General features: G+C 36.4%; 3 protein-coding genes across 4 annotated transcripts; 1 reads left to right on the forward strand and 2 right to left on the reverse strand.

Annotated features, from left to right (window-relative positions):
- Positions 1-6,171: 6,171 nt before the first annotated feature.
- On the forward strand, positions 6,172-9,641 carry LOC125201617 (putative trehalose-phosphate phosphatase H). The gene is made up of 12 exons (XM_048099801.2): positions 6,172-6,278; positions 6,353-6,515; positions 6,836-6,976; positions 7,057-7,128; positions 7,327-7,410; positions 7,501-7,557; positions 7,659-7,760; positions 7,878-7,955; positions 8,450-8,519; positions 8,722-8,792; positions 9,142-9,234; positions 9,328-9,641. The coding sequence occupies exons 2-12, from the start codon at positions 6,366-6,368 to the stop codon at positions 9,433-9,435; spliced, it is 1,026 nt and encodes a 341-aa protein (XP_047955758.1). The 5' UTR covers positions 6,172-6,278; positions 6,353-6,365; the 3' UTR covers positions 9,436-9,641.
- A 5,774-nt stretch (positions 9,642-15,415) lies between these two features.
- On the reverse strand, positions 15,416-19,402 carry LOC148932479 (uncharacterized). Its single transcript, XM_089065119.1, has 6 exons — positions 18,592-19,402; positions 17,597-17,811; positions 16,996-17,128; positions 16,759-16,867; positions 16,472-16,671; positions 15,416-15,786 (listed from the first exon to the last, which is right to left on the reverse strand). Exons 1-6 carry the CDS (start codon positions 19,400-19,402, stop codon positions 15,416-15,418), a joined length of 1,839 nt encoding a protein of 612 aa, XP_088921245.1.
- Positions 19,403-55,197: 35,795 nt separating this feature from the next.
- On the reverse strand, positions 55,198-57,622 carry LOC125202403 (inactive TPR repeat-containing thioredoxin TTL3-like). Of its 2 annotated transcripts, none has more exons than XM_048100792.2 (4): positions 56,674-57,622; positions 56,352-56,472; positions 55,552-56,058; positions 55,198-55,471 (listed from the first exon to the last, which is right to left on the reverse strand). In XM_048100792.2, the coding sequence occupies exons 1-4, from the start codon at positions 57,456-57,458 to the stop codon at positions 55,361-55,363; spliced, it is 1,524 nt and encodes a 507-aa protein (XP_047956749.1). In that variant the 5' UTR covers positions 57,459-57,622; the 3' UTR covers positions 55,198-55,360. The 2 variants fall into 2 exon arrangements, with proteins under 2 accessions (XP_047956749.1, XP_047956748.1); XM_048100791.2 differs by having other exon boundaries at positions 56,352-56,547; positions 56,674-57,619.
- Between the last annotated feature and the right edge of the window lie 14,467 nt (positions 57,623-72,089).

Below are 72,089 nucleotides of genomic sequence, written 5' to 3' on the forward strand. Positions count from 1 at the left end.
GCCAACTAAAGCGAACACTTTAATTGAAATTATATAATTACAAATTATCGCATCCACATATTTTTTCCATTTCTTACCATACCATCGTGAGTTTGGGCTAGGTAATCAACTGAAGCTAATGGTACACGAATATAATATTATCAGTTTTTCATTGAAGTAAAAAACAAAATTTCTCAGGCTCAATTATTATTGTAAGTTGAGTTGTAACACGCTCCATTTCTCTAATTAGAGTGCATTTTCATAAAGAAATCATCAAATAAAACCTGAACCAAAATATTCTTCAGTCACGTATGAATGAACTCCTGAAAATGGCCCCATTTCAAAATTAATTACGACAAGCCACGTGTACCAAAAATATTCTTCAGTCAACCCCCAACCGATCCGACAATAAGAGAGCATCCACACTGTGGGAGCCTCCTACCACGCCTCTCACATTTATGCACTATTCATTCAAAATATACTTCTTTCGTTTTACTGAAGATGACCTCACTTCCCTTTTCAGTTTGTACCAATCAAAATGACTTATTATTAAAAATAGAAACACATTTATCTCTATTTTATTTCATCTCTCTTATTTTACTTTCTCCTCTTAACACACAAAATAAAAATGTACAAAATCTTGTGATGCCCTAGAAAGGGATCACCTTCCTTGTAATGGATGAAGTGTATAATAATAACGACTAATACTCCATTCGCCCATTAATACATGACACAAGTTTACCCTGCTTTAGTTTTAAGAAATGTAAAAAAAGTAGGTTAAAAAATCAAACAGAATTTGTATTCTACTTTAATATATTAGTTTTATAATATAATGTGAATGAGATATTTTATTGGAATATGAGATCATTATTAAAAATAGTGCTTCATCTTCCTCAAAAATAGGGACTTTAGGGATGGCACGAGTTTTAATGTGAAATTGGTAAAGTAGGAGAGATGTAGAAAAAAGTGATGAAGTTTGTTAATGTAGTATGGGGCTAACCTTTTGTTTTGTATATTTAAATGTACAAGAAACAAACAAGTCGAAGTCTTTGCTTGTGGATCAGTTGTGGGCGACGTTCACTTTAAGACAACACGTCAGTTCTAAATAAAGGAAAACAGTACTCCCTCCATCCTCAAAATATAGACTAGTTTTTCCATTTTGTGCCGTCCCCCAAAATTAGTCAGTCTAAATAAATAAAGTTTTGAATAAACACACACCAATAATAATATGGACCGTATAATTCACTAACATTACTTCCACTACTTTTTTCTCCATCTTTCTTACTTTTTCATATCTCTCTCTTACTTTACCAATTTCATATTAAAACTCGTGTCATATACAACTTTGTCAATTTTTGAGCAACGAAGGGAGTATTTCACAAACTAGATATACGCTTTGACTACCTATCGTGAAAAAAGGTTAAAATCTCAGTCCGTATATTTTCAAGCCTTAACGAAATAAGATGATATTGGTGTGGTATAACACTGAACGGATCTAATAGCAAAACAAGTCTTCATGCTATTTACTAAAAACAAGGTCTTGATAAACTACCATTTCTTAATCAATATATTGCTTTGAGCATACGTTATTGATTATGCATTACTTTGATTTATCAAAGGGTGCAGGTTTTTCGCAACCCAAAAATCTTGATATTTTTGGTAGTGGCGGTGCTAGGATTGCTATTATTTTGAATCGCGTCCCAAAGTGAGTCTAGTTTGATAATGTCCTTAAGAGGAGCTTGAAATAAAGTTTTATTATTCGATACCTAGTCTTGTTGATCTCTTGGAGTAAATAAGATATTAGTTAATTAAGTCCATAGCATGCCTTACATTAATAAATGGATATTTATATCTTAAGTGCACGAAATTATTAACGAAATGAGGAAACCTGGATTACTTATAATTTTGAATTTGGATAGTTAAATCAATTATTACTATATTGATTGATTATTATATTCCATTATGTGCTTGAATTAAATTGGAATTCAATTTAATTAGTTAAAAGCCAGTGGGTGTGACCTATATCCAAATCTTCATTGATAATATGTAACTTAATAAATAGGAGAATAAGAAGACACAATGTGAACACCGCAAAATTTTTGTCCCCCCTCTCTCTCTCTCCAGAAGTTGACGATTTTTCCCTCTCCCACTCTATGTGAGATTTCTGTCTCTTTTTAATTCTAGTCCTATATATTTTGATAAGATCAACATACCTTGATATCGAAATATTGTTTGGGAACCAGTTAGACGATCCGTGGTCTAGTATTGAAGATCATCATATGGAGAAACAGCGAGCCATCTACAAATCTTTAGAGAATCAAGAAGGTAATTAATTCTCTCGGTAGAAAAACATGCTTTAGGTTTCAATTAACTAAAAAAACGTAATTTCACATAATAATTGTGTAAATAGAATTTATTTAAACTATATGCATGATACATAATAATTGTGTATATGCATGATACATAATAGTTGTGTAAATAGAATTCATCTAAATAATTTGTTAAATAAATCTAATTTGTCATGATCAAAATCCACTGCCATTCTCACTATTTCGGTATGTGTGTGTTTTTTGACTGCCAAACTATTAAAGCAAGCTGTCTTGCTGCCAAACAAATTATTAACCGAATGTGATTTGAAATTCAAAATATGTATATACTGCTGGGTTACAAACCCATCCTACGTCGGATGAGCGAGGGAAGTTTGAAGGGGTATATAATTCATGTCCAACCCCAATTAGTTTGAGGCCTTTTGGAAGTGACCCAAAAATAAATCCGTGCGAACTTGACCCAAAGCGGACAATATCAAACTAGTGTGGCAGTCGACGATCCTAACAAGTGGTATCAGAGCCCAGGTGGCTATGGGTCGGGCCCTGAAAGACTCAGGTTAGAGTCGAGCCCAGGATGACCTAGGGGCCAGGGCGGGAATGATCCATGTTCGTGTCGACTGCGTTCCCGATGTGGTCTCGGTTTGAGGGGAGGTTTGTTGGGTTACAAACCCATCCCACATTGGATGAGTGAGGGAAGTTGGAAGGTGTATATAATTCCTGTCCAACCCCAATTAGTTTGAGGCCTTTTGGGAGTGACCCAAAAACAAATCCGTGCGGGCTTGACCCAAAGCGGACAATATCAAACTAGTGTGGCAGTCGACGATCCTAACATATACACACGTAAATGTATTAATTTAAAACGGGACATGTATTAATGAGAAAAACAAAATTGCATTGTCATTCAAAATGTTTTTCGATAAATTTATGATAATTTCAATGAAACAGATAAAAATCCTGACTATTTGAGGTTGGGCAGACTGAAATTACACGTAGATGTATTAATTTAAAACGGGACATGTATTAATGAGAAAAACAAAGTTGCATTGTCATTCAAAAAGTTTTTCGATAAATTTATGATAATTTCAATGAAACAGATAAAAATCCTGACTATTTGAGGTTCGGCAGACTGAAATTTTCATTCTAATATTCCTTTAGTCTCTTGAGCATGAATTATTTCATTTACCTGTCTATCTAATTAATAAGATAAGATCTCTTCTCCATCAATAATATTTCAATTACTTTTTATTTCTATTTCTATCTAGCTAAAAATGCATACCCTTAAGTCTTGTGCATAGATGGGAGTAGTATATTGAGCGCGTGAGTTGTGACAAGCAGGGACAGAGCCAATGGGCGTGAGTTGTGACAAGCAGGGACAGAGCCACAATGGGCCTGTGCCCACCCTATTGCCCCCTTATTGAAATTATTCCTATGTACTCTTTCTGTCACAAGAAATATGACCCATTTCTTGGTTGTGATGAGATTTTATGTAACTTTATTTTATGGGTTAAGTGGAGAAAGTAAAGTAAGAGAGAGGGAATAAATAGAGATAAATATGTTCCTTATTTTTTGTAATGAGTTATCTTGATAGGGAAAAACAAAAAAGAAAGTGAGTAATATTCAGAGACGGAGTACTATAACAATGATAATAATTACTGCTTGTACAGTAGCGGGATGATTTGATGTACCTTTTGTTCAATTATTTTGTTTCCATCCGAAAAAAAACCCTCTCATTTCATTTACTCCTGCTACCATATAGCATTTGCACATACTTTTGAAAGCTTTATCACTAATAAGCACTTACTTTAGTTGTTATATTATTCTTGCTGGACTAATTTTAGTACTTTAATTATAGTAGTATTAGTTATTCTGCTAGTCGCTTTTTTTATTTTTAATACTTTTATTATAGTATTTTACTGTTCATGAAAAATATGAACTATTTTCTTATTAGTCCGTCACTGAAAAGTAGTCTCCCGTCGCATTATATGTAAAACATTTCTCTTGGGCACAGATTTTCAGGAGTGAAATAAAATAGAGAGAAAAAGTAGAAGATGATAAGTAAGGGAGAGATAGTAATTTTTTCCATAAAAGAAAATGCCTCACTTATAGTGAGACGGCCTAAAAAGAAATATGCCTCACTTATAATGGGACGGATGGAGTATGAAGTTTTTAATTTTGGAATAGTTAAACAACACATTATCTCTACACATCATTTTAGTACTCCCTCCGTCCCACTTAAGATGGCCACATTCTTGATTGACACGAAATATTAGGAAGAGTTGTTAAGTGGAATAAAGTAGAGAGAGAAAAGGTAGTTAAATATTTTAATGAGAAGAGGGGAGATATGATGTTGTTTCCAAAATTGGAAAGTGGTCATCTTGATTGAGACAAATAAAAAAGAAAATGTGGTCATCTTGAATGGGACGGGAGAGTACAACTTATACCATTACACTGCAATACTATTGATGTGGAACTCACTCTCCACTTACACTATCCTTTATATCTCTCTTTTACTTTATCGATCATACTTTAAAGCCCGTACAATATCAAATGTTCATACTTTTCAGAGAAGGAAAGAGTATTAGTTATTATTCTAGTTTAATTTTTAATTTATTTTGAATGACAAATATTTGATTATTTTAAATAACAAATATATAGCTAGTCCTTTTCTAAATCTATTTATTTAAATCATAAATATTTGATTGTTTCAAACATAAATACATACCGAAAGGATATTGTAAGGTTTCGAATAATGAATATGTGCTAATAATGTTGTGATGGGCAGTCGCCAAAGAGTAATATTATTAATATTTGTTATGATAGTGGTACTGTCATTTTCACGATATTGTCGACAATTATGACGTCGAGATTGATTTGAGTCATATTCAATCCTGTGTTATCTCAAATTAATTGAATCATTTCTCTTTTTAACTAAAAACAAAACATCTAATCATACATACTTTATTATTTCTTTTAGTTTATCTTACGTCTCTTACTTTATTCTCTCGTCTACTTTATTTTACTTTATTTAACTTACTAAACACAACATTCTTAAATTCCCTGCCGTAAAGAAACGCCTCAAGTAACGTGGGACGGGAGGAATATATTTTAGTTTCTTACACTCATTATGTCATTATTTATCTCATTACCATCCGTTCCGCTCATGTCACTGCTATTTACGAGGACGCTGGTGCCGACGTAATAAATGCCTTACAATTATAAACCGTTTTTGGCCCACAGCCAAAATTTTTTGGCATTATCAATGAGGACAAGGGTTTCATAAATTAATTAATTCTTTATGAGAAAGGAAATATGCAATTGCTACTTAATAGGTGTGTTATACTCCATAAGTTAAATAGATAACAATTATTTTAACTCGATGTGCATTATAATGCTAACTTTTCTTAAATTGGTAACTTGCTAATTCATCAACGCAACGTATAAAAAGAATAACACGATTACATTAAAATGTAAATACAATTTGTGTTGACATTTTAATATATTGTATTGACATTTTAAATATATTGCATTAACATTTTAAATATCAATGTCAACACAGTATATTAAAATATCAACTAAGTTTATATTGATATTTGAATATTATCGCGTTGATATTTTTAATAAATTGCATTGCACTAATGACTTAAGAAAGTCAGCAACAGATCACCTCTAAATCTCTAAGTTTAAATATAATTAATTACGAACTTAAAACAGATGTTTAACTCATAAATTAATGTGCTGGTCTCGACGGCGGCAGAGGCATAAATTAAGGTGGCCCAATTGGTCCCACCTCCTCTTTTGTCATTTTGTGTGGCTCTGCAACTATATATCGCAGCTAACAACCTCAAATCTTTCTCACACACTCAATCCTCTCTCTCACTCTTGTAGTTCATTCACACTATCGGTTTAGTTTCTCTCTCCTTATTTTCCTCTCTCAACTACGGACTTGTTTGGCTGTATTGAACATTGTTTGAGGTGCTTAATTATATCCCTTTTTGTTTTGTTTTTCCTGTTTTTTGTACAAGTATAAAATGAATGGTCTAATACAGAAAAGCAGCGAAGATGCTAAGCCAAAATGTGGATTGGAAATCAGGTATTAATATGGAAATAAAGGAAAAGAAGTTCCTTGACATGAGCAGCACGGCTAGAATCAACGCTATGAGAGCTTCATCTCCCACTCACATCAAATCTCACTCCCTCTCCCTACATAATGTAAGCCCCCTTAATTTTCTACATATATACTCCCTCCTCGCCCCTAAAAATAGAAATATTTGAAAATACACAGATTTTAATACAAAATTAATAAAGTAAAAAGAGATAGAAAAATTAATAAGTCCCACCTCTTTGGAGAGAATTTTTTTTTATAAAAATGAAAGGTTTTTTTATTTTCAGACAAAAATAGAAATAATTTATATTTTTAAAGGACAGAAAAAGTATAAGCGTACGTATGTGCTGTATGCATGTACGTACGTACATACATACATACATAGTAATAATTTTGATTTGGGCTTACAATTTGGGTTTGTGAGCAGGTGCAACAACGATCGGCTTTGGACATGTTCGAACAAATCACAAACGCATCAAAGGGAAAGCAGATTGTCATGTTTATGGACTATGACGGCACGCTTTCTCCCATCGTCGATGATCCGGATCGAGCCTTCATGTCCGATGCAGTGAGTGCTACCACCAAACACCTACGCCTATGTATAAATAAGTATTCACATCATATGTTATTGGCGAAATTAATTTGCAGATGAGGGCGACCGTCAGAAAACTTGCTACATACTTTCCCACTGCTATAGTCAGTGGGAGATGCAGAGACAAGGTACACCAACTACTTCATCTGTCCGTCATTTGAAGACACATTTTGAAACACCTTGAGTTTTAATAAATTGTTTGAATTTTATAACTGAAACATTAAAAAACTTTGTGAAAGTAAGTGAAAAGTAAATGTGTTTTTAATTTGCGGATAATTAGAAATGGCAAAATATGTCAAAGTTTCTAAACTGATGTCTGAAAACAGGTGTATAGTTTTGTGCGTCTAGCAGAGCTGTATTATGCAGGTAGCCACGGCATGGACATAAAAGGCCCTTCCAAACACTCCAAAGTTAGCCCTCTTTAATCAAATTATTACTCCTAATAATATTAAAATTAAAATAAGTGATGAATATATTTATAATGATTATGTGTTAATCAGGGAGGTGAGGCTATTCTTTTCCAACCTGCCACTCAATACCTTCCCATTATTGACGAGGTACGTTGTTTTCAATTATTTCCTAAATAGTCGTGTTTTGTATTTTTAATCTTTACTATTTAAAAGTGGTGAGGAATATAAATATGGAATATTTTTCTCAGGTTTACAAAGCACTATTGGTGGTCACAAAAGATACTCCAGGTGCTACCGTCGAGAACAACAAAGTTTGTCTCTCTGTACATTTCCGACGTGTTCATGAGAATGTACGGACTATCAATTGTTTTGTATTAAAACCCGTGATGTTTAGTTTCTATTATTGTTTGAGGACGAGGAGAGTATTTTGTATTCGAAATTTTCTGAACATGAAAATTAATTTACAGAAATGGGCTGAACTTGCTAAACAAGTTGGATCAGTGCTGGAGGCGTACCCTGAATTTCGATTGACTCAAGGGAGAAAGGTGTGTGTGTATTTGATTTAAATTCCTCTAATTTTCTATGTTTTCAATTAGAAAAAAATTACTAAAATTTTAAAAATCTTAGTAATTTATAAATGTTAGAAATGAATTACTCACAATGCTTGGGTTGAAATAATCATCAAACTTCCACAATTATAACAAATAAACTTATCACGGACTTGGATCTATTTTGATATATCAATTAAAAATGAACCACTCATTTCTTAACAATCTTACAAAAATGAGGGTTATCATTCATTATAGAGGAATATAATTAGGATTATATTACTGATTAATAATAAGATATCGACTTATAAAACTCATGCTTTTGTAAATTAACAATATTTACCATATTTTATTAATTTATCTTCTCTTGAATTGGTACCGTCTGCTTTAATGAGTTGTACATAGCCAGAATTTGTGGTACTTGAAGATTTAATTTGGTTGCATGATGTATGTAAGGCTAACTTTGATTGGTTGGTTTTGATTAAATTCAGGTTTTCGAAATTCGTCCTACCATCAAATGGGACAAAGGAAAGGCTCTAGAATTTCTATTAGAATCACTTGGTGAGTTCTTATTTATTTTGTTTATATACTAATATAAGTATAACTTGGTCACCAAAAATGATTTTGTGTACTCATTAAAAGCCTATTTTGATGCGGATGTGGTCCTAGCCTTTGAAATTTATTTGTGTTAATTCTAATTAATTCAGCATTACTAATTAGTGGAATCTGGTTGTAGTGGCTTATGGCTTTCTTATTCTAATAGGGTATGCTAATTGTGCTGATGTGTATCCTATCTACATTGGAGATGATCGAACTGATGAAGATGCGTTTAAGGTACTAACATCATCTCCAATCGTACACCAAGACTCATTTTTGGTGTAGATAATTTCTCCAACCGTACACCAAACTCAAACCCATTTTTGGGGTTTTCAATGGAATAACACCAAATATGGTGTTTACTCCAAAATTTTGTTAGACAAATAATAAAAAATGGTGTAAACTTAATGATGGTGTAAATGGTTGGAGTAAACCTACTTTTTGGTGTGACGTATACTCAAAAATGGGTTTGAGTTTGACGTAAATGGTTGGAGATGACCTAACTAACTTTAATTTGTTAACCTTCAACACTAGTTACCAATTTAGTCCCTTAAATATGTTTTTAATTATATAATTTTGGAATCAGGTTCTAAGGGAAATGGGCCAAGGATCTGGAATTCTTGTTTCCAAGATTCCAAAAGACACAAATGCATCGTATTTGTTGCAAGAACCATCTGAGGTATTGTAATACTTTACTTAATTACTAGCTAATGTTTGTTGGCTTGTTGGAATGTTATGATACTAATTATGTAATTTATTTATTATTTTCTAGGTCATGGCATTTCTACGACGTCTAGTGGATTGGAAAAGATTATCGCTAAGAAAACAGTTCATGCTAAAAGCTAGACTTGAAGGGATTAAAATGTCATTACCGATTTGAGAACTAATTAGATCTTATTATATGTGTACCTATTTGTAGCTTTATTATGCTTTAAGTAAAATTATATAAGAAGGTTAAAATGGGAGGGGCTGGAATAGGAAAAGAAAAGAAATAATAGAATCCCCCTTATGTTAGATGTACCATGCCCTTGTACAACTTTTTACAAGTACAAAATTGTAATCTTTTCTCTCGTATATCCAATCAAATGAAAGTGTGTTACGTCTGTGTATCGGGACAACAATTTTGTCCGGAATTGGGTGCGGGTACCCGTTTCGACACTCCTATCCTTACTGACTCAACTTATTTTTAATACAAGTATACCAAAAATCTAGGAGGATAACAACAAACAAGAGTATCATATCCACAGACACAATAAATGTCAACCTAATTACCACGAACCAATATTAACTACTATCTAGATGAACAATAGTTGATCTAACTAAAGCAAATGGAAACAACTTGGACAAATAAAAACAATTAAAAGATAAATGATATAGATCAAGAATTGGGATGGTAGAATCCTACGGGGTTGATAACAACTATTCTATACTCAACTAAATTCCAAACTATGCCAATGAAGGGTCTGAAGGGTTATTAAGTTATCACTAAAGTAAAACTATATCTTCTCTCAAAGCATACAATTTGTAAATTGCTACCTAGAACCGAAGTCTTATTCCTAGAACGAAGGCAACAACTCCTAAAAGCTTCTATATAAATTGCTTCACTCAAAGGTTCAAATATCTCGATTATATTGGCAAAAACGTCAATTTCTCCTCTTTGAAATTAGACTACTCATCTCTCGATTATTGTAGTAAAATCCACATGCATTTATAAGGTGATCAGACAAGTAAATATATAAGCATAAGAGAAATCCAAATAACCACATGAGCCAAGGCATAGGAAAAAGGAATTTAATTAAACATAAGAATCATTGTATCTCCCTCGTGGAACTCTACGGATGGTTTAGCCACACATGTTCATCACGAAAGTCAAATAAATATTCAAAAACATTATTTGAACAAAGATAAAAATAAAATCTGGACTCCTAGAACTGTATTGGGCGGATTGGATGCCTCGTCTTCAATCTTGTGATGAATACTCGCCATCTGCTCGATCTTCTCTTCTTCCTATGTGGGAAATTGGCATTTTTGGGTTTGAGACGTGTATAAAATCCTGTAGGAGGCGTCTCTTGCATATTTTATTCATTACAGCTCTAATTTCCATGAAAAGAACTGTCGGCCGAACCTGGCGAGTCGCTAGGTTCGTTGAGCTCGAAGCTAGCGAGTCGCCAGCTGCTCACGACATTTTGGGGCGCGGATCCTGGCGAGAAGCCAGGTTGGTCATTGTGCGAAGCTGGCGGCTCGCCGGCTTCATTTGGCATTTTCGCCCTTGAAGGAGTTTCCTTTGTTCTATATGAACGCAATGTAATAAAATAATCGTAGACATCAACCAACAGGTCAAGGCGACTCCTAAAACTTTAGCTATGTGTCGTTAGTGCGCAACCAGAACAGGGAACCTTCAAAACCTTAATCCACAATATGGTTGACTAGTAAGGGGAAGTAAGGGTCGAATCCCACATAGATGAAGAGGTTTCAGCTTGTGCCGCGGACATTTTGGAATGGCTGCTACCACGCAAACTAAGTGGGTTAAGTTTTATCTACTTGACTGAGCGGACAAAAGAAAAGGTTCTAAATGATCAACTGGATTTAACTAGGCGAAAACATGATTGAACTACTACTACTGATCAATCGAATTTGACAAAAACGGAAAGTATACTGCAAAGCAGAAAAGTAACGGGGACCACTTCCTAATTAAAGCGCTAACAAATAAAGCTCTAAAAAGTGATTAAAGTAAAAGGTGACACATACATGTTCTCGTAACTAACTATGGGTGTCTTCTTTCTCAAATAAACTAACAGCTCTAACCATGGCAGATCGTAAACAGAGCATGTAGCGAAGAAACGAGAAATCGTCAAATTAAAACTAGATCCATGCAATTCCAACCGATTAACAGCAAATCAACAGTAACTACTTCATTTCCATGCAAATCTAAAACATGTAAATGCAGATCCAACGTAAATCAAACACCAAACAACTAAATCTAAGAAATCGAACAACGACTAAAAGGCTAAGAAGCTAGATCTAAGAAATCTGACGATAATCAAACAAAAAGAAACACATATAATGCATAATCGAACTCGCCAACATCAGATCTAGCCGAAACTCCAACAGAAAACTTCATTCCAATAGCTATTCTACAAAATTTCAGGTTGGATCAACAACTTAACAACTTAAAATGACAAGATCCAGCTGGAATCGCAACTTGCAAAGAGTTTAAACTAAGGAAACTTGGAAATCACAAAAAACTTAAGAACATATAGCTAAGAAACAGAAATAAAACGATAAAAGAACAATTGTAGCTGCTCCTCGGGGCTTAAGAACATTAAACGAACAACTGATTCTTGCTATACCAGGCTCTCTCTCTCCAAGTTAGGAGGTAGAGAGTATGCTCACGGTGGAACTCCTTCTTTTCTCCCTTCTATCCTTCCTTCTCCATGTGTTATATCTCTCGGGTGTAGAATCTGGAACTGAGTGCGTGTGTTGAGATTTCGAGAGCTCTCGATAATGATTTTCCTTCAGGCTCCTCCTCCTTTTATAGGACGGCTTCAGCTCCAATCCCTAGGGTATACCTTCCATGATCTGACATTAATACCCTTGCAGAAGAAGACACCTTTGCATTCTCTCTCCTCTGACTCATCCTTTGTAGCTCCATCAATTGTAGATCTGCTTGATCAACCCGCACGGCTGCCTGACATGGTCACTTTATCTTCGCCCACTTGATCAATTTGCTCTGCTTTTTGGCTAATTTTTCCCTTCTGCGTTCACTTGATCAAGGCCTACTGTCCGATCAACCTGCTAATTTACACACTAAAGCTCAACTTTTCTCGCATTATCCCCCCAATTCATCATATCAACCACCACTAAAACTATGCAAGAAACGAGCCCTATCAGCCCTTTTCATCCCGGATGCTTTCTTTCGCCGTTTAAGCTCGTTTCAACCCTTTTTCAACTTATTCTTTACAAAGTGGTCAAAATACCAAAGTTGTAACTATATCTTAAAATACAAAATATATGATCAAAATCAAGTAAAACTACTCTCTAGAACCATGCAAAAACCAAGTAAATCATTTGTTCCCTCCGTTCCATAGTAGTAGAGTCATTTTGCCATTTTAGTGCGTTTCATAGTAGTGGAGTCATTTTCCTTTTTAGTAAAAGTCAGCACATTTCTTCTCACTTGCTTTTCCCTCTCTCTTAATTTCTTCTCTCTACTCTTTACTCTCTCATACTCTATTATCTTTTTATTCAATACATTACACACCTTTTTTTAATCTCCGTGCCAAAAAGAAATGTCTCCACTACTACGGAACGGAGGGATTACATCTTACCTTACATGTGCACAAGAATCTATTTTGTGAACTCCAAGCCATCAACCAACATATAACAACATTTATTCGCAAACTACAAGCCATCAACCAAGATATAATAGTACTCTCTCCGTCCCTGAAAATTTGTCACTTATTTCTATTTTCATCCGTCCCTAAAAAATTTTCACCTTTCACTTTTACCATTTTTGGTAGTGGACCTTACATTCCACTAACTCATTCCCACTCACATTTTATTATAAAACTAATATATAAGAGTAGGACCCACACTTTCTCTGGCGGGCCGCCGCACCTTGGTCGGCGGTCCCCCGGTGGACAGACTCTCTGCACTCCAACGCGGCGACCGCCGACCAAGGTGCGGCGGCCCGCCGGAGAAAGGCGGCGAATCCGAGATGCCCTATATTTGCTCCAAGATTTACCATATTTTGAAGATCTTTTCCTTCTACAACAAGGATTGACTTTCCCCTATAAATAAGACCTCAAGCTTCATCGAAAAGAGAGAGCTTCTACTTACAAAATAAATCATAGAGATCAAGAGCTAGAGTACTTCACTTGTGCAAGGAGTTGGAGAAGGATTTCAAGAACATCAAGAACAACAAAGATTCAACCTACGGGTTTTATTTGCTTTAGTTTTATGTTCCAATTTTCTTCCCTTCAATCTATGTGTTTACCTTATTTCATCATGTGTAACTAAACTCATAGGATTCTAGGGATGTGTTAGTAACGACTTTGGTTATACAATTTCTTTTTCTATTTAATATCCGTTTTGTTTTTACTTTGTTTCTTCCCTAAGTAGTTCTGATGCTGCATGATTGAGTGACACAATTGTGTATGATTTAATATAGCTTGCTTCATAACTGTGAGAGAGTTCTAGCGAGTTAGATTCACTTAGTAGATGCTAAAGTTAGCTTCCCTTAAAATGCCACTGTTAATTGAGAGTGAGGACTTTTCAAGGGTCTTAGGAGCTATTCGGAGTTATGTGTTAGGATTGACAACCCTAATCTTGTAATCAACGTTTGCATCGCATGAGCATAAGCTAGGTGACTTGTCCTATCAAAGTAATAATTGTGCTAGGGGTATTGTAGTTTGGAATTTGTATAACCATAACTGTGAATGCACATCCCTGGGATTCCCTTATCTCTAACGATTGTCTCTGTGTTTTACTCGCATTTAGTTGTTAATTGCCTTCTATTGTTTTCTGTTTTCAATGTTTTCCAAAACTTTCTGTTCTTCCAAATAGTAATTGAGTCTTAGTAGATGATAGACACTTTGTGTTTGCCTTCCCCGTGTTCGATATCCCCGTACTGACCTTTGGCTATACTATATATACTCTGTATACTTCCAGGTTTATTTAGTGTTAAAAAATAGTGCATCACTAGTAAATGGTGTATTTGTCTCCTCTCCCTTCATCCTTATTTATAGAGTTTATGATGGGCTAGGTTAGGGATCTATGGAGCTTGGATTAGGCCTCCCCAATTGGACCTTCTTTACTAATTAAATTATAGCCCATAATTTAATATAAGGCCAATGGAATATTTCTTGTGCCACTATCGAATAAATACTGACCACCCATCCAATCCGTGATTACAAGCAATCCGGGTTAACCTCTTTAATATATTATTTCCCGTGTCTAAGACTTTCTATATCCATTAATTAATTTGTAGTCTGCTATGGACTTTAAATTAATTAATATCTTTTTATCTTCAAGAGTTTGTCTAGTACGAGATGTATATTAAAATAATATACTTTGCTTTTCTAATTATTCTTGGATTAAATCCAAATCGGTAGGGTTTCCGAATTATAGAACTTCTCTCGAACACCTCTTGGGAATATAGTCAAATCACGCAGGAACACGATTCAATGTGATAATAAAACTGACACCATACTAGTTATCAATTACTACTACCCAAGATATTAGGAATATTGGGTTGCGAAAAACCCACACCTACTGATAAGTCAAAGCAGCGTATGATTAAATAACGTGTGTCCTATATTATCACAAGGATTAAGAAATATTAAATCTCCAAGACATCGTCTTTCAGTAGATAGCAAATAAAGACTTGTCTAAACTTTAGATCCATTCAATGCTACCACACCAGTGGCACTAGTCATTCTCAAGGTAAAGACGATCTTCAGATAGACACTGCAACCTTTCGTGATAGGTAGCCAAAGCCTATGTAGGTTGTGAAAAAGTTTTACTTCTACAAGGTTCCGGCTGGGCCACCTACTGTGATGACCTGTTCCACGACCCAGCCTTCAATGTAGAAGACTTAGACTAATTTTACTTTCTGGCGTTTTAATCATATAATTAAATATATAATTAAAGACGATCAATACCCATTAAAGTAAAATACACAGCATGAAGAAAACATTTATTATTCTCATTAAATAAGGAGAGTTTACGATATTAAATCTAATTATCAAATTCATAATAAACTCGAAAAATGCTTTTTAGTATATATGTTCCAACAATCTTCCACTTATACTCAAAACAGCTTTCGAGTATACTACTGTCAATTTTTCTTCAATTTCTCCCACTTATAGAGAAAGCTGGCCTGAGTCTTTAATGCACTTAACACTTATTCCTTCCATATGACGATTAAAAGTCCCTCCCGATAGGGCTTTTGTGAAAGGATCAACAAGGTTGTTTTCTGTTGCAATATTGACTACTTGTATGTCTCCTCTCTGTATAATCTCCCGAATGATATGATACTTCATTTCTATGTGTTTGCTTTCCTTGTGGGATCGTGGTTCCTTTGAGTTCGCAACAGCTCCAGAGTTATCACAATAAACTGTGGTACTCTTTGGCAAACTCTGAATCTCGCCCAACTCCTTGAGAAAGTTCTTGAGCCATACAGCTTCATTTGCAGCTTCAGAAGCAACTACATATTCAGCTTCCGTGGTTGAGTCTGCAATGCATTTCTGCTTTGCACTCTTCCATTGCAATGCATTTCTGCTTTGCACTCTTCCATATAATGGCTTCACCCCCCAAGGTGAACACATAGCCAGAAGTAGACTTCCTCGAATCACGATCAAATTGAAAATCTGAATCCGTGTACCCCATAGGACATAGATCAGATGCTTTGTAAACTAGAACATACTCTTTAGTCCTCTTCAGGTACTTGAGTATATTCTTTACTGCAGTCCAATGTCCTTGGCCAGGGTTCGACCGATACCTAGCTACCATTCCTACGACAAAGCATATATCAGATCCCATACACAACATAGCATACATGAGACTTTCAACTGCCGAAGCATATGGAACCTTCTTCATGTCTTCTATCTCTGTGGGTGTCTTAGGACACATCTCCTTGGATAGATGAATTCCATGTCTGAAGGGTACAAAACCTTTCTTGGAATTTTCCATGCTAAAACATTGTAGTACGGTATCGATGTAGGTTTCTTGAGATAAGCACAACATTATTTTCTTGCGATCTCTAATCACTTTGATTCCAAGAATGTGTCCCGCATCTCCCAAGTCATTCATCTCAAACTGGGTAGACATCCAGTCTCTTACGAATGCCAACATCTTGTTATTGTTTCCAATTAACAAGATATCATCAACATAAAGCACTAAGAACACCACATTTGCACCTTCAACTTTCTTATACACGCGGCTTTCATCAAGGCACTGATCAAAACCAAAAGATTTTACAGTTTTATCAAAGCACATGTTCCATGCTCTAGATGCTTGCTTGAGTCCATAAATGGATCTCTTAAGCTTCCAGACCATGTGCTCTTTACCCTTAACCTTATAGCCCTCAGATTGTTTCATGTAAATAGGTTCTTCAAGACTGCCATGTAAGAAAGCAGTCTTGACATTCATTTGCCAAACTTCTCAGTCCATATAGGTTGCGATGGATAGTAGGATTCGAATTGACTTTAGCATAGCAATAGGTGAGAAGGTCTCATCATAATCGATGCCTTCTCTTAGGGTATAACCCTTTGCCACTAATCTAGCTTTAAACAATTTCAGCTTCCCATCAGGACCTTGTGTACATTTGAATACTCAATTGCTTCCAATGGCAATGCAGCCTTCGGGTAGGTTCTCAAGGTCATAAACGTCTTTGCCCTCCGTTGATTGTAGTTTGGAATCATCGCCTCAATCTAGTTGAGACCATCCAAATCATTTATTGCTTTTTTATAGTTCCAGGGATCAAAGTTCTGGATGGCCGGAAACTGACTCTGAGGACTCTCCCTGTCCAATCCACCTTTCGGGTTCTTTTGAAACCCTCCCACTACGACGAGGCTCTACAATCACAGGAGTAGAAGTTGTAACACTTGGTGCAATATTTTCTTGTGGAGTTTTTTCTTGTGTAATTGGAACGTTATCATCTCTCATTCATCAAGAGTGATTACACTTCGGGGTTTCTGATTTTTTATATACCCCTCTTCCAAGAACTTTGCATTTGTGCTCACAAACGCTTTGTTGTCTTGAGGACTATAGAATTCATAGCCTTTTATTCCTTTAGCATATCCCACAAACAAACGTACTTCAGTGCGAGGATCCAATTTACTTGGATCTTTAACTAGCACATGCGCTGGACAACCCCATATCTTGAGATGTTCTAGGTTGGACTTATGTCCAGTCCATAACTCATGAGGTGTATTAGGTGTTGACTTTGTAGGTAAGTTATTGTGGGTATAACACGTTGTTTCTAGCGCAAAGCAGCCCCAAAGGAATTTTGGTAATTGAGCATAACACATCATTGATCGAACCATTTCAAGAAATGTTCGATTTCTCCTTTCTGCAACCCCATTCTGTTGAGGTGTGCTAGGGGCAGTCAGTTGGCATTCAATCCCAGCTTCCGTCAAGTAGCCCAAGAACTCATCACCTAGGTATTCGCTTCTTCGATCGGATCGTAAGGCTTTTATAGTCTCACTATGACGCTTCTCTGCAAATTCCTTGAACTCTTTGAATTTCTTAAAAGATTCTGATTTGCGTTGCATCAAATAGACTTGGGCTAATCTTGAATAATTATCAAATAAAGCTGATGAAATATACATGGCCACCCCTAGCTTAAGTTTGAAATGGACCGCACACGTCCGAGTGAATGAGATCTAGTACTTTCTTGGCTCTATTCCCTTTGATCTTGAAAGATCTTTTGGTCATCTTGCATTCCAAGTAGGATTCACAAGTTGGAAAAAGTTCTAAACTTAGTCTCTCAATTGAGCCAAGGCTTGCCAACTTTTGGATCCTTCTCGGATTAGCATGCCCAAGCCTTAGATTCCATAATTACTTATCATTCACATCATGTGGTGAAGTTTTTCTCTTGTGAGAAACTGATATGTTATTCGAATCAATAAGATGATGCGTAGAGCGTATAGTATACAAGTTATTATCCATGATACCTTGACAGATAAAATAATCATCTCTCTTAATAATGAAAGCATCATGAAAAGAAATATAATATCCGTCAAAAACCAGTTTAGAAACCGAAACAAGGTTCCTTCTAAAAGAAGGTATCAATAAAACATTATTTAATACCAAAACTCTACTACTAGAAAAGCGAATATAAACAGCTCCCACTGCAATCGCTCCCACTCTAGTAGCATCCCCCAAATGGACAGTGATCTCGCCTTCACTTAGTTTCCTTGATTCTTGCAAAAGAGCAGGATCGAAACACACATGATCAGTGGCTCCTGTATTTACTACCCATTGATGGGTAGAAAAGTTGCTATGTGAGTTTCAAGAACATGAGCTTGGTGTATACCTGAACCACTTTGACCTTTCCCCCTTTTAGGGCAATCAGACTTACAATATCCCTTTTCACCACACTTGAAACACTTCGCAGTTTTCCTTGCTTTAACTTTCTTCTTGTCCTTCCTTGCCTTCAATCCCTTGGTAGCTTGTCCCGATTTGCCATCCTTTCTAGGTTTAGTGACCTTGGAACTGGAGGCGCGGTCAACCAACATAGCTTGCTTAGCTTGGGCATAAATGCCTTCAGCGTTCTGAAGCTCAGTTACAAGCTCTGTCAAGTTGAGGTCTTGCTTAGTCATTTCATAATTGACTTTGAATTGCTGAAAGCTTGCCGGAAGACTTTGGAGTATTATGTCTACTTGAGAATCTGGACAAATTGATCCTCCCAAGACCTCAATTTGAATGAAGTGGTGCATCATCTCAAGGACATGGTCCCTAACTGGCGTGCCCTCCTTCATAGTCTTATTCATGAGACTCCTAATCGCTAGAGATCTAGCAGATCGACTCTGAGTCCCAAAAAGGGATTGAAGGTTGTCCATGATCTCATAAGCAGATTCATAGGAATGATGCTGATGTTGAAGCACATTTGACATAGAAGCCAAAATATAGCACTTCGCCATCTCATTACCCTTTATCCACTTATTATACACAACCTTCTCTTCCGCAGAAGCATCATAAGCAGGTTTTTCGGGGCAATCAGTTCCAAGCACAAACTTATAATCCTCAACGATGAGAACAATATCCAAATTACGTTTCCAGTCTACATAATTTGGCCCCTCAAGTTTGTTTTCTTTCAAGATCACAAATAAAGGATTGAGCGACATAGTTGATATTGACTGAGAAAATAAAAGGTATCCATCACACATCCATGTATGATAAAAGAATGTAAAAACCATAAAACATTCGGGAATCACATATGTTATTAAAACACTAAATAAACAAGCACCAAAAGATGTAATGGATTATTTTTAGATTTTAAAAATTTTTATTGGTCACAATACTAACAGATAGTCTAGAGGCCATAAGAATGGCATGGCTGCCTAATATTGCCCAAGCTAGTATCATAATTCTAGTCCTCAAGACTCTTATCTTGCTTTGAATACTCCTCTAAAGAAAGGTCGCACGCCACTCAATGAGATTCTAAGACCATGGTTAACATCTTTTAAACAATGCTCACTTCTGGATAATATTGCTCCCATTGGACACGATATTATTTCAGAAATATGCCTTTCATTTAAAAGAACCATTTTAGTTATTCGAATATTATGAAAACTATAAATATTACTAATAACATAACTCCTCTAAAGAATAGTTGAGATGTTATCTAATTTACTTCACATTTGAATACCATTTATGGAGACCATATAAAACATGACTGTTCGTAATTATCGCTTAGTCATTTTTAAATAAAATGGTTTTCATTTGATTATCAAGCAAGCAAATAATTATTTAACTCACATAAGATGTAAATCACATAGGAAAATAATTTTGCACACTTTGTCACATCACACATAATCAAATAAATCATTTGATTTTAAACCACTAAGTGTCTACAACCAAATACTTAAAATAATTCACATTTTATCCTTTCCATGAACCATGGTACTCCGGATAAAAGGGATTAAATAAAATATATACCCATTTGAATAGATCAAATATCTAGGGCATAAAAATTAGGTCAAGACCATACATTGGGCCTTTCCTATTAATCGAGCAATCTAAAACCCTAATTAGGATTTTTCCCTAAAATAAAAACAACTAGCTGCCGCCGCCTTCAGGGATCCACACCACCGTTGTCTTCATCGGGCTGCCCAGCCGCTGCCGAGCACCGGCAATCGCCAGCCACGCCGCAGCCAGCCGTCCTGCCGCTTTGATCCGTGTGCGGATGAGCCCGCTAGGGTTTCAGCCGCCGCCAAGGCTGCCACGTCGCTGACCTGCCGCCGCCTGCCCAGCCGCCACCGTCGCCGTCAGCCTGGAGCCGCCGCTGCAGCGCTGCGGTCGCTGCTTCGCAAAGCAGCCGTTTGCCGCCGTCGACCAGATCCGCGTGTGGCCGATCCCGCTAGGGTTTCAGCCGCTGCCTAGGTCTCTCTCGCCGGATTCGTTCTTCGTCTTGTTTGCTCTATTGTATTACATTTCTTTGTATTCTAACTATTACATTTGTTTACAAAAGAAAAGTACAAGGAAAAATAAACCCTAATATACCACGGTCAACCCCCGTGGGTTTACAATAAAACGAAGAACAACAAGATTCAACAATCACGCAATATTGCAAGCATGAAAACAATCATGCATCACATTTTCCAAACATGTAGATCTACACAAGTAAAACTCATATGTAGAACACAACAACATAGATCTAGAATAAACTATCATAGATATACAATATTCTTAATCAAGAATATTCTTATAGATCTAGAGTATTCTACTTTGCAACGATATAATATAGATCTAGAATATACTCTATAGATCTTGGAATATTCTTTTGTGGATCAAGACATTCTTCACCAACCTTGAATAAAATGCAGAGATCTAGAATGTTCTTTGGTCGATCTAGAATATTCACTTATAGATCTAAAATATTCTTCCGGATCCATGTGATTTAGAAAAAAACAAGATTAAATCCATATAATCAGAGCCTAAAAGCATGGCTCTGATACCAATTGTTGGAGATTGGTGCAGCGGAAATTGTAAATTAAATAAATCCACAAAAAATCTATTTAGGAGATTATGTGGATCGATTCAATTTCATGCTTGAACATGTACAGACATATTATTGCGCAATTAATCACATAATTTAAAATTATGATGTTGAATACTTACAAGTTTAATTCTCCAAAGAATCGAAGTGGCTTGCTACTTCTCCATGTGTAGATCTTCAAGCATGATTGTGATTGCAAGACCAAGGATCTTCAAACCTATGACCCAACTCTATAGATCTATATTCCTTGTGGGAGGAATCTCTTAGAAATTATAAGTATCTTCAAGGAGAAGGCAAGAAAAACCAATTGCACACAAAGTGGAATTTTCGAATTCCCTATGAGAGAGAGCGGGCCGAAAATTCAATTGTGTAGACTAGGGTTTCACTTCTTGTAAATGGTGTATTTGTCTCCTCTCCCTTCATCCTTATTTATGGAGTTTATGATGGGCCAGGTTAGGGATCTATGGGGCTTGGATTGGGCCTCCCCAATTGGACCTTCTTTACTAATTAAATTATAACCCATAATTTAATATAAGACCAATGGAATATTTCTTGTGCCACTATCGGTGAAATACTGACCGCCCATCCAATCCGTGATTACAAGCAACCCGGGTTAACCTCTTTAGTATATTATTTCCCGTGTCAAAGACTTTCTATATCCATTAATTAATTTGTAGTGTGCTATGAACTTTAAATTAATTAATACCTTTTTATTTCCAAGAGTTTGTCTAGTACAAGATGTATATTAAAATAATATACTTTACTTTTCTAATTATTCTTGGATTAAATCCAAACCGGTCGGGTTTCCGAATAATAGAACTTCTCTCGAACACCTCTTGGGGTTATAGTCAAACCACGCAGGCACACGATTCAATGTAATAATAAAACTGACACCATACTAGTTATTAATTACTACTACCCAAGATATCAGGAATATTGGGTTGCGAAAAACCCGCACCTGCTGATAAGTCAAAACAACCTATGATTAAATAACGTGTGTCCTATATTATCACAAGGATTAAGAAATATTAAATCTCCATGACATCGTCTTTCAGTAGATAACAAATAAAGACGTGTATAAACTTTAGATCCATTCAATGTTATACCACACTAGTGTCACTAGTCATTCTCAAGGTAAAGACGACTTTCGGATAGACACTGCAACCTTTCGTGATAGGTATCCAAAGCCTAACTAGGTTGTGAAAAAGTTTTACTTCTACAAGGTTTCGGCTGGGCCACCTACTATGATGACCTGTTCCACGACCCAACCTTCAATGTAGAAGACTTAGATTGATTTTACTTTCTGACGTTTTAATCATATAATTAAATATATAATTCAAGACGGTCAATACCCATTAAAGTAAAATACACAACATGAAGAAAACATTTATTATTCTCATTAAATAAGGAGAGTTTACAATATTCAAGCTATTTATCAAATTCATAATAAACTCGAAAAATGTTTTTTGGTATATATGTTCCAACATCACTAGCTTTTCAGTTTTTCAATTCGGTTCAATTTGGATTGAAAAAAAAAGTCAAAAAATCAGATGTTTGAAATGCGTGTAGTCTATGTGTGTAGTGCATGTAGTGTGTGAAGTGTGTGTTGTGGATATATAGTGAAGCTATCTAATTTTATGACTATTTGGATTCCCAATTTTCAACTTTTGATATGGAATTCAAAATTGTGGAATTGAATGATTTGGAATTGCAATTCAATTCCAAAATCTAATATTTTTGTGGTACCAAATACTTTTAGATTTGAAATTGAAGGCTCCAATTCCACACCTCCTATTCCATGTTACCAAAAACAGCCTTTACATTTTTTAATAGTTGAAGATTTCTCAACTTCGGACTTGCATAACCTGATCAAATAGTATTTTTAAAGAGAGAACATCTATCTTTTTTAGTACATCAACTATCCCAGATGAGCAAATTTGGTCTGTAACATTTCATAATATCTTTTGAGGTCCATCAACTATAACTTAATATCAATTCAACTACTTTTTGGCTATTTCCAATATTTTAATGACCAAAGTACCCTTAAGGCCATGAAAGGCAATTCAATCTATTTGCCCTCTCATTTTCATTAAAGTATGTAATTTGGAATAATTGATGTACCAAAAAAGATGTTTCCTCTAATTTTAATTTTAAAATAATTTTTTTTAATAAATTATTTATGTTTAGTTTTACTTATTTATAATATTTTAAATTATTGTACTATATTTAATATTAATAGTGAAATAACTTAGGTATAAATATATATAAACATTATACTTATACTGTCACGACCGCATTTTGCTAAGGATAGCGAAAGCGGGTAAATCGCGACTAATGGGGGATTAAAGAAGCGGGGAAAGAAAGGGGAAAGAACTTGTGAATATACTCGAAGGCCAAATCGAACACTTCATAGAATAGAAGCTAAATGTACCATTTCATGGTCTTAGAACTAGAATGAATATTACATCCATAAATCAGAGTTCGAAGGTGAGATTCTAAGATGTCTCACTTCACAAAAGAGCAGCGGAATAAGTCCATACTAGACGACTTCGTGTATGAAGACACGAATCGTGAAGAGATCCACTTAATTATTTAGTAGCATCGACTCCGGTCATTTCTCCCTCCTCTTGACGTTCAACCTGCACATTTATAAATACATGCAGGGCTGAGTACAGGAGTACTCAGTGGACACATGCCGAAAACAAAACATACAATATATAGTTGTCATCCATCCACAGTATCGCACGGGGGTTTTTCTTAAAAGGCCCGAGCATACTAAATTCTCTGTGATCTTAAAAGTCCGACTGCAGTCTAAGTTCTTTTGGATCCTCGCCTTATCTGATAAACGTGTACCGTGAAGGTGGCCACCTTCAGCGGACACATAGCCGGCCAACAGTTGATGGCTCACGGCTCTCGTGCACATTATTCCGAACAGGATTTGCGGTCCTATTGGGAACCGAATTCTTTAAACTCAGGCTGGCATCGCCAAAACCCACGGGCTACAACCCCAACAGATAGGCCTCAAAACAAACATTTTATGGCATGACAACAACTTTAAAATAATCACTGCTTCATTTTGAGAAAATGATTTTTCATAACTTCAAAAGTGTTTGCTTTATATCCACACTATAGTGCTGGATATTAAAAGAAAGCCCACCTGATATGCTTATGTCTCAACTCAATTACTCGCTTTGGCTTCACTCGCCCTTGAGCAATTTATCCCTTGAAAATAAATAGCGTAGCACGCTAATTAATACTTGAATTATTTCTCTCTAGAAAGAATGCATGCATCCTATTGGATAGCACCTACATCTCAGTCTCGGTCTATAGGATTCTTCTCAATCCTACCTCGGCTTTACTACTCTGCAGAGTGTATTTATTCTCTTTATTAACTTGGAGAAATTCTGTTTTCTCTAACTCAAATATTCGGGCACTTATTAACAAGAATAGGAAATTCTTGGAAAGTCTCTTCTTAAATCCTTTTCTTCGGATTTTTCTTAAGGCCGCCCATGGCGTCGCGGGGCGACGCCGGTCGGCTTTCGCGTCTCCCACTTTACTACTTTATTTTCCCGGAATCTAAATAAAATTATTCGAAAATTAACTTATCAACTTTCGGGGTCCAACTCGATATTTTCCACTTTCGGGAACATAGCAATTATTCGGGAATTAATTAATTGAGCTCCAACTCCAGTCCTTAATTTAATTCCACCTGAATAATAATTATCGGCCCACTATTTAATCTCGGCCCAGCTGCCACTTAAAATTGGTCCAAGCTCCTCTTTCTTTTAATATTTCTAGCCCAACAATTAAACAGACAGTGGCCCACCTTTCTCCTTTTATTTACTAAGGCCCAAATCAACATAAATTCCTTGGCCCAATTCTTAATTAAAATCAGCCCAATGCTATACTCCCTCTCCCATCGACACATCTCTCTCTCTCTTCTTCACAATTCCAATTTCACTTCATTTCTCCAAAATCCCTAATTCAAAGAACCAGAGGCTGCGCCTCCTACTCCATTCTCCGGCGAAATCGTCGTCTCTCCGGCGATTCACCGCCTCTCTGCGTCGCCGGAACTACACCGGCTCCGCCTCCTCTCTCGAATTCGCACCTCGTCTCCTTTCCTTCGGCGAAATCGCCTCTAGCTCGACGGGATTTCAGAGTCCCGTCGGCGCGTACTCCTTCCTCCATCGAGTTCTCCTTCTCCAGCGAACGCCCTCCGGCGAGTTCTCTTCCCTCTCGGCGACGTCAGCAGTGGAGAGGAGGCGTCGCCTCAACTCCGTGCCTCCGTAACTCGCCGCCTCGCTGGGTGCTGCTCTGTGTCGGCGCCTCCTCTGCGTCGCCGGTGAATTCGCCTCGGCGTTCTCCGACGAGCGCTCTTCGTCCAGCGCCGGTGTCCTCGGCGAACCTAGCGGCAGAGAGGAGGCATCGCCTCCTTCTCCCTCCCTCAGCCGCGACCTGCAGCTGCTCCGCGGAGGTTTTCGGACTCCGTCGACGCTCTTCCGTCGCCCGGCAGCCTCGCCTCTGCTGCCGTCGTGATCCGCAGCTTCTCTGCGGAAGTTCTTCGGCTCCGTCGACACTCGCCGTCGCCCGGCAGCCCTTCCGCTTAAGCTAAGTCTCCTCCCCCTACCCCTTACTCTTTTTTTCTCGAGTTATGGCAGTAGCTTATTCTTGGAAAGGAAATTCTCTATTGGAGTCTTGTGTGGCTTATGGTGATATATTGCTCAAAGTGAAACCTTGCTAAGTTCTTGCTTATGATACCATGCCACTGAAATCTTAGGGAGGGGGTATCATGCGGCTATCTCTAATTTGCATAGCTCTAAGCTCTTGAGCTTCAACTTAGTGTTACATGATTGCTATTGTTTTATCCTTGCTGTGAGGATCCTATGAAAAATCTAAGTTCTTGTTTCTAGCTATTCGTTGTTCTACATGATGCGATGGAGATGGGTGTTGAGGTTGTTTACCTCACTTGTTGAACTTGTATCGGTGGTGGCTGTCCTTGCCGTCACCACTCGCTGCCCTCTCCCTCCTCCCTCGCTGCTCTTCGCGTTTGGTGTTGCAGAATTTGTGGTGATGGAATGTGGTGGTGGAGGAGGTGAGGAGAGGTTGCTTATATGGTGCTAAGCTATTGAAAGCTAGGCTTGAGACTTGGAGTCAAAGACTCCTATTTTGGGCTTGTTAGCTCTCTTACTTTCGAGCTTGATGATTGTGAGATTCTTGCCGTTTTGGTGATTGTGGCTGATTCCCTTGGCTGATTTCTCGGCCTCGATCGACGGGGAGATGAGAGTTTGTCTCATCCTCTATTTTTGGGCTTGTGTAGGAGCTCGCTCTCCAATGCCTCTTTGTCTCGACTCCCTTTTGATGTTAGAGGAGATGGTGATCAAGATTTTCTCACCTCATGCTATACTTTGTAGCTTACTTAGCTACATTATCACTAAATGCTCCATCTCTTTATTTAGCTTGTGCTTCCCTCTCTCTTTACTTGTGAGTCATCTTCTAATACCCTCTTTGGTGTTAATATTGCAGGTACAAGGCTGTAACTTGGAGCCTTATGGGCTGAAAATCGAGAAGGAGATTGAGGGGGAAAGAAAGAAGATGCTCCTCTAGAGATCCTTTGGCTCCATCACCAAAATAGCTAGCTTCCAACTTGCTCACTAGTGTAGGATAATGGTGTAGAGAAGGTGTGTGTGTGTCACCCTCACATATGTAACATGTGCTAGATGTATCTCCAACATTCTTGTGTAATTTGTTCCTCAATTATTTATCTAATAAAAGCATAGCTTTACTTTTATCCTTGACACAAAATTTCCTTGCACTTTATTCCTTCCACGAAACATACTTAAATTACTCCAAAGTCGAATACAACGAGGAAGGTACGATTACACAACTTCTAAGAGAAATTAATTAAGCTAATAAATCCGATTTATCTCGAAAGAAAGGATCGAAATTTCCGGGGCGTCACATATACCATATCTGTATATTAAAGTAGTTCAATTTATTAGATGGAACATTAATTTTTCAATCTTAAAGCTATACATATAACTATAGAAGAATATGTTACTTTTAAGTGCAATACAAAATTGAAAATTAAAAATAAATTAAAATTCATTAACATACACAAAATCTTAAATAATTCAAAGAGTTAAAGTTTTATTTTATCTACTCTTATGTAGTAATTGTAGTCTAAAAAAATTAGTTGAAATTATCAATAATCAATTTAATAAAAACGACAATTACATTCTTAGTTGAATTTATGATTAATTTAAATATATGATTGTTTAATTAAATAGAAAATTAATACTAGTCGCTATCAATTGTCTAATATAACAATGTCGTATCTTAATATTATCATTAAGTCATTTACAACAACATCATGAAAACTGTTCATAGTTCTCATATCTATTCTCTTGACTATTCGTGAATCATATTTTTTCTACTTTATTAATTTTTATTTCAATGTAGTATATATTATATATTATGATTAACTTAAATTCTCAATTTAATAAAATTACGAGATTCATTAGAATAAAATAATTATCTTAATTTTATCTAAATAATTGAGAATGTAACCATATAAAAGTATTAACTAGCACTAGAAAGTAATATCATAATATTCAAATAAGGTATGGTATATATTAATAATAATAGCATAAGAAAGTATTGAACTAAATCCCAAATAAATTAGAAGAAAGAAGAAAGTGGATGAATAAAGAAAAAAACATATTTAAATAAAAATAAGAGGATAAATAGATTGAATTGTCCTTCATGGCCTTAAGAATACTTTGGTCATAAAAATATTGGAAATAGCCAAAAATTAGTTTAATGGATATTAAATTATAGTTAATGAATCTCAAAAGATATTAAAAATTGTTACGGACCAAATTTGTTCATATGGAATAGTTGATGTACTAAAAAGAATATGTTCCCTCTTTAGAATAAAGAGCGTAATTATACATAAAAAATATACTCCTACGTTTTACCATAATTTAGAACATTAATTTAAAAAACAATCAAAATGTGGAGCTAGTTACGTATAATGCGTAACGAAATAAAAGACATTGATCAATTTATGGGTCGCTGAATTTAATTGTTGGATTAATCCATTTGAAGAAATTCGTTAGAGAAAATGGAGGTTAAATAGAGAAAAAGGTAGACCTTGGATCAAAAAATATTTATTTTTAGAATAAAGAGTATAGTTATAAATAAAAGAATAGTTCTTTTCTTACCTTCTTCTCAGCGTTATACTTAAGGTTTTATATCTTGTTTTACCCTGATAATTAATATCGTTCAGGTCTTCTAATGGCATTATATATATGTTGTTGTAATTTACGGTAGTAATTTGAAAATTTAAAATTTTAATGTTTCATGGTAAGACTTTCACTGGCTGATGAATTATGAACGTAATCATATGAGCTCCTATTTTCTAACCTTAGTATTGTATGGCGTGATCTTCCTTCTATTCAGCAATACATTATTTGTACCTTCTATGCAGCAGACGATAGCGATGATGCCGAAAACTGCGATTTTGTCAGAATGACTTCAAATTTACACCGGACGAATTTCGAGTTTCAAGTCTACGTGCAAATTACTTGAAATTCTGACAACTCTTAAAAGTACTACTCCCTCCGTCCCGGCTAAGATGATACATTGCTTAGTCGGCATGGGATTTTAGGAGTTATTGGTTAAAGTGTTTAATTGGAGAGAAAAAATGTGGGTGTAAGTATTAAAGTAGAGAGATAAAGAAAGATGGATATTTTAATAGGAGTGAGAAAAAGTGGTTGAGTGTATTAATTGGAGAGAGAAAGTTTCCAAAAAAGGAAATGTGTCATCTTAGTTGGGACAAACTAAAAAGGAAAACGTGTCATCTTAAACGGGACGGAAGGAGTAGCATTTAGTTAAAAATGTTGTCTTAGTTAAATAAATATAGTATAATCCAATTTGTTACTAGCATTTAGTAGTACTCCTTTTTCTTTGATAGTTGATAATTATATTGACTTTTTTCCAATGTTGAGTACAGAATGAATTGATGCTTGCTGAAATTGTGTCAGTGTAGAAAACGGTAAATTTTACAAATTTAAACGTTAAAAGATTAACTATGAGACTCAAAGTGATTATTACTTTTGTTTTCAATTGTGTTTCTCACAGATGGCTAGCCCCGAGCAGGAAAATGCCATCCTCGTAGCAAACCTCATAGCAAAAGTTATAAAAAATGTACCTAAAATCGGAACTAATACACTACACGTGCATTTGTTTTTTTGCACTATTGCTTATTATTGTAATAAATAGATGTCATGATTTATCGTTTTTCTTTTTTTTTCAAAATCAAGAAACTGAGAGTGGATCTTCTCAGATTGCATAAATCCTTTGGGTAATATATAGATATATATGTACTAAAATATTCTCAACTTTTTTTTGTGAAAATTAGGGGATTTTCTAAACACATTTTTTTCTTTCTTTGGATATTTGATGCAAGTATTGATGAGACGTGGTGAAATTCCTAGTGTGTTGTAGTTTGGTCTAAGTAGCTAGTACTGTTTAATGATTGGCAATCCTTTACCCTTATGGTTGGATCTATATATGAACACTATCATTTGTAGGTGATTTCAATTATTATTGTAGGGTCTAAGTATGTAATGAGTTCGAAACCCTTTTCCCCTTATGGTTGGGTCTATGAACACTATCATTTGTAGGGGATTTCAATTAGTGTAGGTTTAATATCTTATATATATTTATTAATCAATATATCTTGTTTACATTGATAATTGATATCGTTCAGATTTATTGGTCTTCTAATGGCAGTATATATATGTTGTTGTAATTTACGGTAGTAATTTGAAAATTTAAAATTTTAATATTTCAAGGTAAGATTTTTACTGGCTGATGAATTATGAACATAATCATATAAGCTCCTATTTTCTAACCTTAGTATTGTATGGCGTGATCGTCCTTCTATGCAACAGTACATTATTTGTAGCTTCTGTGCAGCAGACGATAGCGATGATGCCGAAAAAATGCGATTGTGTCGGAATGATTTGAAATTTGCACCGTGCGAATTTCAAGTTTCAAGTCTACATGCAAATTAATTGAAATTCCGACAACTCTAAAAAGTACTAGCATTTAGTTAAAAATGTTGTCTTAGTTAAATAAATGTAGTATGATCCAATTTATTACTAGCATTTAGTAGTACTCCTTTTTCTTTGATAGTTGATAATTATATCGACTCTTTTCCAATGTTGAGTACAGAATGAATTGATGCTTGCTGAAATTGAGTCATTGTAGAAAAGGGTAAATATCAAAAATTTAAACGTTAAAAGATTTACTATAAGACTCAAAGTGATTATTAATTTTGTTTTCAATTGTGTTTCTCACAGATGGCTAGCCTCGAGCAGGAAAATGCCAACCTCATAGCAAAGGTTATAAAAAATGTATCTAAAATCGGAATTAATACACTACACTTGCATTTATGTTTTTGCACTATTGCTTATTATTGTACTAAATAGATGTTATGTTTAATCGTTTTCTTTTTTTTTCAAAATCAAGAAACTGAGATTGGATCTTCTCAGATTGCATAAATCCTGTTGGGTAATATATAGATATATATATACTAAAATATTCTCAACTTTTTTTTTAAAAAAAAAATTAGGGGATATTCTGAACACACTTTTTTCTTTCTTTGGATATTTGATGCAGGTATTGATAAGTGACGTGGTAGCTAGTACGTTTAATGATTGGAAACCCTTTTTCCTTATGGTTGGGACTATATATGAACACTATCATTTGTAGGTGATTTCAATTATTATTGTAGGGTCTAAGTATGTAATGAGTCTGAAACCTTTTTCCCCTTATGGTTGGGTCTATGAACACTGTCATTTGTAGACGATTTCAATTATTGTAGGTTTAATATCCTATATATATATTTATTAATCAGTATATCTTGTTTTACACAGATAATTTATTTTTCTTCTAATGCCTGTATATATACGTTGTTGTAATTTACAGTAGTAACTTGAAAATTTAAAATTTTAATGTTTCAGGGTGGGACTTTTATTGGCTGATGAATTATGAACGTATTCATATGAGCTTCTATTTTCTAACCTTAGTATTGTATGGAGTGATCTTCCTTCTATGCAACAGTACATTATTTGTACCTTCTATGTAGCAGACGATAGCGACGATGCCGAAAACTGCGATTGTGTCGGAATGACTTGAAATTTGCACCGTGCGAATTTCAAGTTTCAAGTCTACGTGGGAATTTCAAGTCATTCGGACAAATTCGACGTTTCCGGCATCATTAGCGTAAACTACATCAATAATTCACGAGAAAATTTTTTAATATATTACAATCAAATAAGTATACTACTAATAAAATTAATGCCGAGAAAGGACATCATATTTATATGTGATGAAGACCCAACCTGAAACATTAAAATTTTAAATTTTCAAGTTACTACCATAAATTACACCAATAAGGATATGAATTTAAAGTAGATATTTCTTATCCGGCATGAGATTTATGCAGTGTTGTTTTGTAAGTTAAGTGAATAGAGATTAAAGTAAGAAAAAGGAAAAATAGATAATGTTGTTTTTATCTTAAAAAATGTGTTTGGTATATGTGTTTTTTAAGTGAGAACTCATTATGACATTTATTTTGCAACACCATTTTGAAATGTAATAAATTAGAAGTAGTAATAGGCTATTTTTTTTAGTGGTGATTGGGTCACAAGCATGAAACAATCGAATCAGAAAGTACAAAAGTGATGGTAACAGATTTTCATTAAGGTGGAAAGAGTTGGGATGAGAGGAATAAATAACTAATACTGTACTACTGTAAGAATATAGGCCATATATTGGTGCTTGTCCATTTTCATCATAATTACCATCATGGAACAAGATAAGATATAAAACCAAATTATATAAAGCAATTTGAGCTGTCATCCAATTGTAAATAATAAAGTCTGGTGTCATTCTTTTTTTTTTTTTTTAATATATATAAATAAACTCATACATGAAAGAGGAAATTATAACTTATGTCAAGAGAGCTCGAACTTGACACCTCATACAATAATGTCTAAGCTCCTTGCCGCTAGGACAAAGGCTCTGGACAAAGTCTGGTGTCATTCTGTCAAGACTTATATTGTCATAATTTCAATTTAAAAAAAAATCAACATTTAGTGATTTAATAAAGTATTTTTAGTTTTCCATATAACTATTATACATTAAAATCAAATAATCTCCGCAGAAAAAATAGAAATAGATGTTATAATTAAGAGGGAACATCTTTTTTAGTACATCAACTATCCTAAATGAGCAAATTTAGTTCGTAACATTTCATAATATCTTTTGAGGTCCATCAACTATAAGTTAATATCAATTGTACTACTTTTTTGCTATTTCAAATATTTCCATGACCAAAGTACCTCTAAGGCCATGAATGGCAATTCAATCTATTTACTCTCTCATGTTCATTAAAGTATGTAATTTATTTTTCTTTCTTTATTCATCCACTTTCTTCTAATTTATTGGGATTAAGTTTAATAGTTTCTTATACTATTTATTATTAATATATACCATACCTTATTTGAATATTTTGATATTACTTTCTAATGCTAGTTAATACTTTTATATGGTTACATTCTCAAGTGTTTAGATAAAATTAAGATAAACATTTTATTTTAATGAATCTCATAATTTTATTAAACTGAAAATTTAAGTTAATCATAATATACTCCCTCCGTTCCATAGTAATAGGGGTGTTTTTCCATTTCCGTCTGTTCCATAGTAATAGAGTCATTTCCCTTTTTAGTAAAAGTCAACACATTTTTCCACACATACTTTACTCTCTCTTACTTTTTTCTCTCTTCATCTCTCTACCTTTTTTCATTTTTCACTTTATTCTCTATTTATTTAACTCACCTAACAAAATTTTTCTTAATCTCCGTGCCGAAAAGTTTTGCCTCCATTACTATGGAACGGAGGGAGTAATATATACTACATTGAAATAAAAATGAAAATATTAACTTATAGTTGATTGCCCTCAAGGTCTTAAGGGTACTTTGGTCATGAAAATATTTGAAATAGCCAAAAAGTAGTTGAATTGATATTAACTTATAGTTGATGGACCACAAAAGATATTATGAAATGTTGCGGACTAAATTTGCTCATTTAGGATAGTTGATGTACTAAAAAAGATGTTCCCTCTTTAATATATTTACCCTCTCATTTTCATTAAAGTATATAATTTGGTATAGTTAATGTACCAAAAAAGATGTTCACTCTAATTTTAATTTCAAAATAAAAATATCTAAATGATATCAGCATTCTATTACTATTAATTATTTACCTTTAGTTTTACTTATTTGTAATATTTTAAAATTTTAAATCATTGTACTATATTTAATATTAATAATGAAATAACTTAGATATAAATATATGTTAACATTATACTTGTATTGCACTTAAAAATAACATATTCTTTTATGTATAGCTTTAAAATTGAAAAATTAATATTCCATCTAATAAATTGTTTTTTTTTTTTTTTTTTTTTTTTTTTTTTTTTTTTGTGCTAGAACCGATACATGAATCTTGTGTATGTCTTTTGTGTGACAAATGTGATGAACCTTTGATATGATGTGCTACACAGGTGATACTCCTCTACACAGGTGATACTCCTCGCAGAACGCCTAGGAGTATCACCTGTGTAGCACATCATATCAAAGGTTCATCACATTTGTCACACAAAAAACATACATGAGATTCATGTATCGGTTCTAGCAAAAAAAAAAAAACAATTTATTAGATGGAATATTAAATTTTCAATCTTAAAGCTATACATAAAAGAATATGTTATTTTTAAGTGCGATACAAAATTAACAATTAAAAATAAATTAAAATTCATTAACATGCACAAAACCTTAAATAATTCAAAGAGCTAAGTTTTATTTTTTCTACTCTTGTGTAGTAATTATAGTCTAAAAAAATTAGTTGAAATTATCAATAATCAATTTAATAAAAAAGACAATGGAATTCTTAGTTAAATATATGATTAATTTAAATCTATGATTTTTTAAATAAATAAAAAATAAATAGTTTTTATCAATTGTTTAATATCACAAAGTCGCGTCTTAATATTCATTAGGCCATTTACAACAATATCATGAAAACTGTAGTTTTCATAGTTCTCATATTTATTCCCTTGACTATTCGTGAATCATATTTTTTCTGGTACTTTATTAATTTTTATTTCAATGTAGTATATATTATATATTATGATTAATTTAAATTTTCAGTTTAATAAAATTATGAGATTCATTAAAATAAAATGTTTATCTTAATTTTATCTAAATACTTGAGAATGTATCCATATAAAAGTATTAACTAGCACTAGAAAGTAATATCAAAATATTCAAATTAGGTATGGTATATATTAATAATAATAGTATAAGAAACTATTAAACTTAATCCCAATAAATTAGAAGAAAGAAGAAAGTGGATGAATAAAGAAAGAAATATAAATTACATACTTTAATGAAAATGAGAGAGTAAATAGTTTGAATTGCCCTTCATGGCCTTAAGGTACTTTGGTCATGAAAATATTGGAAATAACCAAAAAGTAGTAGAATTGAATATTAACTTATAGTTGATGGACCTCAAAAGATATTATGAAATGTTAGGGAATAAATTTGCTCATTTAGGATAGTTGATATACTAAAAAAGATGTTCCCTTTTTAAAAAAAATTAAATATAGTATTTATATTAGAAATAAATATACATATTACTCACTCTTATTGTAATTGAGTCGTATTTTTTTAATTTAGATTGTACTAATTCAATCATTTGCTTTATTTCTGAAACCATCACACTTAAACTTTATTTATCTTTACAGTTTTACTCGCTTTTCAATTATTTATTTTATTTTTACTTATTTGTTTACTTTATTTTCCTATATTTGTGCTCTCTGTAGAAATTTTGAAATAAAATAAATACGTCATTTTATAAATCTAATTCAATTTTATTTCGATATGTATATAAGTCAAATCTCAAAAAAATAAATGGACAGAACTCTAAAGATAAATATTATTACATCTGTTTGTTAAATATTGTCCACTTCTATCATTTCTGTCCATCCGCCAAATGTTATCCACTTTGCTTTTCTCCTTTTCTTAATAAATGGAGCTCATTTCCGGCTAACCTGAAATACTGTGTTCTGATTTAAAACTAATACTATAAATTTGGAATCCACATTCCACTAATTTTTTCACTCACTTTTTACATTTCTTAAAATATATGCTGAGTGAAATGTAGAAAATATTTTTCGTACGGAAGGACTACTACCAAATTGGTGTGGAAATTTATAATGACCACAGTTGATGATCCTTATTCCTTGATGTATATATAAAGTTGGTGCACATGTGGGAACTCTAGTATGCTTGCTTTTCTTGAGATACTGGCTATAACTAAGTATGCTTATATTATCTCCCTAGCTGTGGGAATAATACGTTCACCTAAGTCTACATCGATCTGTCACCCTTTTTTGTAGGAAATTGTTCTTCTCAGCTAGAATACTGCAGCTGGCTTTTACTTTGAATATAGTGATAGTTTGGTGGAGTAGATAACTCTATCTTGTACTCTCTTTGTTCTATAGGAAGATGCCATTTAATTTAATACGGAGTATGAGTTTTATTGTGTAATTAATAAAATAAGAGAGTTGAAAAAGTGACTAAAATTGTACAGTGGATTGTGGAGTCCATGAATAAATATAGACTATTTTTATGAGACAGACGAAAAAAGAAATATAGCTTATGAGACATAGGAGTAGTTATCTTGACCTAAAATGTGTGTTATTATCATGCTTTAACTTATCTATCTTCCCTACTAATCTAGTAATTATATGTGTTATGTGATATTATAAATATGTGACTCATCTCCTTAAAGATGAGATAAGATTAATCACTAGGTCAAGACAAGAGATAATAGAACCCCCACAAGTGTGGACTCAAATGACAATCAGACTTCCACACATGGGATAGACAAGACAAGAGATAAGAGAACCATCATTGATATGCGCCAGAATTAACATTGTTATTCTGCTCGTGAGGTAGATAAGAGATAAAGATAAAGAGATCCATCATTGATGATATTAGAGATTTCGAGAAATCCATCATTGACTTGGGGTTCAACCCTCTCCTTATGAGACTTTATAAGGAAATTAGTGCTTCATTTCTAATATGGAAACTTTAGATATTCACATAATTAGAGATTTTAGATTTAGGATTTAGAGATTCAACCGAAATAGTTAATGAGAACTGATTCAGACAGAGAAATCAACAAGTTTGAGAGATTGAGAAACATACAAAAAAAGAGAACCGATTTTAATCGGTGAGAACATCAAAATTGAAAATTCAGAGATACTAAATAGAAAAAAACTAATCGGAGATCAACTTTTACGTTAGTGGAAGTGCCGGTGAGTAGAGCGGCAAACTCCGGTAACAACTCAGAAATGTCACCAAAATCACATAAAAATCTGAACTACTATAAGATGAAGAAAAGAAGATATGGCGGAAGAGAAGGAGGCGATCAGGCGCATTATATTTGCGCTTTGATACCATATTAAAAATGAGCCATTCGCCTTCTTGAAAGGCCTCATAAGAGAGAGGATTATTCACTCTCATATAGGTGTTTTTAATATGCTACTTTACTCTTTTATTGTATTTATTGAAATATATGCATTAATTTCAGCCACACTCGAGTCCGCACGTATGGTCTTGATGATATGCACTCAATTATTATGCGATGATTCATTGTTATAACGGTCTTCATTACACATCGAACTAGTCTATTTAGTTTGTACAATATATAGAGTTTGCATTTATCACTACTATAGGGTCGAATATATTAATTAAGTATAGGTTAGATATAATTAATGATAGAAATCCATTGGTTCCATCCTAAAACCAATTGGTAGTAGGAGGAGGGGTCCATGAGACTTATATACTAGTTTCAGTTTTCTCTTGACACCGATGTGGGAAAGTTATAAATTACTTTTTTTAGTTCAATTGCCAACAACAATTAAGTTAGCTAATTAATTATCAATAACTAATTAAGATTCAGAATATTAACTTTATTTACGTTGTCTCATTAATGTTCCCTTGATAGTCGTAGATGATAATCATTTGTTGCACCAGCAAATTAGGCGAGGAAAGAGACATATTAACCACATAAATCTATTACCAATATTATTAGGGTGTCTCCAATGGCGGACGTCCCGGTCGCCCCTCGCTGACGTTCGACTGGACGTCCTCCGTAGTGGGTGGGAAGGGCGCCCACGCCCGTCCCGAGTGCCCGTCGGATGGCCTCGCCCCTCGCATCGACGTCCGACCGGACGTCCGCCACTGTGGCGAAGGTCCGAGATTTTTAAATTTTTTTTTAATAAACTCTATAAATAGGGTTCCCTCAACTTCATTTCATTCACACTACTTGTGTTGACAAGTTTCTCTCTCTAACCTCTTTTTTCAATTATCTATAATGGTGAGTAGTCGTGCGGGTAGTAGTGGTGGAGGCGCTAGTGATAGTGATGGTGATAGTGATGATGAATTGGATCTTGCTATGCAAGAGGCGATTGATCGATTGCTCCAGCAGAGGCAGCAGCGGCGGCGGTACCTCGGCCGATCCATCTCCGACGGAATGTACCCCGGAACCACATTGCTGCACATATTCGGTTGTATGAGGACTATTTTGCTCCGCAGCCGCATTTTGGGGAGGCCTTATTCCGCCGACGTTTTAGGATGCATCGTCCTCTGTTTATGCATATCGTTGGTGCTTTAGAGAGAAGGTACGAGTTTTTCAGGGTCAGGGAGGATGCGGCTGGCAAACCCGGACACACGCCAATACAGAAGTGTACGGCCACAATCAGGCAACTGGCGTACGGAGGCCCGACCGACATGTTCGACGAGTACCTCCACATTGGGGAGTTTTCAGCCGTCGAGTGTCTGTTGGAGTTTTGCGCGGGTGTTAGATCGATATTTGGGGATGAGTATCTTCGGTGTCCGAGCCCTGAAGACTGCCAGCGGCTGATTAATATGCACGGGTCGGTGCACGGGTTCCCTGGGATGTTGGGCAGCATCGATTGTATGCATTGGGAGTGGAGGAATTGCCCCGCCGTCTGGAAGGGGATACACACTTTCAGCTTCAAAGCCAAGCATCCCACGATGATCCTTGAAGCTGTAGCTGACTACCGGCTGTGGATATGACATGCTTATTTTGGAGTGGTCGGGTCGAACAACGACATCAACGTCCTCCAGTCGTTGCCCCTGTTCAACGATCAGTGCAATGGCGTTGGTCCCGCCATCAGTTTCGTCGCCAACGGCAACCAGCACAACATGGGATACTATTTGGCAGATGGGATATACCTAAACTGGCCCGTCTTTGTGAAGACGATCAAGCATGCGATCGGGCCAAAGAAGTCCTACTTTGCGACCCGGCAGGAGGCAGCGCGCAAGGATGTTGAGCGCGCATTTGGTGCGCTCCAGAGTCGATGGGCGATGGTGAGGGGTCCGGCACGGCAGTGGTATATTCCCAACATCGGCGACATCATGTACGCGTGTATCATTTTGCACAACATGATTGTCGAAAGTGAAGGGGATGAACTGACTCAGTGGACCAGCGAAGATGACACGGGTGTCGGTCCAAGCCACGGCGTGGCCACCGCGAATGTGAACATGGGGGTACCTCATGGAGAGGTTGAGCGGTTGCGCGCATTTGCCTACATGCGGCAAAGAAATGCCCATATTCGACTTCAGGAGGATATCATCGAAGAGGTTTGGACGCGGAAGGGTGCACGTTGATGTGGTTGTTTTTTTTTTCTATCTACTATGTAATTTTTTTTTTCGAATGATGTATGTGTTTTTTTTTAATGAAATATTCGTATTTCCCGTTCGTATTCGTGTCGAATTTTAATTCCGTGAATTTTAATTTTAATTGTGAATTAATTTAATTGTGGGAATGGCTAGTGGGAAGTCCTAGTGCAGTGGGAAGGGCTAGTGTTGTGGCAGTGGAATGGGAAGGGTTAGTGCTAACGTGGCAGACAGTTTTTGTGGGAAGGGCTAGTGGAGGTCCTAGTGGGAGGGACACCACCAGAGACACCCTTATAAGGGCAAATCGCAAATAAAACATAAAAAATTGTCCAATTTTGACCACTCTCACATTTTATAAAAAATAATTTACAGGAGAAGAAAATTTTGCAATTATTCTGTGTATTCTTTCCAGGAAAATATACATTAATATTTTGCTAAATACGCTGACAAGTGCCAACCACATAAATATATATCTTCATAAAGAAATGCCGTATAGTGTTACGATTAGGGATGTCAATCGGGCCAGCCCACTGGATTTCGGGTCAACCTTATTCGGGTTGCGGGTCAATCAGGTGCGGGCTACTCGGGTTGTGATTTTTTCGGGTTATAAAAGTTCAATCCTAACCCCAAAAGCTCGGGTTTCGGGCTAGCCCAGAGGGCTAATCGGGTTGCTACCGATAAAATTAACAAGCGTTAAATCCAATAAATAATGGTGAAAATTAGTTATATTTATAGAATGTAAAATATTTAATTATGATAAATTTGAGATATATGCTTAAACACTCAAACATAAACATGATCAAATACTAATATTTGAGATTTATGTAAAATAAAACATATAGTTTATATATTTAATATATAAAAATAAAAGTATTTTTTTAATATATAAAAATAAAAGTATTTTTTAGAAATTTAAATATATTTTTAGTGAATTTGAAGTTTCTAATTTATATATCTATTATTATGTTAATAAAAATTTAACATATAGTTTATATATTTAATATATAAAAATAAAAGTATTTTTTTTGTAATCTATATTATAAAATAATCAATTAAGTGTCGAATTAGAGTCAAACAAATAGAACGATAGAAATTTTATCGGGTTTTCGGGCCAGTCCATTGGGTTTTCGGGTTTGACCCTAACGGGTTGCTGGTTAATCGGGTGCGGGCTAATCGGTCTGTAATTTTATCGGGCTAGAAATTTTTAGCCCTAACCCTATAAATTTGGCGGGCTATTCGGACCGGCCCACGGGTTGCGGGCTACATTGACATCCCTAGTTACTATTTTAATAATTGATGCATCACTAGGTATGGTAAATACATTCATTGCGTTTATAATAATTGCTTCCAATTACGATAACGAATCTAGGCCTTGGCACCTTGATATAGAAGTTCCCACATGCAACAGGTTATATAACTTGGTGCCAATTATTATACTATCTTCTACTTATACTATCCCCTTTAAATAAAAAAAAAAAAAAAATCCAAGGGAGCGCGTAAAAAAGAAAAAAAGGTCCTTGGTTACTAGAAAGTATGAACTATTTTCTTGTTAGTTCGTTTCTAAAAAGTATCAACTTTCTAATTTTGAAATAGTTAAACAACACATTAATTACATTACCAATTATACATTAAAACTCATGCCGATTTTCAAGGACCAGGGAGTAATGAAGAGGAGAATTGATACCCTCAATATTTCTATTAGTTAGGTTTTGAAAGGAAAAAAATAGCCACCCATGCTAAATGTAATGAATCTCAAACAAATGGTCAAAGAAGGAGTTGAAACCCACTCAACTTTGAGGTTTGTCTCTTTTCTTTTAATCTTTAAAAAATTTTAGATCCAAGAAAAATAATCTCATCGAATTTGAGGTAGTTCTAACTAACTTAATATGTTGTCGTAGTGTGAGGCTATATCGGGAGTCAAAATAAATTACACAATCACATACATGAGAAATGGTAGAATCTACTTTAGACTCGGAATGCTGCATAGATTCTTCAAAATGAGACCTTTGGAACTTGCAAAGATAGAGTTTCTATTTTACTAAGTTGCATCCTTGCGTCAATTGTTGGTACACATGCGTCTAGCGTTCTAGTAATATATATGATCTACACTATTGAGGCATATTAAATTTATAGCATTAATATCAAGCAGTTCCAGTAAATTTATAGATTTTTTTAAATTTCCTTATTTTCTTTTACACTCTTAGGATTTCCAATTGTAACTAATAGTGGATTTCATTGTTTTGAAGTTAGATTTTAATTATTAATATTATTTGATTTTTACAAAATTAAAATTTCTCTAATTATTTAATCATTTCTATACTTATTTTTTCCATTGGTATCCAATTGAGATCCCAGTTCTAACTTATTTTTAATACTCTCTCTGTTCCAAGTTATAGTTGAGTCGTATTTCTTTTTGGGTTATCCTAAGATGGTTGAGTCATTTTCGTTTTAGTAAAAATATTATCCTCATACTTTACTTTATCTTCATCTCTCTTACTTTATCATTCTCTAATTTTAGTCTCTACACTTTAATCGTTAATGCATTAATTTCCACAATCTCGTGTCTAATAAAATATACCAACTACTTTGGGACTGATGGTGTAGTGTAGATTGATACATAATTGTCCCAATTATATCTGTATTGGTCCCACCAATGTACCTTGCTCTCCAAATTTTTTCCAAATGTATGCACCCCTATCCTATCAATAAATCATGCTTCCTTCGTAATAGATGTCACATTTTTCTGTATGATTTGTCAAATAAAATAAGTCACATTTTCTTTTTTGAAAAAACTTCTATCTCATATTATTATAAATATATTATTTTCTCTCTTCACTTAACACACAAAATAACATCTTCTAAAATTTTATGTCATTACATAAGTGCCATCTATTTGTTAGAAATAAAGGGCGAAATTTCTCAAGCCGTTACAGGCAGTACTCTAACTATTACAATCGAAGGAAGATAATAACAATAAGTGGAATGAAAATTACAATGGAAATAATAAAACAAACCGAACTATAAGTCGAGTCGAGGGAAGTCCTCTTTCCGCAAGACAAATTACACCCCGGCTAGTGCTCACGGAATGGCGTATTGTCCCCAAAGATAAAACGACTTCCTCCTAGCGTGTAGAAGCACCTCAAACCCGCTAGGCACCGGCGAACTTGATGGAGTTCCGGGAATCGAGCTATGCAATGCTACTATGATATAGAGAACTAGAGAGAAGAGAGAATGCTTTTTGTTGGTGTATTTTCCCTCTTCCAAACTCCACCTATTTATAGGATATGGGAGGTCATCTCAAAGGTCTTAACGTTAAGGGACATCATAAACCAAATGGAGGTTACCTTACATGAAAGGCCAAAGGCCTTTTAATTATCACACGTTTTCAACAATCTCCCACATTGGTTAGAGCACTGCCAGCTCAAACCAACACAAGACGTGTATGCGTGCATGCAGACTCTTAGCTCAATTCTCGAGAAACAATATTGCATTTGGAATAGTAGCTTGGGGCTTTGAACTTTCCATAGTCAACACTATCGGGCATACCGGCGGCCTGGTGGACGTGATTCCTTGAACCATTCCTCCTTGGTGTATACCGAGACAATAATATTGACACAATACTATTTATAAACTCATCAGTTCTCACGTTTGTGTCCTTTACTGGCCATGGAACACCACTTTGGATTCATAAGTGATTCACATGTTGAAGCGGCCCACACTTCTTCACTTACATAGGTGATTCTTTTCCAGGTATCCTGCAATACCCACCTCCTCCAGGTTTCTAAGAATCATTAAAAGTCAAAACTTAGCCTCTTACCACATGCAGGTTACAACACTCAATGCTTTGTAAAGAATGGGGTGAAGATTAAAAAAAAAGCTTCCGAGTGTTACAGCTAGAATCATATAGCTTTGTTTTCCCATTGAACCAAGCCCATGGGATCTCCAATCGTATGGTTGGGTTACCACTATAATCATCTTTTAAAATGTGATTTTCACTCCCATTCCTTTTAGCAATTTATGCATTTGATCACGGTTCAAACTTTTCGTTAACGGATCCGCTAAGTTATCCACTGACCTTACATAGTCAATTGCGATAACACCACTTGTGATCAATTGCCTCACGGTATTATGTCGTCGACGAATATGTCGAGACTTACCATTGTATAATCCACTATGTGTTCTCCCTATAGCCGCTTGGCTATCACAGTGTATCACTACTGTCGGCACTGGCTTCTTCCAACATGGAACATCTTCTAGGAAGTTTCTAAGCCACTCGGCTTCTTCCCCTGCTTTGTCTAAAGTGATAAACTGTGGATCGAGCTATACACGTCTGTTTCATTGACTTCCACGAAACAGCTCCACCCCCAAAGTGAACACATACCCACTCGTCGAGAACGTGTCTTTTGAATCAGAGATCCAATTTGCATCACAGTACCCTTCAAGTACTTGGGGATATCTTGTGTATTGCAGCTCAAAGTTAAGAGTATACTTCATGTATCTCAAAACCCTACGCAGAGCTTTCCAATGTTCCTTGCTTGGGTTGCTCGTATATCGGCTCAGCTTATTCACCGTACACATAAGATCTTGTCGGGTGCAGTTTGTGATAAACATCAAACTCTCTATGATCCTTGCGTATTCTTCGTGAGCTACATGCTCTCCCGTGTGCTTACTCAAATGCACATTGGGTCCCAATGGAGTCTTAGCTGGCTCACAATTAAAGGAGTGAAACTTCTTAAGCACTTTCTCAATGTAATGAGATTGTGTCAATGCAATTCCCTCATGATTCCTTTTAATCTTGATTCCGAGAATCACATCAGCTAGACCCATATCTTTCATGTCGAAATTTCTCTTCAACATATTTTTGGTTTCGTTGATAATGGCACTATTACTGCCCATAATATACATATCATCTACATAAAGATACACAATAACAAAACCGTTATCTGTGTTCTTAATGTAAACACACTTATCACACTCATTGATAGTGAACCCATTGGACAACATCACATTGTCAAACTTCAATTGCCATTGCAAAGACGCTTGTTTTAATCCATATAGAGACCTCACTAGTTTGCATACGTTTCTTTCTTGGCCAGTTACTACAAACCCTTCAGGTTGATCCATATAAAATTCTTCTTCCAATTCATCATTCAGAAATGCAGTTTTCACATCCATTTGGTGAATTTCAAGAATGTGCAAAGCAGCAATCGCAAGCAGCACCCGAATGGAAGTGATTCTCATAACGGGTGAATACGTGTCAAAGAAGTCATATCCTTCTTGCTGCTTAAAGCCTTTCACAACTAGGCGAGCTTTGTACTTTTCAATAGTACCATCAGTTTTATATTTCCTTCTAAGGATCCACTTGCACCCTAAGGTCTTACATCCTTCTGGCAAGTCTACTAACATCCATGTGTTATTTCTCATAATTGATTCAATTTCACTATTGATCGCTTCTTGCCAGAATGACGCATCTGGGCCAGACAACGCTTCTGCCAAAAACTTTGGTTCGTCATCCAACATAAAAGTTATGAAGTCGGGACCAAATGTCTTAGCATCTTTAACTCTTTTACCACGTCTTGGTTCTACATCCTCAGGACTTGACCTCGTCATTTTTGGAGGATTAGAACTAGTGGATTCATCCATCATTCTTTCACTAGAACGATCCTCCTGTCTCTTGCAAGGGTAAACATTCTCAAAGAATATAGCATTCCTTGACTCTATCGTTGATCCTTCAGCCACGCCAAGCACAACTGACTTATAGACTAGGAAATGATAGGCACTACTATTAAGTGCATGACCAATAAAGATGTAATCAACTGTTTTAGGTCCTATTGCAACTTGCTTCGGAGGTGGCACTTCTACCTTAGCTAAGCATCCCCACACTTTGAGGTATGAATACGAAGGTTTCTTGTCTTTCCACAACTCATAGGGAGTCATATCCCTACGTTTTAGTGGAATCTTATTCAGGATATAATTTGCCGTTAACACGGCCTCCCTCCACATGTTCTGGGGTAAACCTGAATTAATCAACGTAGCATTCATCATCTCTTTAAGTGTTCGATTTTTGCGTTCAGCAACACCATTCGATTGAAGAGAATATGGAGCCGTGGTTTGGTGAATTATACCGCTTGCATGGCATAACTCTGCAAACGGCGTTACATACTCGCCACCTCTATCACTACGAACACACTTAATTCGACAATTAAGTTGATTTTTGGCTTTATTTTTGAAGTCTTTAAACGCTTCAATTGTCTCATCTTTACTTCTTAATAAGTAAAGGTAACAATACCTTATGCAATCATCTATAAACGTGATGAAATACTTTTTACCACCTCTTGTTTACACAAATTTCAAATCACATATATCGTATGGATCAACTCAAAGATTTACTAATCTTTTTATAACATTTAGATTTACATGTCCCAATCTATTATGCCATAAATCAGAGCTCTCAAGAAAATAAGAGGATGTGTCATCTTCCTTATTGCATATTCCTTTTCCACGGTGAACGACTGTAACATTCAGCTCAAAAAGCTCATTCACTAGGTGGCCTTCACCTATGAATTTTCCATTTTTGGTCAATATAACCTTTTCGCACTCAAATTGTAGTGAAAATCCATGATTAACTATAAAGGAGTCTGACACCAAATTATTTCTGATGTCTGGGACATGCAGCACATCCTTGAGGGTAAGAACCTTTCCAGATCCTAATTTTAGGAACCCATTACCCACACCAACCACCTCAGAAAAGGCTTGGTTTCCCATACGTACTTTTCTACCTCCAACAGATTTGTCAGTAGAAAAAACGCTTCTCTTGGAGCACACATGACATGTGGCACCCGTATCAACAAACCATTCATTTGGATTATTACCATGGTCCACGTCGGAGACCATTGCGACCATCTCGTGATCTTCGTTGTTTATAACAACACGTTCAAATAATTTGCACAATATTGTCTCCAACAATAAGTACACAATTATATTGAACCATATGTGCATTGGTATATTCAACACCACATGCATCCCAATTATTACTACCAAGTCTAAATTGGTCTTGCTTGTCAAATGAGAAACGATAAACACAATTCTCAAGAGAATAGATCTCAAGGAATTAACCACTTCATTACGCATCAACATTGTGACCTTTCGTTTCTTCATTCTAGCTTTGAATTTCATGTTTCCTCCAACTTCGATGGGCATAATCCTGTCTTAGAAGAGTACACTAATTTGTCTTGCGATTGTTATAAATAAAGGGATAAAATTCCCAAGCCGTTACAGGCCGTACTCTAACAATTACAATCGAAGGAAGATAGTAACAATAAGTGGAATGAAAATTATAACGGAAATAATAAAACAAACCGAACTATAAGTCGAGTCGAGGGAAGCCCTCATTTTGCAAGACAAATTACGCCCCGGCTAGTGCTCACGGAATGCCGTATTGTCCCCAAAGATAAAACGACTTCTTCCTAGCGTGTAGAAGCACCTCAAACCCGCTAGGCACCGGTGAACTTGATGGAGTTCCGAGAATCGAGCTATGCAATGCTACTATGATGTAGAGAACTAGAGAGAAGAGAGAATGTTTTTTGTTAGTGTATTTTCCCTCTTTCAAACTCCACCTATTTATAGGATAGAGGAGGCCATCTCAAAGGTCTTAGCATTAAGGGACATCATAAACCAAATGGAGGTTACATTACATGAAAGGCAAAAGGACTTAGCTACATGAAAGGCCAAAGGCCTTTTATTTAGCACACGTTTTAAACACTATTATGGGACGAAAAGAGTATAACTTTTGTATCTTTAGTTTATATGCTCACATTTGGCAATCCATTCGGTAGCAATCTAAGGTGATCATGATGCAATGGAAAGTAAAAATAAGGGTATTTAATGTCTATATACGTGAACTACATCAACAACCATCGGTATTAAGTTATGGATAGGTGGGCTTGTGTTGAATGAAGTATGTGCCTTTTGGATGCAGCGAATGGACAGCACATCATGTGAAGAGGGGGGCACAAAAAACTTGTTCCAAGCAAAAGAAAGAGCCAATGGAAATGATGGTTATGTCAAAATGGGATGATATGATATGATGAAGATGCCATGATATATATACACAAATCACATTTACACGTGTTTCGTATTGGGGAACAAATTAGTAAGTTTTATATAGTGTGGTTGAGGGGCCTTGCTCTGGTGGAAGCATCACAATCTCTCCAAACTTAAATGATTAAATATTTTTATAAATATTTCTTTCATGAAAAACAAATAACTCAAGAAGCTCTATATTCATTCACTTGAAACCGTAAGCATTAATGATACACTTTTTATTAGCACTCAATAAATCTACAAGTATACAGAGTATATATAGTATAGCTAAAGGTCAGTACCGGATATCAAATACGGGGAATAAAATCACGCACTGTCTACCTTCTACTAAGTTTCTTTCACTATTTGGAAAACCTAGAATTTTGAAGATTTTTTAAAACAAGAAAAACTTGAAAGCAATAAAACAACTAATTGCAAATAATCAAAGAGGTAAAAATACGAGAGATAAGAGAATTCCAGGGATGTGCGTTCACAGTTATGGTTATACAAGTTCCAACTACAATACCCTAGCACAGTTTATACTTCGATAGGACGAGTCACACAAGTTATGCCCATGCGGTACAAGCGTAGATTACTAACACTAGGGTTGTCAATCCTAGATCCGTAACTCCTAAAAGCTCCTAAGACCATTGAAAAGTCATCACTCTCAATTAACAGTGTCGTTTTAAGGGAAGCTAATTATAGTGTCTACTAAGTGGATCTAACTCGCCAACCTCCTCTCATGATTATGTAGCAGGTTATATTAAATCATCACCGAATGTGTCACTCTAACGTGAAGTATTATGGAACAACTTAGGGAAGAAACGAAGTAAAAATAAAACGGAATTGTATAACCAAAGTCGTAAATAACACATCCCTAGAATCCTATGAATTTAGTTACACATGATTGGATAAGCTAAAAACATAGAATGAAGGGAAAACAAAGTGAACATAAGAACTAAAGTAATAAAACTCAAAGACTGAATCCTTGTAGCCTTGATCTTCTCTTGATTCCTTCTTCAACCTTTTCCACAATGAAGAATTCTCTCAATTTTATACTCTAGAATTATGAGGCAAAAAGTGTGTGTTGAATGAAGAGGTTTGAGGGGGTATATATAGTGGGAAAATTGAGCTCTATGAAATAAAGTAAAAGATGGCTAAGTTTGGTAAATTTTGGGGAGAAAGTAGGTCAAATTCGTGCGCCACGCTTTCGTAGCGGGCCACTGCACCTTGGCCAGCGGTCGCTACGTAATGATCCGCAGCCTTTGACTCTTGGATAGCGGTCTCTGAGCTATGTTGCAGCGGTCACTGTGAATAATCCTGTAGCTTCGGAAAATCCATGAGCGGTCGTTGCGCACTCTCCAGCAATCGTTGGACGTGTTCTTCGTTTCACTACAACTTTTTCCAGAGCGGACCGCTACTGGTTCAGCAGTCGCTGTGCATGTTGCAGCGGACCGCTAAACTTCTTGAACGCTCCAAATTTCCAACTTCGACATTTTCCTGTCTTTTTAAGCTCAAATATGCACAAATCTCACAAAACACGTAAAAATATCAAAATAGAGAAAATATACAAAATATAGATATGAATTATTATTTTGACATTAAAAACACACCAAATAAAGGTCTTAAAACGTTGCAAAATCCGAGCGTATCAATCACTCAAACAATAGTCATTATAATTCAGAAACTAGATCTTGTGAGCTCATATGATATAATTTGCAGCGACAAATTTACTAAATCAATTCACAAGGACTAATACCAAAAGAATAATCAAGAATTCCCCAGATTCAAAAAATAATCAAGATTTAATATTTTTTACGAAGAATGTCTAGTGTGATGTTATTATTCATTGTACTAGAATTACATTATAGCTAATTGACTTTTTTTACGATAAATCTTTATCTCGAACACCTCTTAAGACTATTACTCCCTCCGTTCCACTTTAGGAGTCCTGGTTACTTTTGCACACCTGTTTTATGAAAATCATAATAAATAGTTAAAATGGAGAAATGGTAAAGTAAGAGAGAGAATAATGTAGAAAAGATTTTTCTCTCTCTTACCTCACCATTTCTCCACTTTGATTACTTATTATGATTTTTACAAAACGAGTGTACAAAAATGACCGGGACTCCTAAAGTGGGACGAAGGGAGTATAAATTAACTTCTGCACGAAAACAATTAAATGTGATAATAATGCTACCACTGCCAAACATTAATTAGCACTATGGCAGATGTTAAGATTTATGTGTATTACCAAAATCCTTATCAATTGATTAGGAAACAGTCTTTTCCATCAAGAATACATAATCCAATTGGTCTGAATGTGCACTCACTGATAAACCCGTATTTTTATATGTTATGATTGGTTGTTAAAATGTGCATAATGTCAAGTTTTATCAACTCGAATACTTAGGTTCAATTCAAATATGTGCCATTTGGGAGTTTGACGACTTTGTTAAGTTTTAAACGAAAAAGGGCTAAAATGATGATTTCTAACCCATCAATAAAGGATACCATTCTTTTCTTCTTTGAAAGAGCTTTGCGTGGGTATCTAGTGCGTCTTAATCAGAGATATGTAGAAAGAGTTACACACATTTTATGAAGACTGCACAATTTAGATAGTTCGACTCGACAGAGAGGAGTTTCGCACCATTTCCCTCTTGACCGAGTGAAGTGAGCAACGTCAATGCAGAAACTTTCACTTAACGAAGTAGAATTTCACACCAAACTCCACTCAGGTCGACTGGAACTCATTTTACCCATTGCAGAGACTTCCACTTGAACAAGTGGAAACTTACACCAAATTCCACTCGACCGAGTAGGAGTTCCCATTAGAAAAAAAATTTCCTTTTTTACCTTTGGTATATATGAGACTTAGGGCCCGGAACCCTCATTCACCGTAAAATGAGACCTAGAGCTAAAAAAGAAAGAGAAGATTTGTGGTTGATTGAAGCTCGAAAACAGACTTCCACTCCTATCAAACTGCTCTCGGGAGTATCTTTTTTAGTTTGTCCTACCAAGATGACCCATTACTGAAAATAGAAACCTCTTTATCTATACTTTATTCCTTCTCTCTTACTTTATTTTTTCCACCTAACACACAAAATAAAACTGTATAAATCTCGTGCCGACAAGGAAAGGGTCATCTTCCTTGGAACGGAGGGAATAGTTTTTTCATAGTTTTTGATGTATTCACCCATGGATAATTGTGTTATTGAATATTATGAGTATCTAGATCTTTTGATGTGGAATTCTCGGTAAAGATGCACTAATTCGCTTATATTTATCCATTAATTCTTCATTGCTTTGCTCTTGTGGTTGTTTTGATTATTTCTTGTATTTTTTTCATTAAATTGCTTAGCTGTCTCTTGAATGTGTTAATTCGGAGATAAAATAATTAACCTAGAAATAGGGGTGGCAAATCGTGCATGTCGGGTCGTTATCGTGTCGACACGATAACGACACGAACACGATAACAATAAACACGAACACGACCCGTTAAGAAAACCTCAAACACGAATACGAACACGACCTGCTACCCTCAGACACGAACACGACACGAACCCATTAACAACACGAACCGTTTCGGGTCAACACGACACGTATACGACACGAACCCATTAATGACACGAAAATAAGTATTAAAAAATGAAAATAATAAGAATAATAATATTAAAATATTATATGTTAATAAGAATAATAATATTAAAATATTATGTGTTAACGGATAACACGAACACGACACGAACACGAACACGAGACGAACACGCATTGTTAACGGATAACACGAATCCGACACGAACATGACACGAACACGACACGAAATTTGCGTGTCCTTAATGGGTCGACCCGATAAGGACAAGAACACGATAAGGTCTGACCCAAACCCATTAATTTCGTGCCGGTTCGTGTCGTGTTATCGTGTCGTGTTAAAAATTGAGCCCTACCTAGAAATAAGAATAATTCACTTTTTGATCGATAGAAATTGGGAGAGTTCAGGTTTTGTGTGAGGTCATTGGTCATTAAGATCTTTTGGGAGTTAGATGTCAGGTATTTGAAAGGGGATTTTGTTACCAACTTATAATATACGAATTTCTCACCTACATAGGGGGTTAAATCTAGCAAAGTGATTGACCTAGCAACCCTAGAGACACCAAAGGCAAGGGAAATTGATTGGATACTAGCTTATTATTTATTATTGTGCACATGATCCTAAAATTTTGCATTCATTTCATATTACCTTTCACATCAACCTTTAATTTTTCTTGTTTTATTTCATTTTAATTTGCTTTTGCTGTAGTAGTATAATTAAAAACAAGACTCAATTTGGATTTTATAGTTTGTAGTTCAAATTGGTTCGTCGTGCTTAAGTTGACACATTAGTGTTGTGGGATATGATACCTTTACTTCTCATTGTTGCATTAGCCTCGTACACAGTGGGATTGCTTAAGTAGTAAAATAATAGCGAGTCAAGTTTTTGGCGGCACCATTAGAGCTATTTGTCTGGCTATAACTTAATATCATAATAAAAATTGAGTTACTTATCTAGATTTTAATTTCTTTATTTTTCTTTTACTTTTGAGTTGTTCTCACCTCTTTGTTTTTTTTCAAGTTGTATGCAAACACGTTTTGGAGGACATTCACTAGAGTCATTTGATTTTGAGATCGAAGCATCGAAAACAGAAGAAGAAACGCTCTTAGGAAAATAACCACATGAAACGAGCACCCTCTTCAGTCCAACACTGGTCTCTTTCACCAAGAGCTTTCTCACCAATCAAAGAAGAACTTTATTCTCCAATACATATGGAGACTAACAACGAAAATAATGAGATACGCTAGGATCCGTTTGTCATTCAACTTCAAAAACAACGGGAAGCATTGTAGAAACAAGTGAGTGACCACAAAGCGATACTGGTAGTGGTTCCTATTCGAAACCTGTTTGCTCATAAGAATGTTGAGGATCTATTCGTTAGAAATTACATCAACGGCAACACTTTTGAGTTGAAACTCAGACTGATCCAAATGGCTGAAGCTAATTCTTCTAAAGGAAGGGACACTAAAGACCCTAATAAACACCTCACCAAGTTCGACCAGATCGATTACACAGTGAAGCACAATGTGATGTCGGATGAGATGATCAGATTTAGGTTGTTCTCATTCTCTTCAAGGGATGCAGCCAAAGATCGATATGATAACTTAGAAGTCTGATTTTGTTCAAACTTGGAATGATATTGTTAAGCTATTTTTGTAGAAATTTTGACCACCAAGTAAAGCCACGAAGAGACAATTAGAAATTGTTCAATTTACGATGATGAAATCATTGCACAACTAGTGAATGACCAGAATGCCATACCAGCAGTGGTTCCTATTCGGTACCTGTTTGCTCATAAGAATTTTGAGGATCCACTCGTTGGCAAATACATCAACACCAATACTTTTGAGTTGATGCTCAAACTGATCCAGATGGTTGAAGCCAATGTTTTTGAAAGAAGGGCCGCTGAAGACCCTAATAAACACCTCACCAAGACTAGATCAATAACATAGTGAAGCACAATGAGGTGCAAAACGAGATGATCAGACTTAGGTTGTTTTCATTTTCTTTAAGGGATGCAGCCAAGGATCGGTATGATAGCTTGGAATTTTATTTTATTCCAACTTGGAATGATATGGTTAAACTATTCTTGAAGAAATTTTTGTTGCCTAGTGAAGCCCTGAAGACACAAGGAGAAATCATTCAATTTATAATAATTAAACCATTGTAGAAACAAGTGAATGACTATAATGCGATACCAACAGTGGTGCCCATTCGGAACCTGTTTGCTCATAGGAATGTTGAGGATCCACCTGTTGGCTCATAGGAATGTTGAGGATCCACCTGTTGGCAATCACATCAACTCCAGCACATTTGAGTTGAAGCTCGGACTGATCCAGATGGCTAAAGCCAATGCTTTTATAGAAAAGGCCACTAAAGACCCTTATAAACACCTCTTCAAGTTCATCTAGAGCAGTAACAGTGAAGAACAATGAAGTGCAGGACGAGATTTTCAAACTTAGGTTGTTCCCATTCTCTTTATGGGATGCAGCCCAGGATTGGTATGGGGTATAGGAGTCTGATTCCATTCCGACTTGGAATGATATGGTGAAGCTATTTTTGGAGAATTTTTTTCCACATAGTGAAGCACTAAAGAGACAAGCAGAAATCATTCAATTTATTATGATGAATCAAGAATTTGCACATGATGCCTGTGAAAGATACAAGGAAACGCTGAAGAAGTGCCCCAACCATGGCTATTCTGTGGGGCACCAAATGTGCATATTCTACAAGGGGGTAACGAATGAAGTAAGGAGCCAACTGAATTTTGGCTCAAGAGGATCGTATCCCGATCTAGGGGTAGATCTTTCCCTGTAGATGCTAGATAGATTTCCTCTAACATTGAAGGATGGACCGATGAGAGAGACAAATCATACAGGGTGGCCTCTACATCAGACAGATCAACTCGATGGCTAAGCGGATTGACCTTTTAACTAAGAAGGTCGAGTTCATGGGAATGAGACACAAATTAGATGAATACGATGGCTAAGCAGGTTGACGTTTTTTGAGGTCATTGGTCTTTAAGTTCTTTTGGAAGTTAGATGTCTTAGACACCAACTTATAATACACATATTTCTAACTTTGGGAGGGGGTTTAATCTAGAATTCAGATTTAATTCATATTACCTTTCACATCATCATTAATTGTTCATGTTTTATTTTGTTTTTGTCATAGTGGTATAATTGGGAACAAAACTCATTCTCGGTTGTCTAGATAGTTGTAAAAATTGGTATGTGATACTTATATTAGTCTTTGTGGGGTATGATACTCTTACTTGACATTGCTGCATTAGCCTTGTATACTTGTGGAATTGCTTAAGTAGTACTTCCTATAGAAATAGTGATCAATTTATGAAAACTTTTTCTCCTTCTCTTTTACTTTATTATTTATGGACTCCACCATCTACTACACTATATCAACTACTTTTTCTTCTTCTTTCTTACTTTACCAATTATACATTAAACATGTGACATCTCTAATTAGCATATTTTTATGGGACGAATGTAGTAAGATAATTGTGAGTCAACAGTCATCTTGGAGTATCATAGTCCTAAAGTAGTAGTCACATGGGTTTCTCCATCGAACATTAACTAAACACATATTCGAGTTCATTGATGTAGCTTATTAGCACTAAAAATTAATTGCAAATGAATTTTATTACTCCCTTCGTTCCAACTAAGTTGAGTTGTATTTATTGTTGGGATATCCCAACTAAGTTGACTCATTTAATTTTTTGACAAAAAACAATATACCCAATCAGTCTTACTTTATTGCATCACCTACTTTACACTCTTCATCTTTCCTACTTTATTCATCTCTCCTACTTTTTAACACAATTTCTTAATTTTCATGTCCAAAAGTTTTGACTCAACTTAGTTGGGACGGAGAGAGTATAATATAGCTAAGGGCAGTATGTGCATCACATCCTCATATACTAATACTCCCTCCATCCCAACTAAGATGACACACTTTCATTTTTAATTTATTCCAACCAAAATGACACGTTTCTATTTTTAGTAACTTTCTCTCTCCAATTCATACACACAAGCACTTTTTTCTCTCTAATTAAATATCAACTCTCTCTCTCTCTCTTCATATAAAACTTATACTCACTCTCTCTCCAATCAGCCACATTAACCTACCACTCCTAAAACCTCGTACCGGGTAAGAAATGTGACATCCTAACCAAGACGGAGGGAGTACTATATAATGCAATCTAGACTTCAGATACTATTTGGAAAAGGTTTTATAACTAAACTAAAAGGAAATTAAAACAATTAATATAAAAACCAAGTAAATAACAAGATTGTTAAGGCAACATTGGAAATTTTAGAATGCTGATTTCACTGACTCTTAATTCAACTAACAATTAATTTGAATATTTTATGACAAATATTGGAATTAATTGTTAAACATAAATGCTTCACTCTCTGGGGATGGGGTGTGTATTTACTCTTCAAATTTGTATGAAGCATGCCATTACACAAAAATATAAAATTACAACACCGACTGTTTATACTACTTCATATATGAAGAAAATGGTATATATAGAAGAGTCTGAATGCTATTCGAGCCGCGACTTGGCCTTATCCAACAGCTTGGCCGCCTCGCCGTCATTGGGATTCTCTCTTACCAGCACTTGACAATCTTGCAAACAAGCTCCCCAGTTTCCCATCTACCACCATAGCCAAATCATCAATCACTGCATAGTATGTGGATTTTCAACTTATGAAATATGGTAAAATAAATATGTACCTTAGCAAAACAGTCGGCTCTTCTTAGTCTTGCTTTGCTATAACCCGGTCGAATGCTGAGTGCAGCATTGCAATCCTCTACCGCTTTGTTGTAGTGGTTGAGTTTAGCCTCACAAGCAGCTCTGTTGCATAGAAGCAAGGCATTGTAGGGGGCATGCTCCAGCCCTTCTCCATACGCCCCACGCGCCTCCTCATATCGCCCCGCCTTGAAATGATCGTTCCCCTTTGATCTTGCTGCGCTCAATGCTTGTGCTCTTCTTGTTGCAATGCTTGCTTCTTTGTTGTTGGGGTCGAGCCTACACGCCCCTTCCGCTGCAGCCCAAGCATCATCGAACCTCCCTTCCGCCATGCCCACTCGAGCTTGCATCACTAATAGGCTTGCACTTGCAATTGGCCCGAAGAACTTTGTGCACTCCTCGGTGTCAAAATCCGGGTTGTCCGCCATAGCTTGGATTGCTTCTTGATGCCGGTTCAACTTTAACAAAGCTTCGGCTTTCAAAGCAAATATCTTTATCCACACAAAAAAACCAAGATTCAATGAATTGCCATAATAGATTGAATTTTACTAATATTATCTCTCGTTCAATTGTATTTTTCTCAAAAGCTTGGCCCCTGACAATGTATCTTGATCCGCCTTCGTAATGCGAAGATTAGATTCATCTTATGATTAACCATCCCACACTCAACCCTCTGACTAATTTAATCCTAGATAAATCATATTGTAGCTTATCTTATATTGTATCTCAATATTATCTTGTCTAATGAACTGAACATCACCTAAATAAAGATGGGCATACATACCAAGGGTGCAGAATCAGCACCGACGCTTGTAGCCAATGCGATTTCCTTGAGCAACGTGGTCCAGTCGTGTTGTCTCTTTGCCTCGGTGCACTTGTTCAAGTGGCTCTGAACCTTTGTAGCCCTATTCATTGCATCAGGATCAGCCTCAGACCCAGCCTGTTTGAAATGATACAACCCTTTTTCTGGATCTCCTAATCTACCAAACCGTAGGAATTAAGTAAACTATAAGGGATCCTTTGGTAAGGAAGATAGATAGGCCAAAACATGATAACAATACATATTTTAGGCAAAATAATTTCAAGATAAAGAATTGACCAATTACCTGACATAAAGAGTTGCCAATCTATTATGAGCTCGTTGGTAAAAGGGGTCAATCCGGATAGCTTCTCGGCACTCCAATGCAGCTTCTAGAAGCTTCCCCATGGCGGTGAGCGCGGCACTTTTGTTGCTCCGATAAGATGCTTTATTCGGATCAACGGAGATGGCTGCTTCATAGAGAGACAGAGCCTCTGCAAAGTCACCATTCTTGTAATGCTCATTGCCTAATATCTTGAGCTCCTCCGGGTCCATCCGTGTCGACAAAGCCCGACAAAACACGTCAGACTTTTCGCCCTTCTTGGCGGGCTTCTGTGGCGCATCATTTCTCCTAGCATAATTTCTATTGCCCAACAATGTCTGCTCAATAGCATCATGGGGCTTCCTCAGATTCCCCAGATTACTATGCAGCATCACATTACCCGACGACGCCCTCACAAGATTTCCAGCCCCTTTCACTCTCTGATGATCCTTGATCATGGTGTCAAGCTCCCCGGAAAGGCCCATCCCGGGAAGAGGCACCTTCCGCGCTTGCATAGACTCTACATTCCTAGGAGGAGTCGCGGTCTGAGGCGGATGGTGCTGACGAACGGGCGTGGATTTGTAGTTGGGGCCGGGACGGGGTATGACTCTGTCTCCCTGTGTTTGATCATTAGATGGATCATTTTTAACATTAGGCCTTTGGGCTTTGGATGTTTGAACAGGGGTTGGAGAAGGTGATTTTTTTGGCCTTCCAAAAACTGCGCCAAGTAGGCCACACCCTGATCTTCTCTCAGGAGAGCAGTCCCCCATGAGAGAGAGATTAAAAGTTTGTTTGGAAGGTGAATTTACAATTCATCAATCTTCTCTTGTTCATTTTTTTTATTTTCGAATTTCACTTTTTTTTTCTTGAGTTTCTTACATTGCATCCGAGGAATTCGGAGCAACTAAGATTAAATTCTACTATCCTTTGTGTGGAGGGAAATCGAGCGCGGATCCTATAAGAAATGAGGCCCTCTAGATTTTAAGCAATACAATCATAATATAAATATGTTATATACTATGATCCAGATTTAGTAAAGAAAATTATCTTTAAATATTCTCCTCACATTGTGAATTAGTCATAGGTCAATGGTTTGCTTTTCGGTCAGAATATTTTTTTCATTTATTTGTTATTCTTTATTCTAAATTCATGGATATTCTAAATTTTTTTATTATTTAATTAGATTGTAGTTTGGGGATTTCAAATTTATGATTTTATAGGTTTGCTTTTCGGTCAGAATATTTTTTCATTTATTTGTCATTCTTTATTCTAAATTCATGGACATTCATAATTTTTTGTTATTAAGTTTTAGTTATATTGTAGTTTGAGGATTTAATTATCGATTTTATAGTTATAAACTTAGTTTAACATTTATTATTTGAAGAAGATGGGTTGCTTTCAAAAAGAAATTCCAAGATGATGGTCTTTAACTTTAATATATAAATATCTTTTCAAAATGTATAAAAGCCCGTATGGTAGAGTGCAAGGCTCGTAACATTGTGGTCGAACATTCATAAACACATTTGTGATATGATTTGAATTGAATTAAAGTTGAGAAATTTTTTTACAAACATATATTTTCTCTAGTTTTGACTTAGATTCTAAACATTTCTAATCATTTTTTGTGTTGGATAACGGCGGTGCACACCCAAACTCCACATTAGTATGATATTTTTTGCTCTTAAGATACTCTCCAAAAGGCTTCATACTACTAATGGAGTCGGGGTAGCCAATATATATGCTTGAACTCTTGTTCATTCTCCAATGTAGGATATTGTTTGCCCCACAATTTGCAACATTTATAAACACATTTGTGAGGTAAGATTTGAATTGAAGCCCTTTAAAGTTAAGAGTTAGTATAATACTCTCTCTGTCCCATAAAAAATATATGCATTTTTCATTTTCATCCGTCCCATAAAAATATGAGCATTTCCATTTATGAAAAGTTGTCCTAGACTCATTACTTATACATCAATTTAAATACTCCCTCTGTCCCACTAAAAATGAAACGTTTTCCTTTTTGGGTTGTTCCATTAAAAATGAAACGTTTCTTAAAATAGAAATAACTTTATCTTTTTATTTTTCCTCTCTCTTACTTTACTCTCTCTTCTTTAACTCACAAAACAACACTACATAAAATCCTGTGCCGAAAAGCAAACGTTTCATATTTATTGGGATGGAGGGAGTATAATTTATACCACTATGGTCCACCATTACAACTCATTAAACACTATGACAATGTGGGTCCACTATCCAATAACAATACTTTAACTACAATTCTCCTCTTCTCTCTTAGCCCTACATGTGTTTTTCATACAAGCAAATTGAGTGATGATGTTGCGGGGGATGTTGAGATGAGCTATTGGAAACCCGAGTGCACTGTGTCTTCAAACATTGGCGTTACTCGACTCACGATAGAATCATATTCCGTTGCCTTGTGATCTTATTTCTTTCTTTTGAGTTATAAGTAGTACTTCTGTTAGTAGCACCGATGACATTGATCACCTTGATACTATGTTCCGCTACAGTATTACTTTTTTCAGGGTTAAGAATGTTGGATACTCTTTTTTTAATATTTTATTTAATGAAGTTGAGTGTGAGTTTAATGTTTTCAATTATTTCCTCCCCCTTTCTTCTTCCTTGTTTCTTCATTTCCTCCTCCAGTCACGAGTTCTCCCCCAGTATGTCGCTATCCTTAGTGAAGGAGGGCCCATGATATAGGTAGTTGTGTAAAGCCAGTTAATGATTAAGTTCTTAATCCTTCCCAAAATAAATATATTGATCCCTTGTCTCAAGATATTATATTAAGTGGAAAGCCAAAATATATTTTTATATCTTTAAAAGAAAACTTTTTTTTGGGAGAAAAACTAAAAAAGAAAATATGATATTCCCTTCGTCCCATAAAAATATGTGCACTTTCTGTTTATGTCCGTCCTATAAAAATATGATAATTTTTTTTATGGAAAATTGTCCTTTACTCATACTCATTTGCATTAATTTATTTACAAATTATACACTATAACTCATCATTACAACTCATTAAATACAAATAATAATGTGAGTGTCACTATCTAGTAATGCTACATATTACCATTCTCCTCTTCTTTCTCACTTTATCAATTGTGGAGCTACATATTACCATCCTCCTCTTCTTTCTCACTTTATCAATTGTGTACTCCATCCGTCCCACATTCTTGAGTGTTGTTAGGTGTAGAGAAGAAAAATGTAGTTGAATATTTTAATGAGGAGAGAGAAAAGAGGAGGTTATTTCCAAAATTGGAAAGTGGTCATCTTAATTGAGACAAACCAAAAAAGGGAAGGTGGTCATCTTGAATGGGACGGAGAGAGTATTTATTTTCGTGTAATTTCAAATGCATATATTTTTATGGTACGGAGGGAGTATGTAGTTTAATGCTCCATTCGTCACATTATAAGTGAGGCGTATTCAATTTTAGGTCGTCCCGCTCTAAGTGAGCATTTCCTTTTATAGCAAAAAGTAACACTCCATCTCTCTCTTACTTTATCCTCTCTGCTATTTTCTCTCTCTATTTTTTTCACTCACTCATACTTTATTCTCTCTTTATTTAACCATTAAACACCACTACATCAAAATGTGTCCAAAAAAAAATGTGTCACCTCAAAATTGTAATGAGATAGAAAATAACTCAATGGAAAGATGAAAATACCATGACTCTATTGTGAGCATCGCTGCCTTGTCTTATTTCTTTCTTATGAGTTCTAAGTAGTTATTCTGTTCGTAGTACCTATGACATTGATCACCTTGATACTTTGTTTCGTTGCGGTATTACTTTCTTTAGAGTTAAGAAATGTTGGATGTTCTTTATGGATAGTTCATTTAAAGTCGAGTTTAAGTTTTATCCGTCGCTATCATTAGCGATGGAGGGCCCATGACATAAGTAGTTGTCTGAAGCCAGTTAATGATTAAGTTCTTAATCCTTCCCCAAAACAAATATCCCTTAGTCATAAGAAAATTATATTAATGGGAAAGACAAAATATATTTTTATAAGTATCTTTAAAAGAAAACTTTTTTTTAAGAAAAAATTGAATTTTTTTTAGACAAACTGAAAAGGAAAATGTGATGCTTCCTTAATCCCATAAAAATATATGCAATTTTCGTTTATGTTTGTTCCACAAAAATATGGGATACTCATATGCATCAATTTATTTATGACTTATTGATGCACTTTTTGTTAGCACTAAATAAATCTGCAAATATACAGAGTATATATAGTATAGCTAAAGGTTAGTATCGGATAGCGAACACGGGGAAGGTAAACACAAAGTGTCTATCCTCTACTAAGACTCAATTACTATCTGGAAAAACGAGTAGGTTTTGAAAACTTTTGGAAAACTAAAAACAAGAAAAAGCATAGACCAACTAAAAGCAAATAAAGCAAGGAGAAAGACGATAGAGATAAGGGAATCCCAGGGATGTGTGTTCACAATTATGGTTATAAAAAATTCCAACTACAATACCCTAGCACAGTTTTTACTTTGAAAGGACGAGTCACCTAGCTTATGCTCATGCGATACAAACGTTGATTACAAAGTTAAGGTTGTCAATCCTAACACGTAACTCCAAAAAGCGCCTAAGACGCTTGAAAAGTCCTCATTCTCAATTAACAGTGCCGGTTTAAGGGAAGCTAACTGTAGTGTCTACTAAGTGAATCTAACTCGCTAGAACTCTGTCACAGTTATGAAGCAAGTTATATTAAATCATACAAGATTGTGTCACTCAATCATGCAGCATCAAGAATACTTAGGGAAGAAACAAAGTAAAAACAAAACGGATATTAAATAGAAAAAGGAATATGTATAACCAAAGTCGTTACTAACACATCCCTAGAATCCTATGAGTTTAGTTACACATAATTGAATAAGCTAAAAACATAGATTGAAGGGAAGACAATTTGAACATAAAACTAAAGCAAATAAAACCCGTAGGTTGAATCCTTGTTGTTCTTGATGTTCTTGAAATCCTTCTCCAACTCCTTGTACAATTGAAGTACTCTAGGTTTTGATCTCTATGAAGTATTTTGCAAGTATAAGTTCTCTCTTTTTGATGAAACTTGAGGTCTTATTTATAGGGAAAAACTAATCCTTGTTGTAGAAGGAAAAGATCTCCAAAATATGGTAAATCTGGGCGCAAATCTAGGGCTTCTCGGATTCGCCGCCTTTCTCCGGCGGACCGCCGCACCTTGGCCGGCGGTCGCCGCGTTGGAGTTCAGAGAGTCTGTTCCCTCGGCGGCGGACCGCCGCACATCTTCCGGCGGTCGCCGGACGAGACTTCTCTTCCAAGCACATTTTTCCGAGGCGGACCGCTCCATTGATCTGCCCGCCGGGCGCCGGTGGTCGCCGCACAGATCCGCGGTCGTCGCCGGTCGCCGTCTGACTCCAGATTTCCAAACTTGGCGTTTTGGCTCCCTTTTTCGGCTCAATTATGCACATTTCTCACAAAACACGTCAAAATACCAAAATAGATAAAATATGCAAATAATGGACATGTAGAGTGACTTTAACATAAAAAACGGACAAAATAATGGTCTTAAAACAGTGCAAAATCCGAGCGTATCAACTCCCCCAAACTTACATTTTTGTTTGTCCTCGAACAAAACAATAAAGACACAAAATAGACGCACGGAATGCACAAGGACTAGATGTCATAATTGCCTCAAAAGATGGAATAACGGTTTAAACATGTATTAGCGCAATCAAATCAAGCAAGACTTATTAACACCTTGAATTCAGGCCCTCATATGTGGCAAACTTCCAAAGTTGGGAAGTGTTCTCTCACTCTCAAAGTGTATAAAGGTAATGTGTATATGAGCACTCAAATCATGCATCATGCAAAGTTTACCATAGGCTTGCTCAAAGTCTACTCCCTCTTCTACTAAATGTGATTAAGTTTCAAAAGTCCGAAAGGTCTTTATATTTGGTTGTAATGTAGGCTCTTTGGTAGGTGAGGAATATTTGGCTAAAAAGTGACTAAAAATAAAAATATCCCAAATAGAGTAAAGATAACTCCACTTTTCTAAACCCAAGACACTTTTAACACTTTATTTATTTTTCTCCTTCAACTCACTTTCCAATCCTTTTATTTTCTTTTATTTTCACAACCTTTCACATTTTTTCCCTTCTCTTTTTCTTTTTTCTTCTTTTTCTTTCTTACACATCCTTTCCTTTCTTTTCTAAAATCAAGCACACATTTGGAATTTTTCTCAATTTCACAACTTGTACTTTCTTTGCATTAAGCACACTACTTTTATACTTTCACCTTATCTCTCCAATTCCTTTACAAAATAAGATAGCAAAAACTAACTAACCCAAGGAATTGTCCCCATTATGTTGGCTTCCAAAGAAAAGGCTTAAAGGCTCAAAATTGGCTTCAAAGGGAAAAATTTTGAAAATTTGAGAGGGTCGAAATTTTTGGATAAAAGTAGGCTAAGAAAAGATGGTCAATCATCCTCCTAAATCAACTTAAACACTATGTAAACTTAGGCAAGACTAGGAGCAAGTTCTAGAAATATGTACATGAATGCAGATAAATCACACAAGAATAAATTTAAGGCTCAAATCCTCACAAGATAAAAGCATGAATCAAGGCGAACAAGCAATTCACTAATTATGCACCTTTTCACCAAACCATCAAATCAAAACGTTAAGCCACACTTAAACATAGATGGAATGTAATATCATCGGCAACTCGATCTAAAGTGTGTCCCTAAGCATGCGTGTTTCTAAGTTCTTCATGTTAAATTCACGACATGGATTCACGAAAACATTTTTAGAAAACAAAATTCTCCTACGGGGTTTTGAAAAAAAAACAAAAACAAAAACTTAAAGCAAAAACAAAAAAATCCTAAACTCACGGTCCACCACTACATCACCCCAAACTTATTTACAACAAAGTGTAAAATAAGTTTGTAGAGTCGGTAGGGACGTGAGTGAACTACTGAAAAAAAAACGTACCTTGAAAATTCTCGCGTCGAGGCTTGACCGGGCGAAAGTTGAGAAACTTCGAAAAAATCGCGTTGGAAATTACGCCCTGGCGGTGGCCCGCCGCATCACGTCCGGCGGTCGCTGCGCAACAACAGATCGTTCCAGCGAACAGGTGGCGGACCGCCGCAGCACATGCGGTGGTCGCCGCGTAGAGGTCAAAGCCTGCGAAAAAAATTTCAATCCACAAAATTAAACTAAAACGAAAAATATTTAACTTAAAGCAAAAATTGTCAAAAACAAGAAAGAAATTGTCTTAAAACATCCAAAAACATGGTACAAATGCTCATTTAAAGTCATTGAGCTTGACTTCTTCAATCTTGAGGAGGAGGAGGGAAACGGGCGTTGAGGTCGTCGAATGCACCAATAAAATAGGCGATGTCTTCCACTCATTGTTTGGCGCTTTTGTCGAGCCTCGGCGGCCATCCGGTGGAGCTCTTCAATCTCACGACGGCGATGCACGTCTTCAAGCCTTTGTTGCTCCCAAAATTGTTGCTCCGCCGTGCGCCAATCGCCTTGAGCCGCCCATTTGGCGGTTGTAGGCGTTCTCCCTTTGTTGCTCCGCCCAACGGATGTCCAAAGTGTTGGACACGCTTTGCATGTAGGAGTAGATATCTCCTAGTTGGACCGAGGTGTTTGCTTGAAACTCATCATTGGGATTCGGCCTTCCGCGGCGGCGGTTCGCTTGGGTTTGGCGGCGGCACTTGACTCTCTTGGGCGTGCGAGTGCTCCCCTTCTTCGGTGTAGTGATCAATAGCATCGAAGGCGGAGTCATCATCGGCCTCAAAGATAGGGATGCGACCCGATATATTTCTCTTCCTAAATTCCCCATTGATGGGGTTAGCCTCAATGACTCTTCGGTGCGCCAGGGTGTTGAGCTTCCAATTAACTTGGTTTGCCCAAACGTCGACCTTAGTGAACTGCGGGATGGGAACGGGGAAGTGATCCCCCGCCACTTGTAGGAAAAATCTTTGACCCCAATAGTCGGTCTTCAAAAGCCCCACCTAAAAGAGCACCTCATAGGTGATAAAGCGCTCACCGCCATCTTCTGTCAAACCGATGAAAGAAACCTCCAAATGTTCGGCGATTGCCGTGATCAAACCACCACAACATATAACGCTGCCATCCTACTTCGTGATCCGATCCACGTAGATAGTAAAAAGGGTTCCATAATCGAATCCTTTCTTGTTGAGGAGGCACCAAATCACATTCAACTCTGTTTGGGAGACACTTCCCCCATCGACCCTAGCAAACATAAGTTGGGTCATAGCTCGGTGGAGATATCAAAAAATCGGGTTGCGAATTGAAGAGGACTTGGCGTAGCCCGCGGCGTGTCCGTGCTCATTCGTCATCGCACCCCAAACCTCATCAAAGTCGTAATCATTATCGGTCTCGGGGTTGGGGTCGAAGCAATGGAAGATTACGCAAAGCTCCTCCATGGTGAGCGAGTGCCATCGGTTCCCTAGGCGGAAATCGATGCTAAGCGGGATGTTTTGCCGGTGATCCTTTGTGACCTTCAACGAGCTTAGGAAATCGAGAGTATACTTCCTAAACGACGGCCACTTCCTCTCAAACATGTACCGGAGGCCGTTCCCGTCACCTACATCACATAATGCCCAAAAGTCCTCCGCGATCCCCAAAGTTTGAAGAGGGAAATCGTGGGGGTACCGCGAAGGCACCATCTCTCGTGCCGACAACTTCTTCCACATAGCCTTTTGCTCTTCCGAGGCAAGGCTAACGTCGTAGTTCTTCGCGTTCTCGAGCTTTCCCTTTGATCTCATATTCCTACAAACGAGAAGTACAACAATTAGAAAAGTATACCAATAATGGAAAAATAATCAATACCAACGGATCAACATGTAAGACATGTAAGTGCACGCTTAGGTGTACAAAACTTCCTAGATGGTAGCATGGAAACATATAGAACATAAACATCCAAACTAGGAAACACAAATCCATCCCCCAACATGAATTCATCCCCCATGCAGAGACGTATCAACAATAAGTCAATATATATCAACAATCTCTACTCAAGTATTGCAATTCATGGAAATAATAATAGCCTCACAATGCTATAAACATGATTGCAACATAGGAACAAGTATAAACAAGAAGGAATCACTATTCACAAAGCTTCAAAACTATCATCAAAACACAATATCACCATGGAAATCCATAAATAAGCATACACAATCATCCCCCATTATAAAATAAGAGTTTCCACCGAACAATTCTTCCAACATACGCCTAAATCCATGAAAGAAGTTGAACAATGCTCAGAAATTGAGTTAAGATTCATACCTTGTGTTGATTGAGAATTGGAGGGGAAGAACTCTAAACTTTGAAGAGAATTGAGAGAATGATGGTGTGGGTGTGTGAAATTGGTGATTTATAAAGGTGGGGGTTGTGTGCAAGGAAGGAATTTGAGAAGGAATAGGAAAAAGAATGGAAAACTTACCTTTTAAACTGCATTCTCGTCTCTGGACTGCGCGCGGCGGGCCGCCGCGCGGGCGTTTTAAAACAGCGATTCCTGGCGGGCCGCCGCGGCCCATTCAACGGTTCATCCGGCCCGCCCTAAGCCTGCCCTAAGCCCGACCTATCCTGCACATGTGAAAACACGTGTGGCGACCGCCGTGTTAAGTGCGGCGACAGGCACGCGTAATTTTTTTTTATTTTTTTATTTTTTTAAACAAAAACAAAAAACAAACGAAAATAAAGAAAATAATTAAATCAACAAAAAATTGGGTTGCCTCCCAACAAGCGCTTTTGTTTTTAGTCGTTAGCCCAACTTGAAGTGGCCCACTAATTGGGCAGATCAGCGACCCTAGTGTTGAAAATGGGCATAGGGAGCAACTTGGTCCCTAGCTTCTTCCACCACTTGTATTTCCCCTTATTTGTTTTGATAACATAAATCTCGGGGTCCTCCTTGGTTGCCTTTTTCCTCTTTTGTTTCTTTTTCTGCGGGATAGAGGTGGAGGGATTAGTATCGTCCTTTTTGGGAGAACGTCTTACCTCTTTTACAACGTAGATGGTGGAGGTAGTATGCTCCTCTGCTTCAAAGGGGTCTTGGGGTTTGGTCAAATCCGTGACCATGACTGCCCTACACTGCTGTTCCATCTTTTTCCGCTTTGCGTCCTCAAACTTGAGCATTTCGCTTTCGATCTTATAGGTGGATTGGTTATGGTTATCGCTAATTGTGATCTCGCTACGACCTACATCAATCAAAGCTTTGCAAGTAGCAAGAAAATCTCTCCCTAAGATTAGAGGGACGTTCTTGTCTACTTTTATGTCAAGCACAATAAAATCGGAGGAAAAAATGAAACCATCGACTTTCACTAGGACATCCTCAATCATACCAACAGTTTTTATGGACGAGTTATCGGCCAACCTGAGTGTTACGTCTGAAGTTTTGAGTGGCCCAATGTTGAGATTTTCGTAGTACTTCAGTGGCATGAGATTGATGGAAGATCCTAAATCGCATAGGGCCTTGTCAACCTTTCCCTCTCCAATTCGGCATCGGATAATGAATTGGCCCGGATCTCTCTGCTTCACTACCTTCTCCTTTTGAATGATCTCGCTGCAATGATGTGGTAGCTTAAGGTCGGCTTTTGTTAGCTTTCTCTTCCTCATCACTGCCTCCCTTAGTAGCTTCGCATATTTAGGGATTTCCTGCAACGATTCAACTAGAGGAATGTTAGTATGAACTTTACAAAACATGTTCAAAAAATGCTTGAACTGCTCTTCGAGCTTAAACTTCCTCTTTGGTTGAAATGGTAGCACAATCCCATTATGCCGCATGAGTCCTTGCTGAGTGGGTGTTTTTGCCTTGTCTGTGGCGGCCCGCCGTGATGTGTGCGGCGGCCCGCCGGCGGCTAGGCAGACTCCATTCGACGCTTCAGCGGCGGCCCGCCGGCGACTGGGGAGTCCCCAATTTTCTGTTTTGCCACTCACTTCTTATTGATGTCATCCACTCGTGCGGCTGCCTTTTCCCTATCCTCTTCCAACTTCTTTTGGATTTGCTCCATTTGAGTGTTAATGTTGGCTATGGTAGTTGAGATCGTGTTCACTCCCTGCTCGAGGTTGTTTATTCTAGCTTCGACCACTCCGATCTTGGTGTCATTAACCTTCCTGTCTTGCGTGATTACTTCCAAGATCCTTGTGATCCCTTGGTCATACTTTTCCTCCTTCTTGGCTGTTTCAACTACTCTTCCCTTGCTAACACTAAATCCTGTGGGGGGTTGCAAGTAATTATTGTTAGAATAAGAGAGATTAGGATGAGGTCGGTTTCCATTATAATTATTGAAATTATCGCCCCTCTGGTTAGGCCGATAATTATTGTTGTAATTTCTATTGGGACCGTCTCCTTGCATGTAGTTGATTTCTTCCACTATCGTGGCAGGAGTTTCGGGTTTAGAGACCGCTATGATGGAGGTCGGTGGAATCGGGTCCTCCTTCCTTTATGAATCCATTTGGTCCACCCTAACTCGAAGCTCAGCCAATTCCTTCGCAAAAGAGCTTTCCTCGGCTTCTTCAATTGCAGCTATCCTTTTTAGGCTATGCCTTTCTTTCGACCACCTCCTGTTGTTGGTGGCGAATTCTTCTATTACCGCCATGGCTTCCTCACCTGACTTCCTTAAGAACCCTCCCTTTGCACCTGAATCAGGCATATCACAAATCTTCTCGTTAAACCCATTATAGAGAATTCCTACCTGATGGTTCACGGTGAAACCATGGTTAGGGAACTTTCAGAGAAGGGCTTTGAAACGAGCAAACGCCTCGTAGAGGGGCTCGTCATGGCCTTGGATGAACTGGAAGATCTCGCTTTTGATCTTCAAAATTGTGCCCCGCGGATAGTACTTGTCGATGAAGGTAGCTACAATGTCCTTCCATGTGGAGACCTTTTCTCTGGGCATACATGCAAACCACTCTTTAGCAGAATCAGTTAATGAAAAGGGGAAGAGTCTTACCCTTATGGCATCGTCATCGACACCGTTCAATTTGAGAGTGTTTGAGATCTCCATAAATTTGGAGAGATGGCGATTGGCATCCTCTGTAGCCCTACCTGCAAAAGGAGTTTGCTCGACCCTTTGAATAAGGGGCATGCGTAACTCGAAATTGTTAGCGTTAATACGAGGTCCTTCGGGAAAGGTAATCATATTCCCATGATTAAACATGTTCATCACGGGTTGTATTTCCTGATTCTTCTTCTCCAAAGCCTCTCGGGCTGCCCTTTCCGCATCTCTCTCATCCATCAGTAGCTTCACCATTTCCTGCAATTTCTCGATGTCTGTTCGGTCACCCATTGCTCCTGATCCTTTTTCACTTCTTATTTTCTTACGAGTTCTTTCAAGTTCCAAATCAAGCGGTTTTAGGCTGTCCTTCCCAGATCGCGTTCGCATACAAAACCTGCAAGAACCAAAAACAAAAATGAATTAAAAACTAAAATTAAAAACTGAAAGCAATTAAAATCCAAAGTAGCAAAATTATCCGTTTTAAGATATCACTCCAAAGGGAATTGTCTTCCCCGGCAACGGCGCCAAAAACTTGATGCACTTTTTATTAGCACTAAAGAAACCTGCAAGTATACAGAGTATATATAATATAGCTAAAGGTTAGTATCGGATATCGAACACGGGGAAGGCAAACACAAAGTGTCTATCCTCTACTAAGACTCAATTACTATCTGGAAAAACGAGTAGGTTTTGAAAACTTTTGGAAAACTAAAAACAAGAAAAAGCATAGACCAACTAAAAGCAAATAAAGCAAGGAGAAAGACGATAGAGATAAGGGAATCCCAGGGATGTGTGTTCACAATTATGGTTATACAAAATTCCAACTACAATACCCTAGCACAGTTTATACTTTGAAAGGACGAGTAACCTAGCTTATGCTCATGTGATACATATGTTGATTACAAAGTTAGGGTTGTCAATCCTAACACGTAACTCCAAAAAGCTCCTAAGACCCTTGAAAAGTCTTCTCTCTCAATTAACAGTGTCGGTTTAAGGGAAGCTAACTGTAGTGTCTACTAAGTGAATCTAACTCGCTAGAACTCTGTCACAGTTATGAAGCAAGTTATATTAAATCATACAAGATCGTGTCACTCAATCATGCAGCATCAAGAATACTTAGGGAAGAAACAAAGTAAAAACAAAACGGATATTAAATAGAAAAAGGAATATGTATAACCAAAGTCGTTACTAACACATCCCTAGAATCCTATGAGTTTAGTTACACATAATTGAATAAGCTAAAAACATAGATTGAAGGGAAGACAATTTGAACATAAAACTAAAGCAAATAAAACCCGTAGGTTGAATCCTTGTTGTTCTTGATGTTCTTGAAATCCTTCTCCAACTCCTTGCACAATTGAAGTACTCTAGGTCTTGATCTCTATGAAGTATTTTGCAAGTAGAAGTTCTCTCTTTTTGATGAAACTTGAGGTCTTATTTATAGGGAAAAATCAATCCTTGTTGTAGAAGGAAAAGATCTCCAATATATGGTAAATCTGGGCACAAATCTAGGGCTTCTCGGATTCGCCGCCTTTCTCCGGCGGTCGCCGCGTTGGAGTCCAGAGAGTCTGTTCCCTCGGCGGTGGACCGCCGCACGACTTCCGGCGGTCGCCGGGCGAGACTTCTCTTCCAAGCGCATTTTTCTGAGGCGGACCGCTGCATTGATCTGCCCGTCGGGCGCCGGCGGTCGCCGCACACAACCGCGGCGGTCGCCGGTCGCCGTCTGACTCCAGATTTCCAGACTTTGCGTTTTGGCTCCCTTTTTCGGCTCAATTATGCACATTTCTCACAAAACACATCAAAATACCAAAATAGACAAAATATGCAAATAATGGACGTGTAGAGTGACTTTGACATAAAAAAACGGACCAAATAATGGTCTTAAAACAAATACTATGACATCCCATTAGACCTCATTAAATATTATATTTAATAATAATGTGAGTCTCACTATCCAGTAAACTTTAAACATTTTATCCTTCTTCTTTTTTTACTTTAATAATTGCGCATTAATTTACCTTTCATTTGAACGTATTTTTATGGTACGGAGGGAATATGTAGTTTAATATCCCTTCGTCCCATTATTAGTGTAACGCCCCACTTTCTCAAACCCTAATTTTCGGGTTATAAAATTTTTGCATTAAATGCCTTAAATGCTATGATATGTGGATTATTTGATGAGTAATTAATTGCATAGTGTCTTTGTGACCTAATTGCGTATGAGAATTTAGATTGAGTTGAATAGTCAACTTGTTGAAATGTTGACGTGGCTATTGAATAGTCAAAGATGGGAAAAATATGACGTGGCCGTTGAAAGGTCAATACGTTGAGAAAATGAAGTGAAAGTGAAGAAATGATTGATTGGTGAATATTTGATGCGGAGAAATATAATTGTGGTGAATTATTATCCTAAGGGATGCGTGAGAATTAAATAGGAGCATTATTTAAATGTGTGGAATTTTCGACCCTCCTATTTATTGGAAAGAAATCCTATTTTTCTTGGATTTAATTATTGCTTGGGATAATTATCCGAATTAAATCCAAAGTCCGAATATCCTTTGATTATCTTGAGATTTTCGAAAATCTCATAAAATAGGGGAAGAAGGAATTGTTTATTATATTATTTGATCCCTTATTTATTCTCTTCCATGAATAAATATAAATATGCTAAAATATCCTAGCATATCTTTCCAAATCTAAGAAGATATTGCCATATCCTAATTAAATTAGGATTTGATTTTGAATCCCTTTTGGAGAATGAAACTACACGCCACTTTTGGTATATCTTGGGGTGTATTTTATTTTATTCTTGCTCCGTGATATATTATTCTACTCCGTGAAATATTTGAATTTAATTATAGGCTAATTAAATAGCCTATAATCTTCGAATCCCCTTTATTTCTCTCTACTTCACGCCAACATCCAACCAACAAATCTTCCAAACCTTGATTTATTTAATCATTGGATATTATTTTGGCACTCTATAAATACATGAGAGATCCTAAACCCTAGAGATCAAAAACCGGCGCCCCACTCCCCCATTATTTTCGAAAATCTCTCCCCACTCTCTCCAAGATTTCTTCTACTTTTCTTCAAGAATTCTTCATCAATTGAGAAGAATCCAAGTTGAAATTCAAGAGTTTATTGAAGAATCAAGGCTATAACTTGTTTCTACTGTTCGTTCTTTTGGAAAAGGTACTTTAATTTTGATCTTCTCTTCTTCTACCGATTAATCGGTGTTCTTGAGTCCACATGCATATAGATCGAGTGAATGGGAAATTAATCGGTGAATTTTGGGATACATGTGTGAGTGTGTGTGTGTGCGTGACCGTGTGTGTGTGTGCACGCCTCGGTCAGCTTGCACATGTGTG

The sequence above is a fragment of the Salvia hispanica genome, chromosome 2 (genome assembly GCF_029641045.1).
Source record: "Salvia hispanica isolate PSC_SH4W2 chromosome 2, Shi_PSC_v1, whole genome shotgun sequence".
Taxonomy (NCBI): Eukaryota; Viridiplantae; Streptophyta; class Magnoliopsida; order Lamiales; family Lamiaceae; genus Salvia; species Salvia hispanica.

Bases quoted from the DNA above. Each gene is read 5' to 3' on its own strand.
- LOC125201617 (XM_048099801.2), top strand. From the start codon at position 6,366: ATGCTAAGCCAAAATGTGGATTGGAAATCAGGTATTAATATGGAAATA. The intron at 6,516-6,835 runs GTAAGCCCCCTT...GTTTGTGAGCAG, and splicing joins ACTCCCTCTCCCTACATAAT to GTGCAACAACGATCGGCTTT. The intron at 8,520-8,721 runs GTGAGTTCTTAT...TTATTCTAATAG, and splicing joins ATTTCTATTAGAATCACTTG to GGTATGCTAATTGTGCTGAT.
- LOC148932479 (XM_089065119.1), bottom strand. From the start codon at position 19,402: ATGTCGCTCAATCCTTTATTTGTGATCTTGAAAGAAAACAAACTTGAG. The intron at 17,129-17,596 runs GTTCGATCAATG...CTGTGATTGTAG, and splicing joins ATCGAACATTTCTTGAAATG to AGCCTCGTCGTAGTGGGAGG. The intron at 16,868-16,995 runs GTCTCAACTAGA...AATGTACACAAG, and splicing joins AGCAATAAATGATTTGGATG to GTCCTGATGGGAAGCTGAAA.
- LOC125202403 (XM_048100791.2), bottom strand. From the start codon at position 57,458: ATGGGGGACTGCTCTCCTGAGAGAAGATCAGGGTGTGGCCTACTTGGC. The intron at 56,548-56,673 runs GTAATTGGTCAA...ACGGTTTGGTAG, and splicing joins TTGGCAACTCTTTATGTCAG to ATTAGGAGATCCAGAAAAAG. The intron at 55,472-55,551 runs GTACATATTTAT...CTATGGTGGTAG, and splicing joins GAGCCGACTGTTTTGCTAAG to ATGGGAAACTGGGGAGCTTG.